Source organism: Labrus mixtus, chromosome 17, assembly GCF_963584025.1.
Source record: "Labrus mixtus chromosome 17, fLabMix1.1, whole genome shotgun sequence".
NCBI classification, from domain to species: domain Eukaryota; kingdom Metazoa; phylum Chordata; class Actinopteri; order Labriformes; family Labridae; genus Labrus; species Labrus mixtus.
Genome location: NC_083628.1, coordinates 17083097 through 17151664, shown reverse-complemented (window position 1 = coordinate 17151664; position 68568 = coordinate 17083097). Strand labels below are relative to the sequence as shown.

General features: G+C 38.3%; 6 protein-coding genes across 8 annotated transcripts; 1 reads left to right on the top strand and 5 right to left on the bottom strand.

The window, feature by feature from the left end:
- Positions 1-3683: 3683 nt before the first annotated feature.
- Positions 3684-9187, bottom strand: sigmar1 (sigma non-opioid intracellular receptor 1). Its single transcript, XM_061061301.1, has 5 exons — positions 8897-9187; positions 8705-8756; positions 8117-8265; positions 4365-4457; positions 3684-4255 (listed from the first exon to the last, which is right to left on the bottom strand). The coding sequence occupies exons 1-5, from the start codon at positions 9039-9041 to the stop codon at positions 4026-4028; spliced, it is 669 nt and encodes a 222-aa protein (XP_060917284.1). The 5' UTR covers positions 9042-9187; the 3' UTR covers positions 3684-4025.
- A 7059-nt stretch (positions 9188-16246) lies between these two features.
- On the bottom strand, positions 16247-18725 carry LOC132992416 (tubulin beta chain-like). The gene is made up of 4 exons (XM_061061676.1): positions 18657-18725; positions 17879-17989; positions 17240-17666; positions 16247-16418 (listed from the first exon to the last, which is right to left on the bottom strand). Exons 2-4 carry the CDS (start codon positions 17940-17942, stop codon positions 16262-16264), a joined length of 648 nt encoding a protein of 215 aa, XP_060917659.1. The 5' UTR covers positions 17943-17989; positions 18657-18725; the 3' UTR covers positions 16247-16261.
- A 9181-nt stretch (positions 18726-27906) lies between these two features.
- Positions 27907-35032, top strand: katnal2 (katanin p60 subunit A-like 2). 3 transcript variants are annotated; one of them, XM_061061272.1, is made up of 16 exons: positions 27910-28042; positions 28947-29017; positions 29298-29464; positions 29604-29640; positions 29739-29835; positions 29941-30039; positions 30627-30698; positions 30902-30979; positions 31275-31373; positions 32542-32605; positions 32701-32819; positions 33173-33252; positions 33512-33622; positions 33966-34128; positions 34255-34357; positions 34456-35032. In XM_061061272.1, the coding sequence occupies exons 1-16, from the start codon at positions 27992-27994 to the stop codon at positions 34593-34595; spliced, it is 1551 nt and encodes a 516-aa protein (XP_060917255.1). In that variant the 5' UTR covers positions 27910-27991; the 3' UTR covers positions 34596-35032. The 3 variants fall into 3 exon arrangements, 2 of the variants coding, with proteins under 2 accessions (XP_060917255.1, XP_060917256.1); XR_009676298.1 differs by lacking the exon at positions 34456-35032 and having other exon boundaries at positions 27907-28042; positions 34034-34128; positions 34255-34355; XM_061061273.1 differs by lacking the exon at positions 30627-30698.
- Positions 34810-41524, bottom strand: hdhd2 (haloacid dehalogenase-like hydrolase domain containing 2). The gene is made up of 9 exons (XM_061061274.1): positions 41437-41524; positions 39406-39515; positions 38857-38959; positions 38505-38610; positions 36879-36963; positions 36330-36495; positions 36006-36056; positions 35685-35748; positions 34810-35400 (listed from the first exon to the last, which is right to left on the bottom strand). Exons 2-9 carry the CDS (start codon positions 39504-39506, stop codon positions 35297-35299), a joined length of 780 nt encoding a protein of 259 aa, XP_060917257.1. The 5' UTR covers positions 39507-39515; positions 41437-41524; the 3' UTR covers positions 34810-35296.
- Positions 41525-43556: 2032 nt separating this feature from the next.
- ier3ip1 (immediate early response 3 interacting protein 1) lies at positions 43557-44867 on the bottom strand. Its single transcript, XM_061062150.1, has 2 exons — positions 44572-44867; positions 43557-44253 (listed from the first exon to the last, which is right to left on the bottom strand). The coding sequence occupies exons 1-2, from the start codon at positions 44660-44662 to the stop codon at positions 44117-44119; spliced, it is 228 nt and encodes a 75-aa protein (XP_060918133.1). The 5' UTR covers positions 44663-44867; the 3' UTR covers positions 43557-44116.
- Positions 44868-45223: 356 nt separating this feature from the next.
- Positions 45224-57267, bottom strand: skor2 (SKI family transcriptional corepressor 2). The gene is made up of 9 exons (XM_061061659.1): positions 57039-57267; positions 53234-55242; positions 52612-52675; positions 51675-51752; positions 49417-49482; positions 49157-49255; positions 48907-48974; positions 47835-47897; positions 45224-46897 (listed from the first exon to the last, which is right to left on the bottom strand). Exons 2-8 carry the CDS (start codon positions 55211-55213, stop codon positions 47841-47843), a joined length of 2412 nt encoding a protein of 803 aa, XP_060917642.1. The 5' UTR covers positions 55214-55242; positions 57039-57267; the 3' UTR covers positions 45224-46897; positions 47835-47840.
- Positions 57268-68568: the final 11301 nt, after the last annotated feature.

Genomic DNA, 68568 nt, shown 5'->3' with positions numbered 1-68568 from the left:
TGTGCAGGTACCCATAAAAACACAACTGTAAGACCCATCATTTCAATTCTGTATAGTGTTTGTTTGATTTCTATTAAAATGTCCGGTCTGCTGTCTGAATGACTGTATTGTAAACTGATGAGTGATGAACTTGAATCTGAACAAATGACAGATCTCAATGGTCTTGTATCCTCTTTTCACTGTATACTAATAAAAGTGCGATCCCCTGTGTAGACTGATAACCCCTCACTGATTCTTTTCCCAACGTTGATGTGAAACTCCAGAACAATAAATGACACACCAACTTTGACAACTGTATTTTTTGACGCATCTGTAGATATCTGAACATAACTGTGGTACCCATCAATATAATTCTGTATGATGTGTGAATTAAAATGGAACTCACTATCCTCGTTCTTCTTTTCCAATAATATGAGATCTACTCTAGCATCAGGCAGTATTCAGGGTTGTATTGCTGGTAATGGTGCTGTTGGACTAATGTTTCAATGGATCAACTTTAAGTTCTGTTGCTTTCTTTCTTCTCCCTTTTCCAACAAGGTTTTAAAGTTTGGCTACTTAATTCATATCTTATGCTACAGGCCAGTAGTGTGTAAGTCCTGCGCCCCCCAACATAGTGAAAGTTTGTATCCAAAGAAAACATGGACTTAGGAGAAAGGACAAAGATGAGAGTCTCAGGTCAGAAGTCTCTTTAGATAACTGTTTTACCACATATTTTATTATCAGCTGGCATCCAAAAAGTTGCATTACTGCCTTCTTCTTCTTCTTCTTCTTCGACTTTTTATCTCATAATTATGACTTTTTATCTCATAATTCTCAACTTTATCTACTGGGAGGCAGACACACTCTGTACTTTTAAGAATAGACTTAAAACATTCCTTTTTGATAAAGCTTATATTTAGGGCTGGTGCAGGTATTGACCAGCTCCGTAGTTATGCTGCTATAGGTTTAGACTACCGGGGGGAACTGGCAACTTGAGCTCCTATCTCTCCTCTTCTCTCTCTTTGCATTCACATCATATTATTGCATGTCGCTATCTATTGTTCTTAGTGACTAACCACGTTTTCCTGGGAGCTCCTGAGCTCTCAGGTCTCGTAGATTCCTCTGGATTGTTGGTGAGGACGGCCTGCTGCCATGGACCCCCCCTATCCGTGCCATAAGCCCAGTAGGCATTGTCCTGGCACCGGAAGCCAGGCTCTCGAGTAGAAGGAACTCCTCCAACCTTCAGCGAGGTGATCGGGCACTACTACCACCTGACGTCCCTGACGCCCAGCCACTACAATTGGACCACGTCGTCCCTTTAGTAAAACGTCTCGAGATAACACTTGTTATGAATTGGTGCTATACAAATAATGATTGTTTGATTGAGGACAGAGATGAAGACTGATAGGTTTTGCCTCTAATCCACCGGCCTCTTACGCAACACAGCCTGTCCATACAGATCCTTCAGGTTCTACCTACCAACAACCCTAACTATAGACTCTCAAGGTTACAAGGTCAGGTGTTGTGATTTTGCTCAGTAAATGTTTTCCAAAAAGGTCACCAGTTTATCGTTGTTTACTGGGGAACAAGGCATCTGTAGCGGATTACTTACCTCATAGGTCACTGAAATGCAATATGAACTGTGCTTCAAACTTGGCTCTAAATAAGGTTGACCTGAAGTCAGAATCATTACACACACACTGTAATCCCATAGCAATAGTAGATCTCTGTATACCAATGCTGTAAGTTGGTACTTCTTGATTCATTTTGAAGTCGGAAGTAATAAGTAATAATCAAGTCTTGTAATACTTAACTTATAAAACTTTTATTTCTTAATGTGCTAATTTTATTTTTAGCTTACAGTGAATTGCACATCTCCTCATTAACAGTCAAGGTACAGTAAACAATTATTTGTTTTGCCACCACTGAGACAACACAGCTACTTTTGCCCATGTAAAACCAGATAACTCCTTAAAGGTATATACAAACGCTACATGATCCCAGATGCGTTCAGGCATTTGCCTTAAAATAAAGCTGTTTGAGTAGAAACAAACCGGTAAAATCAGTAGAAGTGCTTTTCTTTTTGAGCACAAAACCAAGTGAAACAATGTTTTTTTTTCCCCCAAACACTTTTTGACCTGTTAAACTATTTCAAAGTTCTGGTAAACTAGACTCACTGATCAAATGAACAGCATTGTTCTCGTACCAATAATCATGACTTAATTTTAAATAAAAAGGTTGTCAGGTATAGTTTTCTTCATCATAACCTCTCAAATTATAAACTTTTTCAAAGAAATAAATACAAACACATTCAGGAAATTCAAAGTGTTAAGACAAGCTTGTCCCCTTACCAAACATACTTGATGAAGTAGGTCACCGTGTTAAGTTCAAGTCAAATCTTTGTTTACACTAATTAACTGAAAAAAAAACAAAAAAAAACAATTACACACTAATATCACGACGGAGGATTAGGGCCACGTTAAAAAAAAATATTTTTTTAAATTTCGAGATTAAAGTCGTAAATTTCCGACTTTATGCGCAGGCTGGTCTCGAACTCGTTAATTTACGAGATTAATCTCGTAAATTAACGAGTTCGAGACCAGCCTGCGCAAAAATGATGAAAGTAGAACTCTTAAAGTCTTTAAAGAATAGAAGTTGTGATTTTAGTCTATATCAGAAGAGCAGCAGCATCCTGTTCTCAAATGACAAACATGGAGCATCTTGTCCTAAAGGTTTCACTAATAAGGAAATAGGCTACTTCCTTGTGTAGTCGGTAAAAACAGTTAGTTCAAGAGAAGTTTTCACTTCAACTTGCAAGACCTTGTTTATCTGTAAAATGATGAACAGGACACAAACTGGCTCTGCACATGAGACACTTTAACAAGGCAGACCGATAACAGACACAGATAGTTGTGTTGGGGCTTTACTTATGCAGATATGAAACTACACATGCTTTTGGCACATCATCATCTCCACATTGTCATAAAATATCAGCACCCTGAAAAGATACTGCAAGAAACTAAAGAAAGAACCACACTGACTTGGAGGAAGTTGTCCGCAGAGGAAAATACTTTAAGAGTTTCAGAAAAAGGCAGCCAGATAATCCACCATCTTGTTTCATCATTTTGCACAGGCTGGTCTCGAACTCGTTAATTTACAAGATTATTCTTGTAAATTTATGAGTTTAATCTCGTAAATTAACGACTTTATTTTCGGAAATTTACGACTCTTTAAATGACATATGAATAAAAGTATGATTTATAAAAATGCCTTAGCTGCCATAAAGTCGTAAATTTCCGATATTAAACTCGTAAATCTTCGACTTTATTCTCGTAAATTTACGAAATAATAATAAAAAAAATTTAACATGGCCCTAATCCTCCGTCGAACCAATATACAAATGAATGTTCTGAGGAAATAGTGGCTCTTGAATTGTTAATATGCAAGTTAAGAATATTTGTTTAGAAATATATTTCTTGGTCCCCATATTTGATGATTGCGGTCAGATTTTATATGGCATATTAGATTTATATATCATACTTTTATTCATATGTAATTTAAAGAGTTATCATACAAGGCTTTTATTATAAATATCACAGAATTATTACCAAGATTCTCAAAATACAAAAACGATTAGAAACAAGTTGTGTAGAAGGTCTTCGGTGTTCAATTTATTATCCCCCAAAAATAAGCCAATTTCTTTATAGAGTGCAGAAGGCCTCAATGACTTAGTCAGGAGGAGCATTCAAAGTAATTCTTATTGTTTATCAATGAGAACACAATATCTATATAATTAAACAGGCCATGACTCAAATTAGAGAAAAAGGGTTTTGGGTGTGATGGATTTTTGAGTAGTACAGCTAAGTCAATTTAGCCTATAACCCCATCAACAGCCTTCTTGATTGCAAGAATTTAAATATAGACGGCATCTACATGGTATGATCCAGTACAGACTTTCCCTCTGTGCTAAATAAAATTGTCGTGTGATGTAAGGTGAACTTTTAATGTCACTTTCCCTGTGTGGGCATCCGTGCTTCAGCTGTGACTCAGAAAACACCAACTTCTGTAAGAAGTGTACCAGCCTCAAGCAGCATGCCTTTAACATAGACATTTATGGTATAGAACATTGTGAGGAAGTCCTGGGTGCTGAACAAGGTGTCAGCGAGGGCAAATCCAAGCGTGGAGGGTATGAAACCTCGGCCGTACTCCACCATCCAAGTTCCAGCGCTCCACTGCACGGAAGTGGCTTCACCTACACCATGAACTATTGTGTCACCTGTGCAGAAAAAAAGACATTTGGATATGTCTACAGGTGAAATAGACTTAAGACATACAACCATTAAAACAAGAACATACAATTTGAATGAAATGTATTTAGGTATTACCAGGGTAGTATATTTCACTCTTAGTTGTACCCTCTTTCCACTGTCTGAAAGTTCCAGATATGATAGTGTCAGAAATCTCAGCCCAGTAACGACCTGTTAAAGAGAGAATATGTGAAGTCAAATAACTTCTAAAATAAACATATTGATTGCGCAATGGCATAATATTGCTGTTACTAGTCTGTGAAATCACATTGCATTTCCACAACAACGAAACGCTATCTGAATTCACAGACTGGACACACACAACACACCACACACCACACACCACACACCACACACCACACACACACACACACACACACACACACACACACACACACACACACACACACACACACACACACACACACACACACACACACACACACACACACACACACACACACACACACACACACACACACACACACACACACACACGCACGTCTGCACAGTGCTGCGCTCCGCATGTAACTACCTTCAGAGACGGTGGTGGGGGGAAGGAGAAATGTAATAGAAGTGTAAATAACACAGCTTGAAACGGCATTCTGAATAGGGCTACTGAGAATAAATGCAGTGTAAACTTTTACAAGATAGAGCCTTTTAGTATAAAATCCTGCAAGCAAGTGTCCTGGATCAAATACATGTCTGATGTTTGTGACAAAACAAACCACTTAATAATGAATTAACATTTCAGCAAGTTATTTGTGGATGAATTGTGGATTGATCTCCTGCCGTCATATTGCCAGTTTAACGCGGGATATTTCTGTCCCTTTTATGCCTGGTCTTCAATGTGTAACTCACAGAGACATAATGGTGGGGCGAAGTCGCCCATGACCCAGTATTAGAGGTATTAACAGAGATGTAACAAAGGGGAGATGGTTGAAACATCTAATCATATATTTATATAGTGCCAACTCACAACAAATGTTATCTCAAGGCACTTCACAATAGAGCAGAAGAAAGTCCTTACTCATTGTATATTATCTACAAAGACGAAACATTAACCCATTATAAACTCTAAGCAACATTTAGCAAAGTTACAGTGGCAAGGAAAAACTTGCTTTAAGAGGCAGACACCTTGAGCAAAACCAGACTCATGTTGAACAGCCATCTGCTGTGGGATAGAGGGAGATGTGGGGAGAAAGAAGAGGATAGAGACGGACAGAGCAACAACAATAAATAAGATAGATGTAAAGACTTCACATCAATTTAACATTAAGGTTAGCAACTGTAAAGGTGATGAAACGGGGAGGACTGATTATGTTAATTAGAGGTTGAAGTTGAGCAGCTATAAGATTCACTTTATACTAATGAGATAGATGTAAGGCTGATATTCATAGTTTTAGCAGTAGGATTTAGGAGTGGGGAACCATGGCAGCAGGCCGTCCCCACCAACAATCAAGACAAACCAGCGAGACATAGGAGCTCAGGAGCTCCAAGGAACTTATATGGTTAGTAATTTACATGGTACATGAAGATTTACAGACAGTGTCATGCAGAACTATGTGAACGTACACAAAGAGAGAAAGGAGCTCTAGGTGAGCTGGTCCATACCTGAGCCAGCCCTAACTATGAGAATCGTTGCTTGATCAAAAAGGAAAGTTTGGAAGCCTACTCTTAAAAGTACAGAGGGTGTCTGCCTCTCGGGCCCTGACTGAAAGGAGAGAGGCCTCATAACTGAAGGCTCTACCTCCCGTGGTACATTTAGAGACTGTAGGTACCACGAACAGGCTGGAATTCTGGAAGCATAATGTTCTCGAAGGGTAATACGGCACTTTTAGCCCTTTAAGATAAGATGGTACCTGGGCATTAAGAGCTTTTTAAGTGAGAAGAATGATTCAGCATTGTTTTTCAGCAGGATATGCCTGATTTTACATACATTACGAAGGTGAATATAGGCTGTCCTAGAAATTTGTTTTATGTGGCAGTTGACGGACATATCATTATCAAACAGAACTCCTAGATTCCTAACATTACTGCTAGATGCCAGTTGTATCATTAGAAAAAGTCTCTCTGAGGTTGTTAGGGCCAAGCACAATAACTCCAGTCTGAGTTAAGCAGCAAAAAAAAAACTAGTCATCCAGGTCCTAATGTCCCTAAGGCCACTGTAACTTTGCTAAATGTTGCTAAGTGCTGTGCTCATGATGGATTAAGGTCTTTTACATGCTCTTCTGTAAGATAACTGATAAGCCACCACTTTTCCAGGATCTTTGAGATAAAAGGAAGGTTAGATGTAAATCTATAGTTAGCTCAGGTTCCTGAATCAAGAGTAGGCTTTTTAAGATGAGGTTGAATTACAGCTACTTTAAATGACTGTGGTACATAACCTGCCAGTAAAGACATATTGATCATTTCTAATATAGAGCTGCTAACTAAGGGAAAGACTTCCTTAAACAGCTTGGTTGAGATTGTGTCTTAGGAACATGTCGAAGGTTTAGACAAAGGAATAAATGAATTTAGTCAGTTGGAGAAAAATAGTCAAGAAATATCAGACTGTAAAGCTGTTTCTGCTCCTATAACTTTTAAGTTATAGGAGGAATCTGCACCAGGTGAGAGAAGGAGGTTACTAATTTGTCTCTCATGTTTAGATTTTAATTTTAAAGAAGCTTATGAAATCATTACTGCTGAAGGCTATAGGAATACATGGAGCTCAATGGAGCTATGACTCTCAGTCAGCCTGGCCACAGTGCTGAAAAGGTATCCAGGATTGTTTTTTTTTTTTTCTTACATTACAATAGGCAGCACGAGCGTGACGTACGGTCTTCATATATTTATTATGAAAATCTTGCCAAAATTAAAGAGATTCTTGCGTCTTGTCTGTTCTGAAATACATGTCTCTGAGTTGTACCATGGAGCCTGTTATTGTCTATTTTAGGGGTGAAATCAAGAGTAACTCTCACATGGTACTGAATTAAAAGTTGCTTGAATATCTTCCTTAAATCTAGCTACAGCACTATCAGATAATCTTCTAGAGAATATGTTTTTATTTTTATTAAGCACAATTAAGTCTGCTTAAGAAATAATTGTTATTGGGAACTGAGTTTTTTGTGTGAAAACTATTAAACAATGTGCCTCCTGTGCTTCTGTAATGCTGTAACGCAATGTGAAATCAAACAGATACACAAATATCACGTCGATGGGGATGTAATGTGCAAGTACACAAGGTGTTTATTTAACCAGGTAATTAACCCATTGAGATCAATATCTCTTTCACAAGGGTGACCTGGCCAAGAGGGCAGCAGCACATGTCATAGTAAACATTACAAAATGTAATGATGGCACATAGTCACAAGCCCAGAACCGGCATCTACTTGTGGAAGACAAGCTTGTGTGCTGTGTAAGTATCTGGTAAAAATAAAAAATACTCCTAATACATTTTTATTCTATTTTGATGACCTAGAAATATGTGTTTATGCCAAAGAAATGTGTGAATCCTTTGAATCTATACGTGAACATTTGTACATTTGGATGGACAAACATTTTGTGAGCATTGAGAAGTATTTTTTAAGGGGGTCATTTATATTCAAATCCAAAAACATATGTGGGACTACTGTGCATATTTTTTCATATCAAGACTGATCTTGCTCCAGTAAAAAGGCTTCCAAGTATTTTAATTTTTTTTTAGGGCTAGAAAAATGAATTTTGAATCTGTACTTGTAATTCAGTTGTATTGTTAATACAAATCTTCTACTATCACAGTTGAAATTGATCTTTTCCAATACTGCATTGCATAACACACTAGAAAACGTTCAACCCAACTGTTTCCTCACCTGAGTGCCCTCCTGTGTCAACTGCAGTACCAAAAAGCAGAAGGTACTCTGTGAGAGAGGCATGAAGAAGACACATGGAGCCCATCCAGCCCCCAGCATTCACAAACACCCACTGCAGGTCCTCATCTGGTAGGATGTGGCCAGGGTATCTAGATCAATTAAAACATTAACCACACAGCATAACATTAACCCCTCATGTGCATGTAGGTTTAAAAAGATGAATTTCAAGGGAAGCCTAACAGTGTCTGGGGATGAAAACTGAATATGTTTGGTCTTTTTGAAAACAAATTAAAACTTATTTAATTTCACATAAAAATCAGTCATTAAAGGCTTACCTATCTGAAAAGGTGGAGAGATAAAAAAAAAAATGTCTGTCATTTAAAACAGACTTAGCAGCTTAACACTTGTACCATCTTATTTGTCAACAGGTTGGGATGAACATAAAATGTTAAGCTGAAATGAGAAGTCAAATGGCTAAAAAAGGGCAAATCTTTAGTTTATAACATGGGAAAAAGCTGTACAAATAACTAGACATTTCCTGATGTAATACCCATTAATGAATGTGTTTTTTAATATTTAAGTCGCTACCTTTTCCTTAGCTCCACCACCACTTTCAAAAAGGCCTGCTCATGGTCCTGTCCTGGAAGGGCAAGGGGGACAACTATGACTTTTACATTCGTGTACATTTACTTTGAATTATTAATGTATTACACTTTAGGGAACTGCATGATGTCTTTGACTTGATTAAGACATACAAAATAAATGTATAACCAAACTCACCCGCATACTGTTTGGCCAATTTGGCGATGTCTTCTTTGTTAAAAACATACTGCTTGCTGGCCATCCAGTGCCGAAGCAGAAGAACAGCCAGGGCGACGCTGACTGCGAACATGAACAGTTTTAAAAACGTCCGTACTACGGCCATTGTAGAAACGGCTTCAAAACACAGCTGCAGACTCGACTACACGTGTAAGTAAGGGTAGCTAAGTTGCTCCGAACACGCCATTGACAGAGAAGTTGTGAAGTCAAAACTGACAGCTTCTTCTGCTGTTTCTTCTTCTTCTAATGATATTCTGGCAGGCTGTACACTGTAGAGTGTAATGCTGCCCTCCAGGGTAGGGGTGGTAGCATAGGGTGGTAGCCTGGTAGGGTATAGGTAGGCTTTAGCGAATGAGAGGTTGATGTATAAGCTAGAAAAATCACTGGATAGACTTAAAGTCCCTGTAAACCAAAAATAAATAAAAATGTTTTTTAGTTTTTTATACAAAAGAAGAATGTATTATTAACCACCAGGCCAAATTTCAGCAACGAAAAAAACTTTTAAGTTTATAAAATTAAGCTTCAATGAATAATGAATAATGTAGCTGTTCTCTCCTCTGGAATGCTGTGGGCGTGTCCATAGAATGTGCCGAAGCCACGCCCCCTCGCACAGAGACATTCCCTTCTCAACTGTCAAACATGTAAATGACCTGACAATGGAGGCCTCAGCTCCTCTATCAGACCTGTCTGTCCATCATCTTTGTTTAGTCTAGTAATGTGTTATGGAAGCCTGTTTCTCAATAGCATAGCTAGCCAAATGAAATAAGTTTAGCTAACCACAATAAAATAATATGTAACTTTACCACTTTTTGCATTTATTTATTAACCAGGCAGCCATCCTCACACTATAATTGCCTTTGATTTGTATTACTATTTGGTCAAGTTTAACATTTTTATGATCAATAATAAGGGAAAACTAGTGCTCCATTTAATGCCTTCTGTTGTACCTGTTTTTTTATTTACACAATAAAGGTAAAATAACCCCACCGTTATCAATATCACCTAGCTAATAAAAGAAAAAGGTCTATTGTCAGTTTTATCTACATACTGTACCTGCAGGTCCTCATGCTTGATGTGTGAACTGCTGATTTTCATCATTACAACAAACAAGCTATGCAACTGGATATACTCAGTAGTATTGAGATTAATGTATATACTGTAGTTTAACACATAATATTTACGATATCAGTCACTGTTAACTAAACCATATTTGAACAGGTGCACCTGTGGAGAGTGCAGGATGATGCACAGAGAGGTGGAAAGTGTGTGCTGCAAGCAGCTTAACGCCATATTTATATATATATATATATATATATATATATATAGTTTCCTTATACAAAATGTTCATTCAAAGTATGAATACACAAGATTAATACTGGCTCGTCAGAACTGAAACACCTTCTAACACATACTCCAACAGGTTCAGAATAAATGTCTGGAGCTTCCAGAGGAGCCACACTGCATGACTCTTCATCCAGGCCTTGAGCCTGTCTGCCTGAACCCCTACTCCCTGCAGGATGCTCTGAACATTTATCAGACAGACCATGGACCGCTGGAGATGACAGAGAGAGCTGTGTCTGTCTGAAAAAAACATTTTTATTTAGGAATGTCAAAATAACAGTTATGTTAGTCAAATTGAATAAAAAATAAGCGGAGAGTTTTAGGAAACACAGAGTTGGTTTAGTGTTAGTTTAACTCAGGTTTGGTATTGTCAGGATCAATGCACAGCCAAACAATTCGAATTTAAAGTGTCTCTGAGCTATAAATAAAAAGCCTGCACTCATGTGGTGCCTACAGACAAATGTAAATAATCCAAAATAATGTTTTACATTCACAAAAGTTCTAAACAGTACAAATACAAGTTAGTGAACATCCAAAAATGACTAGAGAATATACTCAGTAGAGAGCAGTCATCCACCAAGGGCAAATAAATCAGAAAAAAGCAAACAAAGAAAAAAACCAGATGTCCAGGCCAATCTATACAGCCAAATAGATTTCAGGCACGCTGCAGGTTGATCCATCTTTCATCTTCTAGGGATCATGATGTGCAGTATAAGACAGACAAAATGAGAAAAGAAGACTATAAGACCACTTAACCCAAAATAAATCTTCAAGAATATAATCACATTACTTTTTTACGTTTGTCATTGTAGGTGTGCTCGCTACCTGGCATCCTTTGTTTCCTGGTGCTGGAGATACCTGGGAAAGCACAACCGGGTAGTGATACCTTCCTGCGTTGTTGTCCCTATCCACCAGGAGTACCCTGATGAAGAGGAAGAGTACACCGGTTTTAGGCCTCCAATTTAAATTATTTCCACCTGAAATTTCAGTCATGACAGGCAAATAAAAAAATTACGAGGAATAAATTAACCCATTAGTTCTATAACAAACCAAGTGAACTAACTGTTCAGTGATGGTGTCAACAAGTTCAGAAATACTGGGGAGGTAGGTGGTGTCTTTAGGATCTGCAAAGTTGGAACTGTTGGAACGGAAACTCCAAGAGGGGGGGCGTTTTGTAGGTGGGCTGTCAGGTGATGCAGTTTTCCACTTGAGTGGAGTAGATGAGAAGAGTGGAAGAACTTGGGATTCTGTGCTTCCCACAGCAACGCTCCTGTTGGCCACTGTAGCTTGAAAACCTGGAGAATACATGTGCAAATAACAATACAATTGTTTGTGTGCACTGTATACAGAGTTGCAGCTATGAAGTTAGAAAATAAATCTTAACATTTTTAGCAGCACTTTGACCATCAATGTTGCAAGATTTTGTACAGCCTGTATGGTCTTCTCTCGCATGAAAACATTAGTAAACTGTCTGTCAGTAAAATGTGTAAAATACTGGATTTATTCAGTCACAATTTCTTTTTTAGGTTTTTACCACAGCAGTAACATCAGCATGGTGATCATAAAGTAACTGTGACAGACTCAACATGATGAATATTACAGATCATTTCTTCTTATGTGTTGTACTCAATCAAATCTTTGAAGAATATAATTTAAGCAGTGTTTTCTTTGATGTACATATAGTGCATATCTAGAAAGTTTGCCTTAACGTCATAGACATTCACAAAGAACAAATAAGACCTTTATATCGCAACATACCTGTAGTTTTTCTGTTGCCTAGTGTTCTCCAAGACAATTGTGTGGCCCCTGTCCTCTTACCCACAGAGAGGTCTGTCCTCATGCCCACAGAGAGGTCTGTCCTCTTGCCCACAGAGAGGTCTGTCCTCTTACCCGCAGAGAGGTCTGTCCTCTTGCCCGCAGAGAGGTCTGTCCTCTTACCCACAGAGAGGTCTGTCCTCTTGCCCGCAGAGAGGTCTGTCCTCTTACCCGCAGAGAGGTCTGTCCTCTTACCCACAGAGAGGTCTGTCCTCTTACCCACAGAGAGGTCTGTCCTCTCTGGTAACTTTCTGTGTGTTGTCTCACTGGCACCCTGTCTCTCTTGTTGTTGAAGGAGACTATGTGAAAACAGATAATAGTTTAATTTGCTTGCTAATGAAATATAATGTTACTGATAATACTGACACGTATAATAATCTCTAAACTGCAGTGAAATAACGTGCAGTACTCGGTCAGAGAACCGCGTAAAGGCGGCCAGACACTGGTGCGGTGGCGGTCGCGCAGTTTCAAGCCGTCTCTGTCTGGTTATTTAGACACAGAAGGAATCATTTACAACATCAACAATAGCCGTGCTACTAGCGGAGATTTAGAAAAAACCCCGGCTGTTGCAGCGCGGTCATTTATGTAGCTCTTCCCCCAAAATAACCTGTTGATATGACCGATTATTATTATTATTATTATTATTATTATTATCTTACACACAGATGAAAGTTCTCTATCATATTTGATTGGAGCTGGATGCTAACTTTAATCTTACACCACACATTCCCTCTCTCTCTCCCAACCAAGAAATGTGAGGCATCCCTTCACCTAATAATCATAAACTTGACCACATTAGATGTGAAAATCATGTTAGACTACACAATAAAATCACGTTATATTATTTCACTCATAAAAACTTTGATATAGATTAACTATTAACATGCAGCAAAAAAGGGAAACTTACACTCACATGCATGCATCCACTGTCCGTGAAGGAGCCAGGTGTGTGCGAGGCGGGCAGGTGACGGTCAGGGGGGAGAGACAGACGTTTCAGGACCACTAACCAGCCAAAGGCGGTTAACCAAAAACCCCATTAGTCTCTGGGGGAAAGTGGGCACTGCAGAGGTGGGTGATATTAGTGAACACCAGCTCTCTATCGTTGTACCGCTTCACAAAGCTAATCCACCTGTTCTTCATCTCTTCATCCGGGGAATTTGAACAAACAGACTTAGCTCCGCCCATTAAAACCTACCACTTAGTCCGTTGCTGAGTGATAGCAGTCACAGTGTTGCCTGTTTCCGTCGTCAAGGTTAATTTCCAATAAAAAAAATGAGGGAAATCGTACATCTGCAGGCCGGCCAGTGTGGAAATCAGATCGGAGCAAAGGTAAGAATATATGTGTTTTCAAACATAACTTTGTAACGATCTGTGAAAGAGCGCACATTTTAAAATTGGTTTTGGCGGGCTACTCGTTGAGCTTACTTAGCTTCAAAGCTAATGTTAGCATAGCGGCCCACCAATGCGTTGTTGGGTTTCGCAATATTGTGACTTAGCCAGCGAACTTAATCATATTCCTTTATTTTTTTCCAGTTCTGGGAGGTGATAAGTGATGAACCCAACTGGTTCATACCACGAGGACAGCGACCTGCAGCTGGAGCGGATCAACGTGTATTACAAGGAAGCATCAGGTTAACCCCACTTTGTTCAATCTGTCGGTCTGTAAGATTATCTCATGTCTACGGAAGGTAATTCATACTAACCACAAGGCTCGATAGTACCGTATCCACCCAGCAGGGGGTCCTTATCCTTATTATTAACCTTGGACTCCACTGAAAAGTGTTTCACACACACTCCGTGCGCGCCGCGGTCTGTCAGCGCAGCCGAGCTCACTCATGACACATCACAGGAGAACTACAAGATACCGCGGGAATAAAGAGAAAAACATGCAAACAACATGTTGCTTTGTCTTTCTGAAGATGCATTGTTGTTAATTCGGTTCCTGTTTTGACGTAATGTTGATAAAGTGATGAAAAATACGATCGCGAGTCCGTATATTGTGTTTTATTTTGAAATTGACCGGATGCTCTGTGCGTTTCCTTGTCTGACTTCCTGTCCGGGCTGTCATATTCTGCAGCGTACTCCGGTGAAAATAGACTCGCTGCGTATTTGAAACGGAGCAGAGCGCAGTGCTGTCGGTGGCACGCGCAGGAGACGGACCGCAGCGCGCGCTGTGTGAACACAATGATTGACTAGAGCAGGCATGGGCAAACTATGGCCCACGGGCCATATACGGCCGGTTGGGCTTTTTAATCCGGCCCGCCGAACTTGTCCAAATTATATTATTATTAAATTAATTTTTTTTATTTTTTTATTAAATTAAACCATGTTCGTTTTCCCCTGTAATGCCCGCGTTTCCCCAATAGATGGCGCACTTCAGAGTGTGGTGTATTACGCCCTTCTTCACTTTTTCGCTTTGCCCTATGAACCCGTATGAGCCCTTCTGTAAAAATGAGCGGATCAAAGAAAAGAAAAGTGGACAGTGAATGCCGAGTGTTTAATACGGAGCGGACAACTAAATATTTTTTCACTGAAGTCCGATCAAAGGCTGTATGCCTGATATGCCAAGAAACTCTCGCAGTTTTCAAAGAGTACAGTGTCAGCCGTCACTTTACTACGAAGCATGCTAACTACGCTAGCAAGCAGTCCCTGCAAGAATGGGCGGCTACAACTCATAGGTTGAAGGCTAATTTACAGACTCAGCAACATTTTTTTCACTAACAAACTGCGATTCAAGAGTCAACTACCAAGGCAAGTTTTTAGCTGGCATTCAAATTAGCAAAGGCTAGCAAGCCTTTCTCTAAAGGCGAGTTTTTAAAAGAATGCATGGTAGAGACAGCAGGTCTTTTGTGTCTGGAGAGCCAAGGCCAGTTTGAAAAAATCAGTTTATCACGCAGGACTGTGACTCGCCGTGTGGAACTGATTGACGAAGATATAGCCAGTGAATTAAACAAAAAGGCTGAGTCCTTTAAGTTATATTCACTAGCGCTGGATGAAAGTAATGACGTGAAAAGATACTGCTTGACGACCTGCACGGAGAATTCTGCCGTCAGTTTTCTGATTTTGAAAACATTGAAAAGTCACTTCAGCTGGTGTCCTGTCCCCTGTCAGAAGACCCTGAAACAGCACCACAGGAGCTGCAATTGGAACTGATCGATCTTCAGTCTGACTCCGTCTTAAAGGAGAAGTTCAACTCTCTTAAACTGAATGACTTTTATGCTTCACTTAACGAAGCCACGTTTCCAAACCTCCGGAGGACGGCACAGAAGATGCTGACTTTGTTTGGCTCGACCTACGTATGTGAGCAGACATTCAGCGTCATGAACATCAACAAAGCCCCTCACAGATCCAAGTTAACTGACCAACACCTCGGATCTATCCTGAGAATTGCCACTACAAAACTAACTCCAGACTTTAATGCACTGGCAAAAAAGGGAGATCAACAACACTGTTCCCACTGAAACTGAACGTGAGTTTCTCTACTGTGTTTATTAAAATTTAAATTAATTAAATGAATGCATTTGGAAATCAATTTGTACAATGAGCCTTGCATATTCATGCTTTGCTACCTGTTAAAGACCAAATCCTTTCATGTAATGGCTTTTACATGTCATTTATATTAGTTCACACAAACACTCCATCCATCTGTTCCTGGCCCGGCCCCTCTGTCAAATTTTAGAACCCATTGTGGCCCGCGAGTCAAAAAGTTTGCCCACCCCTGGTCTAGGCTAAGTCCTCTTCTCCCTCCTCCTCAAACTCTACCTCTTCCTCAGCAGTGGCGTCCTGATATTGTTGGTACTCGGACACCAGATCATTCACGTTGCACTCAGCCTCAGTGAATTCCATCTCATCCATGCCCCCGGCAGTGTACCTGAAACAAGAAACACTCACTCAGATGTGTTGTGACAAACTCGCTTGAGTCTAGAGGTACAATGAGAAGTCCTGCACAAACACAGGCCTCGGAAGATGGCGGCGACTGTGAGGTAGCGCCCGTGGCGTGGGTCACAAGCTGCCATCATGTTCTTGGCGTCAAACATCTGCTGGGTGAGTTCAGGAATGGTCAGTGACCTGGAAAAAGACAAGATAATGGAGTTAAGATTCATGTCACATGCATTTGAAACAACAAAGTGAGGGTTTGATTAAGTGTGTAAAAAGCATGCTTGTGCCTCTCTACCTGTACTGCTGGCTGCGGCGGCTGGTCAGGGGGGCAAAGCCCAGCATGAAGAAGTGCAGCCTGGGAAAGGGCACCATGTTCACGGCCAATTTCCTCAAATCGGCGTTGAGCTGCAGGCAGGTGGTCACCCCACTCATGGTGGCTGAGACCCGGGCCGTATCCGAATTGCCAAGTACATACTCAATCTTTCAGTAGGCAGTATGCAGTACGTACTGTCCGTGCTGCATACTGTTAGTACCTACTATTCAGTATGCACACACAGTAGGCAGATATTTGTGCCTACTTCGTCTGATTCATTCATATGGACGTATGGAAGTGACGTCATTTACGTTTCCAGAACCGGCCGCATCCACCCGTTTTTTTTTTTTTTTTTTGTTTAGCTTTATTCAAGAAGAGTAATGCGCATATACAGTCAGATAAACAAAACAATATCACAATGTAAATCAAGTAAAAGACAGATTAAATAACTAAATAACGTACAAAAGTAAAGTACAAATGAAAAACAGTAATATACAGTAAAGTAAAATAAACAAATAAAGACGCATTTAAATAGTGAAATCATTATTTAAATAGAGGGGGAAAGGTTTTATAATAATGTATACATTTGTTTTATTTTCTGTTGATAATTTAAAGTAGTGATTTCAGTCGGGACTTTAACTCTAGATTAAAAATTGATTCAATTAATCCACGCTCGTTTGTTTTGATTTGGAGGCGCACGTGACGTGAAGATTTACGTTTTAATTTCGCACAGCATTGTGGGTGGTAAAATACAATTCATTTCCGCATTTCTGAAAGCACGCATCTGATCCATACTGCATAAAACCCGGAAGTTAGTATCCATACTGAAATGTTCAGTATACTGTGCGGACCCAAAAAATGCATACTGAATGACCACTAAAGTTCAGTATACTGAAACTCCCTACTGAAAAGTACATACTGCATACTGAACTGTGACAATTCGGAAAGGGCCCCGGTGGTTGAGGTCACCGTATGTGGGTGTGGTGAGCTTCAGTGTACGGAAGCAGATGTCATACAGAGCCTCATTATCAATGCAGAAGGTCTCATCTGTGTTCTCCACCAGCTGGTGGACGGAGAGGGTTGCATTGTACGGTTCAACGACTGTGTCTGACACCTGAAATGTGAGAGAGAAAAGCAAAAAGAGATGAACACATACACTGAATGTGTTCATCATGCAATCTGGATACTCCTCTCGGATCTTGCTGATGAGCAGCGTGCCCATACCAGAGCCGGTGCCTCCACCCAGCGAGTGGGTGAGCTGGAAGCCCTGGAGGCAATCGCAACTCTCTGCCTCCCTCCTCATCACATCCAGGACCAAGTCGCCCAGCTCCGCTCCCTCGGTGTAGTGACCTTTAGCCCAGTTATTACCTGCTCCGCTCTGGCCTGTGTGACATGCAAATACAGAGATTAATCACAGCTGTAGAGTCAACACTTCCTGGATCTGATTCTATTGGAAATATGACTCCCAAATGAATCACAAATAACTGGTATTCTGTTTTGAATATATTGAAAGTTGAGCTGTGGAAAATGACTTTCAGCTATCACACAGCTGGTGGAATGTCATCAACCCAAGTTACAACACATTTAATTCTCACCAAAGACAAAATTGTCTGGTCTAAAGATCTCGCCAAAGGGACCAGACCTCGCAGAGTCCATCATGCCTGGCTCCAAGTCCACCAGCACTGCACGAGGGACATACTTGCCACCTGGTGAAGAAAACAGAGGGACAAAATGGAAAATTAAATCAATACCCCACAGTGTTAAAGCACTTATATCAAGCAAAGGCATGCTCATTTTGCTTTTGAGTTGATATTCGTGCTGCGGTCCATCTCCGGCGCGTGCCACCAACAGCACTACGTCTCTGCTCCGTTTCAAATACGCAGCGAGTCTATTTTCACCGGAGTACGCTGCAGGCATGCCTCAAGCTGGACAGAATATGACAGCCCGGACAGGAAGTCAGACAAGGAAACGCACAGAGCATGCAGTCAATTTCAAAATAAAACACAATATACGGACTCGCGATCGTATTTTTCATCACTTTATCAACATTACGTCAAAACAGGAACCGAATTAACAACAATGCATCTTCAGAAAGACAAAGCAACATGTTGTTTGCATGTTTTTCTCTTTATTCCCGCGGTATCTTGTAGTTCTCCTATGATGTGTCATGAGTGAGCTCCGCTGCGCTGACAGACCGCGGCGCGCACGGAGTGTGTGTGAAACACTTTTCAATGGAGTCCAAGGTTAATAATAAGGATAAGGACCCCCTGCTGGGTGGATACGGTACTATCGAGCCTTGTGATTAGTATGAATTACCTTCCGTAGACATGAGATAATCTTACAGACCGACAGATTGAACAAAGTGGGGTTAACCTGATGCTTCCTTGTAATACACGTTGATCCGCTCCAGCTGCAGGTCGCTGTCCTCGTGGTATGAACCAGTTGGGTTCGTCACTTATCACCTCCCAGAACTGGAAAAAAATAAAGGAATATGATTAAGTTCGCTGGCTAAGTCACAATATTGCGAAACCCAACAACGCATTGGTGGGCCGCTATGCTAACATTAGCTTTGAAGCTAAGTAAGCTCAACGAGTAGCCCGCCAAAACCAATTTTAAAATGTGCGCTCTTTCACAGATCGTTACAAAGTTATGTTTCAAAACACATATATTCTTAACTTTGCTCCGATCTGATTTCCACACTGGCCGGCCTGCAGATGTACGATTTCCCTCATTTTTTTAAATTGGAAATTAACCTTGACGACGGAAACAGGCAACACTGTGACTGCTATCACTCAGTAAACCCTTAAAGAGCGTCCCCGATGTCTTTATCGCCGTGTGACTTATTCCAGACATGAACTTTTTTTTTTTTGCTGCCCTCGGCAGCAAGTGTATCTTCCCCGGATGGCAGGGACAGCTCTGTTTGTTCAAATTCCCCGGATGAAGAGATGAAGAACACGTGGATTAACTTTGTGAAGCGGTACAACGATAGAGAGCTGGTGTTCACTAATATCACCCGCCTCTGCAGTGCCCACTTTCCCCCAGAGACTAATGGGGTTTTTAGTTAACCGCCTTTGGCTGGTTAGTGGTCCCGAAACGTCTGTCTCTCCCCCCTGACCGTCACCTGCCCGCCTCGCAGACACCTGGCTCCTTCACGGACAGTGGATGCATGCATGTGAGTGTAAGTTTCCCTTTTTTGCTGCATGTTAATAGTTAATCTATATCAAAGTTTTTATGAGTGAAATAATATAACGTGATTTTATTGTGTAGTCTAACATGATTTTCACATCTAATGTGGTGACGTTTATGATTATTAGGTGAAGGGATGCCTCACATTTCTTGGTTGGGAGAGAGAGAGGGAATATGTGGTGTAAGATTAAAGTTAGCATCCAGCTCCAATCAAATATGATAGAGAACTTTCATCTGTGTGTAAGATAATAATAATAATAATAATCGGTCATATCAACAGGTTCTTTTGGGGGAAGATCTACATAAATGACTGCGCTGCAACAGCCGGGGTTTTTTCTAAATCTCCGCTAGTAGCACGGCTATTGTTGATGTTGTAAATGATGCCTTCTGTGTCTAAATAACCAGACAGAGACGGCTTGAAACGGCGCGTCTGCGACCGCCACCGCACCAGTGTCTGGCTGCCTTTACGCACGTCCCTGACCGCCTTTACACACGTCCCTGACCGCCTTTACGCGGTTCTCTGACCGAGTACTGCACGTTATTTTACTGCAGTTTAGAGATTATTATACGTGTCAGTATTATCAGTAACAGTATATTTCATTAGCAAGCAAATTAAACTATTATCTGTTTTCACATAGTCTCCTCCAACAACAAGAGAGACAGGGTGCCAGTGAGACAACACACAGAAAGTCACCAGAGAGGACAGACCTCTCTGTGGGTAAGAGGACAGACCTCTCTGTGGGCAAGAGGACAGACCTCTCTGTGGGCAAGAGGACAGACCTCTCTGTGGGCAAGAGGACAGACCTCTCTGTGGGCAAGAGGACAGACCTCTCTGTGGGTAAGAGGACAGACCTCTCTGTGGGCATGAGGACAGACCTCTCTGTGGGTAAGAGGACAGGGGCCATACAATTGTCTTGAAGAACACTAGGCAACAGAAAAACTGCAGGTATGTTGAGATATAAAGGTCTTATTTGTTCTTTGTGAATGTCTATGATGGCAAACTTTCTAGATATGCACTATATGTACATCAAAGAAAACACTGCTTAAATTATATTCTTCAAAGATTTGATTGAGTACAACACATAAGAAGAAATTATCTGTAATATTCATCATGTTGAGTCTGTCACAGTTATTTTATGAGCACCATGCTGATGTTACTGCTGTGGTAAAAACCTAAAAAAAAATTGTGACTGAATAAATCCAGTATTTTACACATTTTACTGACAGACAGTTTACTAATGTTTTCATGCGAGAGAAGACCATACAGGCTGTACAAAATCTTGCAACATTGATGGTCAAAGTGCTGCTAAAAATGTTAAGATTTATTTTCTAACTTCATAGCTGCAACTCTGTATACAGTGCACACAAACAATTGTATTGTTATTTGCACATGTATTCTCCAGGTTTTCAAGCTACAGTGGCCAACAGGAGCGTTGCTGTGGGAAGCACAGCATCCCAAGCTCTTCCACTCTTCTCATCTACTCCACTCAAGTGGAAAACTGCATCACCTGACAGCCCACCTACAAAACTTGGAGTTTCCGTTCCAACAGTTCCAACTTTGCAGATCCTAAAGACACCACCTACCTCCCCAGTATTTCTGAACTTGTTGACACCATCACTGAACAGTTAGTTCACTTGGTTTGTTATAGAACTAATGGGTCAATTTATCCCTCGTCATTTTTTAATTTGCCTGTCATGACTGAAATTTCAGGTGCAGGACATGGTGAAGTACTTGGTGTATGAGGACTGCCTCCTGGAGCTTTTTAAAATCTGCCCCACCTGCTCCAGACTCTGAAGCTGACACGTTTGTTAAAGGAACATTCCTCTCTGTAACCCAGAAGTGCCTCTACACGAGTGTCTCTTACTCAAGACTCCACAGCCCTGATAACACCTGCTGAGAGTGAGAGGAGGGGAGAGGACACCAACTAGAGAACCCAGAACTATGAGGACGGGAGGAAGTTAGTAACATACATGTGTGGGAATGGCTTTATACAGAAAGAGAGGGAATGGAGGAACGTTTTAAAAGTTTATTAAATAAATGAAATGACTTTATATAAAACACATGTCCAAACATAACAATACATTAACTTGGAAATCATTTAAATTGGAGGCCTAAAACCGGTGTACTCTTCCTCTTCATCAGGGTACTCCTGGTGGATACGGACAACAATGCAGGAAGGTATCACTACCCGGTTGTGCTTTCCCAGGTATCTCCAGCACCAGGAAACAAAGGATGCCAGGTAGCGAGCACGCCTACAATGACAAACGTAAAAAAGTAATGTGATTATATTCTTGAAGATTTATTTTGGGTTAAGTCAAGTCCCGGGTAATCTAATAAAACAACTAAATTACCTAAACTGAAAGAAACTACAGCCTCACAGCAAGCTGCCACTAACAAACATTTTTTCCCCCCAGACTCTGGCTGAGTCTGGCTTTATACAAGAAAACCCAACTGGCCTCACTCTGTCCAATTAAGCTCAGGTGATTTAACTCAGTCTAATCACTCTGCAAGCCAGTGTAGGGAAGGTGGGGGCAGGTGAAAGGTATGGGAGAACCTTTTCACAATACCCACTGGTTAAACATGTTATAGAGGATGATATTAATGTTACATGGTTGACGTTCATTTCGACGGCTCACAAACTCAAACTTCAACATTTTCTCTCATTATTATTATAACAGAAACAGGCGATAACAAGTACAAAACTAAAGATGTCGACAGACAGAGATCAGCTATATGTTGAAGCTTGAACAGAAAAATTAGATTTGTGCAAACGGTTACCAAATTAAATTTTTTTTTGTCTCTTTGTATGAGTTCAGGGAAATTTAATCTGGTTATTAATATAGTTCTTAATTGTTACAGATGCTCTTATAAAGAATATAGCAGTAGAAATATAAATAACATGGAATGAAAGTAAGATATAAAGCACATAGATATAAAGTACAAGAAATAGTTTGAAGAATATAGCCATGTACTGAGCTCATGTTAATAACAGATGAGTTACTGTATGTTCTGTACTAAAGCACAGAGAGTTGGGACCTGTTAATGATTTAAATAATTCAGGTTATATTTGTTTGATGTTAAGATGAAGTACTACCCACAATAAACTGCTCAATTTTTCCTACAAAATCTGAGGCAATTTGATGTGGAATATCATTGTGCAAGTGAGTGAGAGATCTGAAAATAGCATGATTACAATAAGGTTTATCTTATTAACTTTGAATAGATGTTGATTACCTGAATACTGTACCTTTGTTGTCTGGGTAGTACACTGTTGAATTTATAAATGTACTCTTACACACAGATGAATACAGAAAATGCACAAAACAAATTGATTTAATGAATAACTGATATTTTCTCTCTTTCTTTGTCATCCTGAAGACCCCTCACTAAAAGTACATGTTCTCCTGGATCCATGTCACATGCTCGAGCTTCTTCAGAATGACTTTTCAACAGTCGAAGTTCTGGTGAGAGAAGATGGCCAGCAGACAAGACAGCAGTACATCAAGGAGCTTCACAAGCGTCAGGAGGAGGGTTTGCACCTTGGAAGACTGTATTCATGCTTCAGCTGTTCAAATAAAAATAGATCTCCTCCTAACAACTTGCATTCAAACCATTTTCTTCCCATTTTAAAACCCTTTGTCCGGTTTAGATGGGAGAAGTTGATATTATGTGATATTGATCTGGGAAGACTACATTTCTAAATCATTTTTAACTGTTTTTAATTCACCAGTTATTGATCTTATTTACTCTCCATGTATCTTGATTTAAGAATGGGGCTAAAAGGGCAAATTTTTGCAATGACTCTGTTCCATCCCATTTTCAGAAATGAACTGAATTAGTATTTGGTAAAAATGTCAATAGAAGACAAAGTTGTGTAAAAGTAGACTTCCTTCCCTTAGCTATTGAGTTGAGCAATAATGCACAATTTAAGTCTTGTCATTTCAAATCTAAAATGTGTACTCACAAGTAGAGACAAAGGAGTGCATTTATATAGAAATATTTTTTTAATCTGAAAAAATACATTCAAAAAAGTCTGTTTTTACAGCAGAGATGTACCTGGTACAAAAAACAAATCGGCGTGATTAGCTCATGTCTCGATCGACACACACTGTATGGGGGTGAATGTTTTGATGACTCATCAGTTTTGATTTGATGAAGGATAAGAGTTATTCACAATAAGGCGTGTAGCTGACATGATTGACAGGCGGACGCGGTGTAACGGTTTGTCAGGAGGCTTAAAACCCGCCTCAGCTCCAGCTCTCAGTCAGTCATTTGGGTTGAATGAAGGTAAGGGTGAGACAGCATTTCAATCATGGAGACCACCATCGATGCAGGAACATGTGGGTAACATCACTCAGGCCATCCGGGGGAGACCTCCCTCGCAGCGAGTTATTGAAGAAGGGAAGCAACCCAAGTCCATCCCAGAAGAACCAACAAATGCAGATGTTGTTGAGGCTCAGGTTTCTTCCTCTGTCTCTGCAGCTCTCTGGGCACCTCGACGGACAAGTCACCAATAATCCACACTGTGTCTATAGGAGAAATACAAAGGTGTTCAATTAATGCCTCAGACAAGACAAAATGTACAGTTAACTACATGTGACAGCTCAGGGTGTTTTTTGTTATTAGCCACATCTGCAGGAATAATATTGAACAAGGTAGCTGCAACTCATAATAATAGATGCCAGTCTTAAATACATTTTTTAATACTTCAATACTTAAAGTTTTTGGTGTGAAGCTGACACTGTCCACAGACTCCATGACTTCACGGGGTTCTATAGAAAACAAATATCTTATGATAATTACTAAATATTTATTTTTCAATTGTCATGTTCACCGTCATCACTGTTGACATCAGTAAATATAAGACACAGACATTCCTCTTTTTGTCAGAACAGTAACATGAACTGTATGCTTTGTAATATTGATTTCTTCTGGATGTCTCACATTTATTTACAGTCTACTGTCTAACAGTAGTTTCATCAACAACAACGAAAAGAAAAAAGACCAAAGCGCTTGTCTTTTATCGAAATTGGAACAAGACACTACTCGAGTATTTGAGTGAAAACAGTTTTGTCCAAAATCCTTCTGATAATTGTGTTTACACAAAGGTAATCAGTTTAATATGGGTGGATAACCTAATCATTGTATTGATTTTGAACGGTGACAAATGTGTGGAAATGTCCCAGAAAAGATATGTGAAAAGATAGTTGAAAAAATTCAACTACACTGATGATGCAGAAATTATGTGTGATGTCAAAAAATACAGCAAGGTAGCCTTATTTATCTGACTACATGTACAAAACCTGATTTTAGTTTTGTAGTAAGTAAACTGTCTCATCATTTTGCAGAACCAACAGAAGAACAATGGACTACTGTTAAACATGTACTAAGATATTTGAAAAGCACAGGTGAGAAAGATCTGTGTTACAGACAATGTGAAAGTACGTAAGAAACTTGGACTACAAGGTTTCAGTGATGCAGACTTGGCAGCTGATGTATAGAGTAGTACAACAGGTTACTGTGGAAGTCTGAAGGAAAGTGGTCCTATGATATCAGAAAACACAAAACCAACCTATGCGCTACCCACTTGTGAGGCAGAGTATATGGTTTTGGCTGCAACGACATAAGAATGTTTGTATCTTATAGAGCTATTAGAGGGACTTGATGGACATCAGTACTAAGGTTTACGAGGATAACCATGGTACAATAGCATTGGCTAAGAACCCTGTAAACAGACAGAGATCGAAACATGTTTGACATAAACTATACTTTTGTGAAGGTCAACTGTAAACGATGAGAAAATAAGTTTGGACTATTTCCCAACAGAACAGATGGTAGAAGATGTGATGACAAAACCAGCAACAAAGTTCAAGCTGAAAAAGTTTGATAAGATTTTGTGTGTAGATTAACCGTGTGAAAACATACATGATGTTAGGTGGGAAACCCTGTGTTTATTTTGTTGTTGTTTAATATAACAATGTGACATCAAGTGGGGGTGTTTATATATATATATGTACATAGGGAAATATGTGTGCTCTCAATTGTAAAAAGGTGGTTCTATGCTGTGTTAATGACAGCAGACGATAATATGGGCTGGTATTCATAGCTGAAGTGTGTATGTATGTCAAGTGAAAAGTGTCAATAAAGTTTCTATCTCCTGCAGGAGCTTGAGATCCAGTTCAGGAAGAACCGATGCCCCACAGTGTGTTTATTCCTCCGTATATTTTTGTCTAGTTTTGGGCATGTACACCAGGATGGTTGTGCAAACTGACTCTGCTAACATACAGGGACAAAGCTAAATGTGAAAATATGGAAGCACCGAGTCGAAGAATCATGTTGAAGAAAAATCATCAAAAAAATCATTGGCTAAGTCTGGAATGAGTGCTCCAGGGAAAGATGAGATATGTTATATCATGTTAAAACATTTAAGTATGGCACTTAGGACATTGTTAATGTTGTATAATAAGCTCTGGGAGGAAGGGAGGTGACCAGTTAGAAGGAAGGAGGCGGTGATTGTTCCCATACGGAAATCAGGAAAAGATCCAAGCAATGCAGCTACAGGCCAATTGCCTTAACGTCAAATATCTGTAAACTGCTGGAGTGCATGTTAAAGGTATGACTGGTGTATTATTTCGAGGAAAGAGGGATAATGGTGGAATATCTGAGTGGGTTTAGAATGGACGAGGAACAATGGATCCAGTGATAAGTTTAAAGGACGCTGTAAGAAAAGCTCAGGTTAAAAAAAAATAGTTGCAGTATTTTTTTATGTGAAAAAAACCTATGAAATGATTTGGAGAGAAATGGGAATGTTGATTAAGTTACATCTCATGGGAGTCAAAGGAAAGGGTTTTAATAGGATAATGGACTTTATGAACAAGAGATAGATTCAAGTTAAAATGGTGCTGAAATATCTAAAGATATTGTAGAAAATGGAACACCACAGGGAAGATTAATAGGTCCGATTTTATTTTCAATTATGATAAATGATATATTTGATAATATCCCAACACATATCAGAAGATCATTGTTTGGGGATGATGGAGCTTTGTGGAAAAAAGGAACAAACGTTAATTATGTTGTAAATAAAATTCAGGAAGGGGTCAGTTTAGTTGAGAATTAGGGGTTAAAGTGGGGATTTCAATTCTCTGTGAAAAATACAGAGATAATGTTCTTTTCTAGGAAGGAACTTGGGAAGAATATTGGTATGACATTATATGGAAATAAGTTAGAACGAGTTGATTCATTTAGTTTTTTAGGGGTATAGTTTGATGTCTGGTTGACCTGGATGGAACACATAAGGAATATTGTTGATAAATGTAAAACAAAGTAATAAATGTAATGAGATGTCTCGTAGGAGTATATTGGGGAGCCAATGTTGCTGCCTTAAAATACATGTGGCATTAATTAGAACTATTGAGTATGGGAGTGTGGTATATGGATCAGATAACATTTGTGCTTTAAAAATAATGATTGATTGATTGATGGATTGAAGAATGAGAGGATTGATATTAACATCAAGCAAAGTCAGAAGGGAAAAGAGTCACATGGAGTAAAATCAAACAGGAATGGCAACAATATTGGAATAGTCAGACAAAGTGAAGACATTTATATTCAATTCAGAACAAAATATATATAGTAAAATAAAGGGGGAACAATAGAAGAGAGGATGTCATAATGGCAAGGCCAAGAATCGATCACAGTAATTTAAATAGTACTCTATATATAAAGCCCCTTTCCGAGCGAAGGTCCCCAGAACTAGATTTAAAAACTATAAAGGTTTAAAATCCAGATTAAACCTCTGACTGTTCTTCTTCTGTTGTTTGCTTTTCTATTCATTTTTACTTTTAGTTATGTTCATTTTTATTTAAGTCATGATTAGTCTAAAAAGGTGTGTACTTTTTGTAACAGTCAGAATTTGATTGAAAATAAAGGTAGGGGGATAAACAATGGGCTTTCAGCTTCAGTCCTTTAAACACAGTGGGGAATCTAAAACCCTGCTGTGCCTGAACAATCAGAGACATTCAGCGCTGCAGGGGCTGCATGCCCTGTTCTCCAAAGTCCCTGCACCTGCAGTAAGTACATAACCCCTACCAGGGTCTTTTTTAGGGGTAGAGCTTTCAAAAGACCTTACAGTTCTGGGGGAATGGGACTTAATTGGAAAACATCCATCTGGTCCTTGTGAGGTGTGCAATCAAGCAGACATAATTGAACATGTACTTATTAAATGTAGAAAATATTGAACACATAGACAGAGCATGATGTCAGAAATGGAGGGAGAAGGACTAGGAAGAAGAGATTTAAAAGGTATTTTGGAGTGTGGTGAAAGAGGGAGTGTAAGTATCTTTTGAGAACAGGTCGGTTGAGGAGGATTAGTAATCTGAGGGGTCGTTAAATCCGGCAGATGGCAGTAATGCAACTTTCTGGATGCCAGCTGCCAACACAACACAAAGAAGAAGAAGAATAAACAAACAGACGAACATAAGAAAACTTACAGATATCTCGCTGACCTTTCACGACCACGATGGAGCTCTCGTATCAGTCTATGAAAATCGCCCATCAAGCCCGGGAGGCAGTGAGTTAACAGAGGACTGTGTTTGGATTCTCTGATTCTCTGACAGCTATCAGCAAGTTTGCAACTTAAAGTTAACTAGCGAGGGACATTTAACGTTACCTCCTCGCAATGCTAAATGAACTGTTCTCCATGATACGAAACGTCAAACAGATTTACAGATGTGTCCAGTTTTCTACCACATCTTTGCTTTTTTTCCCCACAGATTTAATGTAGCAGAATTTGCACTATTAAACAGTTAGACATTTGCAGGTTTAGCACAAACCAGTGGCAACATAGACCGGCGTCTACTGGTTGCCTGGTTACCAGTCAAGGAGAAAATAATTTTAAGAAAAGATAAGATAATCCTTTATTTATCCCACAACGGGGACATTTACAGTGTTACAGCAGCAAAGATTGCAAACAGAAAGTGAACACAGTACAATTTAAATAAAACAAGAAAAATTAAGAATGTACAAATTTTCTACCATTTGAAGAAAATGGACTAATAGTAGTCTTCAGACATTATTACGCAAGTTTGATTAATCGCCAATTATCAGAATAATGTCTGGCTATTATTTGACCAGTTGTTATACTAGGTGATAATCTGTCGACATTAATGTAGGCTACTTGTTTTTCTCAATCGTACTTCAATTAACCATGCTATTATATACTAATAATTGCTATAATATGAAGCCTTTTAAAATACCCATATTTAACAGTTGATATTAGTATCTAGGTAATTTAGACACAGTACTTTTACTGCATTACAATGATTCCAGAAACATACTTTTCATAAGTACTTTCCACCTACAGTCAAAACAGAGACAGACACTAGTTTTTATCATTACTCCTGAAAGTAAAGCAGTAGTGTTTTCACCGTTATTGAGTCCCAGTGTTAAGTGTGATCTATGTTGCTGTCTGATAGGATGAGCTGAGGACTGAAATGAGAAGGAAGAGCCTCCTCATCCTCATTTACCAAGAGCTGCTTGGACAGGGGTCAGTATGAAGTCCTGTGCTGGAAAATGTTGGGGTCATTTCCAATGGCGTGTCTTTTTTTTCTCTCTCATATAATGTAAATGTTGCTTTCACCAAGGTTGTTTTTAACAGGAACGGATAAAAGAGCAATTTAGTTCTGTTCTCTGCACACAGAGTGATTTTTGTACAGGAGAGCTGTTAAAAACATGCAAATAATGCAAGCCTATGTTCGACCGCTTGTCAGTGCAAAAAAAAAAAAAAATGTGTCTAACTTTTTTCAATCAAATTCAATTATCACCAGCTACATGGCTGCAGCTTTAGCCTTGGACCAGGAGACTAATGGAGGTGTCAGAAAGTTCGAGGTTTGTGATAACATCGATCTGAATATGGTTCTGACGGAGTATGAGAGCTATCACTATGTCAAGTTCCAGAAATATCCCAAGCTTATTAGAAGAAAATGTGAACCAGGTATATCACCACTGGTTACAAACTTACACACAAATAATAACACACAGATAATATCTCCTACTCGATGGTACAAGTGTATTGCCTAATTCATAATCATTATTCTCACTTGTAGGCAATTATTGTCTTCTGTTTTTTTTAGGTCAAGGTCAATACAGTGCAAAAAGTGGTACAAAGAAGTAGGTGTCTCCAGCCCTCACATGCGTCTTTTTAACTCATTTTTAGGATTTTTGATGTTTTCTATACATCCTGACAATGTAAACTAAATGTCCACCAGGAGTCCTTGTTCATCTGTAAAGCCTCTTCCCAAAATCAGCCAGACCCTGCAGTCTGGAAACAGCCTCAAGAGGACAGCAGCCACTTCACATACAAATGTATAGTAAAGCGTTAAACAAAGAACAAAATAACAGCAAAGCATGATATGAACACATAAAGTGACTCCGCAGTTATCCTTATGGCAATGTTTCATTTGTTTTTAGGAGAACTGCTCCACTTTGCCAACAGAGCTGCTAGAGTTTGGTCTCAATGTTTCCTCAATTCGAAGTGAAACAGTTGGGGAGACAGCCATTGGCAGAAAGGTACTAAAGGATTGTTTTTCTTTAAGAACATTTTTAAGGCAACATTTTATTTGTTTATATTTCAGACAACACTCATCCAGAGTAACATAACAAGTGGAAAATGTAAAGACCTAATGAAATCAACTGTGCACTCATATCCATTATATATCTCCTTTTATGGGTGGCAGGGAGATGGATGAAGCTCATGCTTAATGGGAAATTCAGAGTTAGGACGCCGTAGTTGGGATCCAACATGCAGACATGTTCAGGCCGCGCTAATATGCACCAGAATGTAACTATTAGGCAACTTAAAGTAACCTTTTTTTTTAAAAATATTTATTTTGTGGCTTTTGCCTTTATTTAGATAGGAAATGTGATAGAGTGTGAAATCAGCGAGAGAGAGTGGGGAATGACATGTGAGAAAGTAGCCAAGGGTCGACTTGTACCCGGGCCACCTGCTAGTATGACTAGCCTGCTTGGAGGATTATAGTGTATGTACATGGGGTGTGACCTAACCGCTAGGCCCCAAAGTAAATTTAGTGATTAGTTTTGTTCTTTTCATGCAAATGTAAACCAAATGATATTAAATATTCTACTGCCTATCTTAGGTCCAGATGAGCGATAGCAAAGGATCGATCAATGACATTGTCAAAGGAGCAAGCTGTGACTCAGACTACATGGTAATTACAATGAAGAGTCCTAGAACACTGAGGAAATAAAGTTATAATGAGTACCTATTACAACATGCTTATTTTATTTTTGCCTCTTGTTTCTTAGTTATATGAAGGCATTTGAAATACATGAAATCAAAAACCATCCAATAGTAAATCAGCTAATAGTACTACAATATTACAATTTATACAGATTTCATGTTGTCTTGCAGGAAAAGCTGCTGAAGCCCCTCAGTGGTTTTTATGGAATGAGTGGAGAGATGAGAGAACTTGCTGCAATCATCAGCAAAGTAATACACACACTCAGCCACTGCTTTTCTACATTTAGAAGTGATATATAATATGAAAATATACTTGAATTGAAATGCAAGTCCAAATATTTCCACTAGAGAGCAGTGGAGAGCTGGTTGTGAATTAATTGACATGCTGTAGCAATGAAGCCTACAATTCTATCTATTTCTCATCTGATTTTTCGTTCTGTAGGACACAAGTTTCATTGCATCTGGATGTGTGTATGACAATGTTAGCTGATATCATCCACATTAATCTTTCACTCAGTGTGTTTGTGTGTTTTCATGCCAACAGGACATCTATTTGCACAGCCCTGATGTGCGTTGGGAGGACATCATTGGCCTGGAGGATGCAAAGCGATTAGTCAAGGAGGCCGTCGTCTATCCCATTAAGGTGCGGCCATTGCCTGGGTACGCTGGTTATCCAGATCTGTTCGCCTATGTTCGATTCTGAATACATCTTCTTTAAAAGGCTTAAAGGGAAGGAGGGTAGCTAGGTCAGGCCAGTCTGTTAGGCTGACATTAAATCTATATAAAAGATATTATGGAAGAACACATATACACAAATTGATAGATAGGAAGGGAGGCAGGAACACACACATGGCAGTGTAACCCACACATAGACTATATCTTTGGCAGAGAGTAATGGAATGAGGATGGGCAGGAGAAACCGCTATTTGTATTAAGAAAGGGATAGTTTGTGTAGAATAATAATTTACTATAATAATTTCAGAATTATTTGCGAGATTGAAAAAGTTTGTGAAGAAAATTGAAAAGAATTTGCTGAATAAAGCAGAATTAAAATGTTAAATTAACATACACCCTTCTATATATTTAAATGGGGCATGGTATCTGGGCAGCTCAAACAAAACCTGCAGACATTTAAGGTACAACAAATACATATATATATATTTGTACATTTCATATATTTATACAAACTACATGCAAAGTAGAGGAGAATGTATGTGATAATGTATACAGTATATATATATGGCACCAGCTCCACATGCTAATTCACAAAATGCTGATGCATACAGAGACTGTGCATACCAGCACCCTGATACTCAAAGACATCAATAAAAGACTTGCACACATACATACAGATATGACAACAAATCATGTATGCATCATCTTGATATGTATAGACGAGGACGAGGACTGATATGGCTTTCTTCCATTCTGTCTCACTCTATTATTGAATAACAGAATAAAACAATACCTCCATCTTCCAACAATCCCAAACTTCTTTCTTCATTATTATTCATTTTATGGAGTACAAGGTCATTTTGTAGATGTGACTCACCTCTGTGTGCCATCTAAAGCTCAGATTTGTGTTATATGGTATTTTCAGTGCTGACTCTGCTGTATATCTGGAAAATCAGTTTAAACTTTACCCATTCATGGTTTCAGTTGGTCTGCAGGGAATGGGATGTAAGTTTTGGAGCTGGAAATATATGCTTGCAATTACAATTTTCTCCCTTGTTGAAAAGTAATGTGATCACTAAATGCTTGCCTGTTCTCTTGTCGTGTATATATCTAACTCTTCCACTGTCTCTTCTCAGTACCCTCAACTATTTACAGGCATACTTTCTCCATGGAAGGGTCTGCTGCTGTACGGCCCCCCAGGTAATATCTCCAGCACTGTTAACCTGCAGTTTGTAAGGTTTACTGATGAGAGAAAAAAACATTTTGCTTGCCTTAAATCAGTCACATTCACACAGGTACAGGTAAGACACTGTTGGCCAAGGCCGTGGCTACAGAATGTAAGACAACCTTCTTTAACATCTCAGCCTCAAGCATCGTCAGCAAGTGGAGAGGAGACTCTGAGAAACTGGTCAGGGTGGGTATTCTTAAGCACACAAAATCCATCAATAAATCCATCTTTATTTTTATAGAGGCAATTCATAACAAGTGTTATCTCGAGACACTTTACAAAAAGCAGGTAAAAGACCTCACTCTTTATTTAATATTACAAAAGAGCAGGTAAAAAGACCGCTGTTCTTTGTTATGTTACAAAAAGCAGGCAAAAGACATTACTTACCGGTATTACTATATCACAAAGACCCAGCTTAATCCGTCATGAGCGTAGCAACATTTTAGCAAAAGTTACAGCAAAACAGATCAATGCCATTAAAAAGAAAAAAACTCCTATGTTGCATGTCATTTGTATTTTTGTGCATTATACATCTGCAGGTTTTGTTTGAGCTGGCCAGATACCATGCCCCATCCACAATCTTCCTAGATGAGTTGGAATCAGTGATGAGCCAGAGAGGGTGAGCTCAACCTTATAATGTTGTAAAAGGAGAAAAAATACCCCCCAATGTTAAAGGTTACAAGTGTACTCCCTGCTATAGCATCTGTTTTTCAATCATGGCCATTTGAAATGCCAAAATGTGCTTGATCAGTACTGAATGTGTTTTTCTTTGCATACACACACACTTTTGAAAATTTAAAGTACAATGAATGATTCCTTACTCTGTGCTTAATAAAACTTTGGAATAGCAGACGATTTGTTTTTCATTGTGTTTTCAGAGGAGAGCATGAGGGGAGCCGCAGGATGAAGACTGAGCTTCTGGTTCAGATGGATGGACTTGCAAAGTCTAACGACCTCGTGTTTTTATTGGCTGCTTCCAACTTGCCTTGGTAACACTCAAACATAAACACACACCAATTTTTTTTTATTCATTGCGGTAATACAAACAAACAATTGTGTTTTTTTTTTACCTATAACATCTATAAGTACCAACTAACATTTACGAAATAAAGATGGAAGACAGATGTCCTCTTCAATGCTTATTTTTTCTCTTGTTCTGCTCAATTCAAGGAGGGTTAAAATAATTTTCCTTAAGTATAAAAATGCTTTATAAGCTACACATTCAGGATAGGATGGCCTGTTTTTCCCCCTTTTTTTAGATTTAAGGTATTGGAGCTGGAACACAATAAGAGATGCTCTTCTGTCTTGTAACTTTTCCTACTCTTCTGTCAGGGAACTGGACCATGCCATGTTGCGCAGGTTAGAGAAAAGGATTTTAGTAGGTCTCCCTTCTTCAACAGCACGCCGAGCCATGATTTCTGATTGGCTTCCTCCTCTTAGCACCACTGGAGGGGTGGAATTGCAAACTGAGCTGGACTATGAAACTTTGGCGAAGGTTTGTTACATTAAGACCCATTAAGATCATTTCTTTTAATCCTACATTTATATTTCACATGATCTTTGTCAAGTATAAATGAAAATGGCTAAATCTGTTTCTGTGTTGTTTCTGCTCGTGTTTAAGGAGATGGACGGTTACTCTGGCTCTGATATAAGACTGGTGTGTAAGGAGGCTGCAATGAGACCAGTTCGCAAGATTTTTGATGCTCTTGAGTCACATCTGGATGGTAGAACAAAATACTCACACACACATTTCTGTGCTATACGTTTCTGTCAGGTGTCTTCGAATAAAACACTCAAATCTCACTGGGACTCCCCTTCACAGGAGATTCTAACATGCCTGCCATCAAGCTGGAAACAGTGACGACAGCTGACCTGCGAGAAGTCATAAGTCACACCAAACCTTCAGCTCGAACCTTGATGGACAGATTTACAGCCTGGGAGAGAGAGTACATGTCTGTTTAAAGCAACAACAACAAAAAAGACTTTTGCACTGAAAATCAGAAATTTTTTCTTCTTAATGTATAAGATTGACATACTGCTGTTACAAGGTGGTGACCTTAACTTGGCTGTGTAACTTAACCCGTTCATGCCTTATAACTTCTGGTGGATATTTCACATCAATCAAGTTAAACGTTCCTGAGCGAGGATCTGAAATCGTTGGTACTCTGAGCCACTGCAATTTTCAATGTAGTCTTTATTCATTTGTTTTATCTGTAAAATAAGCATCACAAAGACACACTTGACAGCAGACACCAGCGGAACATTTTTTTCACACGTCACACATTATATGATGCATTGAAAGTAGTTGTTTAAAGGGTAAAAAAAGGTAGTATCTTTTGAAATATGAATTCTTACTTTTGTTTTTGTCATCTTTAATTATAAAGAGGCTTTCAACTTGACTGTTTGTGTAAAACTTTGTTTTAATGCGATGATAGGTCAGACTCATTAGGTAAGAGGACTGCTTGTCTTCCTTTATAATGATGATAGGAAGGAAGGGAATAACAAAGAAAGTCTACAATGAGGTTCATTATTGAATAATTTACTTCCCTCCACTGTTAAATCACATTAAATCTAAAACAGTTACAAGTGTCTGTTAGACCATTCATGTTGGAATTAAAGATTGGGAAAGAGAATGTAGGCTGTAGACTTCTGAAGTTACAAGCCTATAGGAGGTTCTTCAGGATGTGTTCAACAGCATCTGGAAAACTGTCACATGTCAGGTGGGGAGGAGGGTTGATTTTGTTCTCATCTCCTTCTCTGTATTTACCTGGTAGATGAAAGGAGTAAGGTAGGACTAACTATCAGCCTAAAAAACCCACAGCTCAGATTTGATTTAAATCTAAAGAGCATTGTAAATAAAATGTATTGGAATTATGAAAAATAAAAGTACAAGAACAAGATTAAAGGAAAATACAATTACATTTAGGTTTTAATTAAGACGTTTCATTGAAACGATAAGATAGAGAGATGATGAAGAGTAACATAATAACAGATTGTGGTTGAGAGATGGGTGAATGCTGGATGTGTTAGCTGGAGGAAGTAATACATTACCTGTCCTGACCAGAATTCCCAACATTCCTGTGTTCTGAGCCCCACCTACATCATCTCTGGCATCCTGTGGAAAAACGCAAACAGCCTCAAAACAAAAATGTAATTATCATTAAATACTAATATGTTTTAATCAAACAGTGCTATCTTCTGAGATCTTTTTAATGAACATTTACTGATACTTTAAAACAAGTTTCTATTAAGAAATGACTAGTCTCAGAATCGATTCATAAAGACGGCCTGTGGACAAAGCTTCTTTGGGATATTTTAAGAATAAATACAACAAGCTTGCTGATAGTGAAACCTTTTAGACAATATACTTACATCTCCTATCATGATGGCTTCATCTGGCCTACACCCTAAATCAGACAGAGCCTGTTCGACCAAAAGAGAAAGAGAGGTCTCATTTAGAGGTATATCACATTTCCTCACTGAAATTCATTCAGACAATATAACAAAAAATAAAAATACAAGAAGAATGGAACTCTGACATGAGAAACATGGACTACAGTAGGTCAACAATGTATGTAAAAAGTATATTGAAATGTTTATCTACATTCCACTCAGTTTGAAATGTATTTGATGAATATAAAAGGCTTTTGTGAATAATTAAAACAGTCAAAACAATATAATATACAACATTTTCACCTGCAAGAAAAAAGTATTTTCTGGCTTCCCCACTACAGTAGCTTTACAGTCTGTGGCATATTCAAGTCCCGTCACAAAGGGCCCGGGGCCCAAGGCCAAACCATCCATACGTTTGTAGTACCGGGCCTTATGAATGGCGATGAGAGGAGCGCCACTGAGAATTAATCTGGGGGAAAATGGACATGTTAAACAGGCTGCAATATATCAAACTGTACAAGAAAATCAAGGTCATACATGATTTTGAGCCATTTTAAGGGAAGCACACAAAAAACAGATCATCATGTAACCTGTGTGATGCATTATGTAATAAAACTGCATTATGTAATTTCTAAACAAAATGTAATACACAAAATACTTGAAGACACTACTGACAATGTAGGCAGTACATAAATAAATGTTTTAAAGGAAACAGCTTTCATTGTACAAGGTACATTCGCACATATAAGTATATACAGGCTTACCAACACTAACACATGCAGAAATGTATTATCATTAATGTCTACACATACTATTGAGGTATATGTAACTATATGTAACCGACTTTACCACCTGAAAGCCTTGTTGAGCATTTGGTAGTTGAAGTGATCAGGAGCAAGTCCAATAACAACAGCATTTGGCTCCGACGTGTCAATACCTAAAGAAAGAGACATTACATACCCAAGGAGTCATTTATCAGAAAAAATTAAATTATTTACCAAGTTATTTGCTTAGTCTTAAAATATAAAAATGCATTAATGCCATTTTTAAAAAATCTGATATTATGTTAAAATGTAAGTTTGGTTAAACAGGTAAGTGAACAGTCAACAAAAACTGGTTCCAGTAGCGAGTAGTTTCATGAAGACCTCAATCTTTCTCTGTTTATTGGCACCTTTGGCATTGTACAGTTTTGACAGTTGACAGTTTCTGTAGATCTGAACATTAGCTAATTTTTTAAAATATATATATATTTTTTTTACTTTTGTTAGCAATCTGCTTTCTTTGTATTCTAACCAGGGTAATATGCACCTCTTTTGATTGTCCCTTTAATGTGGACATATACCCAGTTTGTAATACTGAACTGTTTGGGTTAAGGTAAAAATAACAATCCAACCTCAAATTATAGGTTGAAGGTCCACAGTGTAAAATCAGGAGGTCGTATGAGAGAGCTATTGTGAGAAATGGAAATATGATATTCACAAGGATGTTCAAATAAAAAAATTGAGCTTTTTATTTTCAGGGTGAGAGAGGGTACTCTTAAAAAGGGTACATTATACCCTTATATATAGTCCAGAATAGATGATCAAAACCCTGGCTTGAGCAGGCCATTTGTATTTTACACTTTATTTTTGGTAAGTCAGAGATTTATGTTTCACTTTTATTTTGAAATATTAAGCCGGGGATGCCCGTACCTTCCAGAGCTTCACTCTATGGGTCCACCTTTTGGTGAGTATGCTGCTCTCCTTACAGGATCCTCAAGGTATGGGGCTCAACTGCTGCTTACACGTTGACTGCTTACTTAGCAAGCCACCAAAGTTTCACAGAGACGGTTTATAGAATACCTGCAGCTGCGGGGCAAACTCAACAGCGCAAACCTCAACCCCTACAACCTACCAGAGCTGAATGGTTATCTTCAAGACAGAGCCCAGCTGTAGCATCTGTCCAGTAGATTGTTGCAAGGCTACCAACAAGAGAGACCCCCAGGTAATGGGAAGGAGAAGGAAACTTTAGCTACCTAATGACTCTGTGTTCTCTGACCCGAACCCTGTAGTGGTCAATTTTCCAAACCAAGTTTAAGTGGGGCTTAATACCCAACAGTAAAAGTAATTCTTCTAGATGGTTTGGAAGGGCTGGGTGAGGGGAGTATGTCAGTGATTTGCAATCTGCAACCCCATCAATACATTTCATTTAATCTTAAACAATCCCTCTTTAAAATAAAACCAAAGTGGATTTTATGTCTGCTAATAAAAGACAGATTGGAATGTAAACATTAGTTGTTCAGTTAATGGCTGCATTACAGACGGATTACTCAGTTACAATAGCACTGAACTACAATAACAATAGTGCTTATTAACAAGTTATTTTTCAGTTTAAGATTATTTGATTGCTTAAACTAACAAAAAAAATTCAGATGAAGAAAAAGTAAAAACGATCTTACATCTATTTAACACTAACACACACACACAAGCTGCTCCTTACCAGTGAAATCTTCCATTGCGCTGTCCTCCACTAGCAAAAGCGGTCTGTGTTGTTTCTGCAATAACAAACTCCTTGCGGCACTCAGTGAGGTGAAGACTTCCTGTTCCTGCAGTGTGCATTTTTTAAAATAAGCACCAAAGAGGTTAAAACCAGCATAAGAATCACAAATTGTGTTTGGGTGATTCATTAAATCTTATGAGGATATCCTTGTGCTGACTTTGATTTCTGGAGTCCGGCCCAGTTTCCAGATTTTTTAGGGTGCAAAGCTTTTTGTTTTAAGTAGTACCTTTTCTATTTCCCTATTATTAAAAAGCACTAGCAGTTAATTAAATATGGCTTTGGATGTCTTTACCTGGAGGTTGAAGTTGAGACGCTGCAGTCGTACCACTAAGTTCCTCTTACTCTCCTTTGTTGTATTGGTCACAAATTTCACAGCTAAAGAAGCCTGCCGTAACCTGAAAACAATTAAGCAATTATCATGCAATTAAAAATACTGAAGAAGTGTTGTTGTTTTTTTTGGTGCATATAAGTTTTCATTTCATTTTCATTCTTGCAGTGACCTGTCAGACTCTTAACAATTGTATATCTGTACTGGCATGGCTTTTTCGTCTTCTTTTTCTTCATTTTATTTATTTTTTTTTATGTGAAAATGTGTCAACAAAAGAAAATTGAAAGACAAAGCAAAATATACAAAACATTTTGTTGAAGGATTAGAAAGACAGGTAAAAATTAGAGATAAAAGCTTAAGTAAAAAAGGAGAAAAAAAAAAGAGAGAAAAAAATGTGGAAAAATTAATCAATTTCAGGTTTACCTACTGGAAAGAGAAAATGGAAGTGAAAATATGCAAGGTGTTTTTTTGTACCTAGAAGTGCATCCATGTCTTGTTTGGGATGTTCCTTACCTATTCAGAGCATCCTGTGCCCCTGGTACCGCTGTGTCTTCTATGTGAAGAGTTCCACTCAGGTCGATGAGCACGGCCTTCAGAGCCTTTCGGCCTGCCATGCTTGGAAGCTGTCACAAAGAACATGGTGAACATGCATAGAAATGCATAAAATGCTAAGTGGCTTGTAGAGATGGAGTGACAATGGTAGCATAGCTGTCAGCAGAGCTTGTTCTGCTTTGTACTCACATTAGCATTCCATTTGGCGAGACAACAAATTTGTCTACATGCAGTGACTATGCTGACTAACTCATACAAGTAGAATCATGTCCTTGCCTTTTATTAAGTTATTTTATTTGATTGATTATATACAGACATCTGGCCTTGTATGACAAAGTGGGAGTTGGGTCCACGTTCCCGGTGCTTGTTGGCCTTCACCAGGTTTGCCCCTCGTCAATGATTCTGTTTGTTATTTTCATGGACAGGATCTTAAGGCGCAGCCGGTGGGAGGAGGGTTTCAAGTTTGGGGGCCCTCATAATCTCATCTCTGCTTTTTGCAGATGATGTGGTTTTGTTGGCTTCCTCATGCTGGGACTTTGCAGCAGAGTGCTGAAGGGGGTGCTCGGATGAGGGTCAGCACCTCCAAGTCTGAGGCCATGGGTCTCTGCCGGAAAACAATGGATTTCTCTCTACAGTCTACAGGTGGGGAGTGAGTCCTTGTCCTAAGAGAAGGACTTAAGTATCTCACGGTCTTGTTCACGGGTGAGGTTCGGATGGCGCGTGAGATCGACAGATGGATTGGCTCAGCGTTGGCAGTTTTATAAACAAAAAACATCAAAATCATCAGGTTTAATCCTCGCCAAGTATACTATTAGATAAGAGGTGTTTGGAGTGCAGTCTCTGATTACTATGCTCGGAACAACAAAATATGACCGAGGGCTGCTGTAAATGGAGCTTTATTTGGGTTTAAAAAGCTTACTCTTTGACAATAATGTGATTTTAGAGATGATACGTTCATAATCATAATTCACATCAGTAGTGGCAAAATTCACCAGATTACTGGGCCTTTCAAACCTGTATCAGGACACACTGAGAGGATTACAGCCTGCCTTGTCCCAATACTTCCTGCCTAAAATACAGATTTTGGGTTGTATTTTATTGCTGTCTGACCGTGTGATCCCCTACAATTTAGATATGCTCGGATTTCTGTCACACACACTTACATACTCTGAATGAGCTTGTGTTTGTCTGTGGCAAGCTTGTTTAGGGAACATTAGGCCTGTAACTATAAAGACGACGGCTCTGGAACTGCATGGGATGCACATTGACTTTCCATGTTCGACTGTGCGAAGGTTGTTGAAAATAAGGCCTAGAACTTTCAAACCGATGATGCAGCATTGTCATCTTAGTCACTGTAATTCATTTCACCTGTGCTCTTCTACTGTCACTGCTCAAGGGTCAATTTGAATCAGTTTGCGCTCTGCATTGTTAAGTTATGAAGAAGCATACGTAATATATTGCAAGTCGTGCAGTTGTTCCTTTAAATGACCTTAAGATTTAATAAATGGGACAAAGCAAGAGGATGAGAGTTTAGCATTTGTCACACGACATAACAATCACAGTTCTGCATTATAGGCTGTTTGTTCAACACAACGCCACTTGTAGTCTATACTTGTGTTGTTTAGTTATGAAGTCTTGTCTACTAAGTCTCACTGACTTTTGTTTGAATGTTGTCTTTATTATATAGTTTAATACTAGTGTAGTATGTATTGTTTCTTTGGCTCTCAGTAGCTATTTTCTCTTGCAGAAAATAAACTGCAGGTAAGTATAGTGCTTAGCTTTGTTTTATTGTTAGGAGTAAAACAGACAGTCACTAACATCGAGGCACAGCATCAATGTAGCCGAGCTGTTATAATATTACATTTCTGCACATTTAGTTTGGCTACTTGGTACAACATGTTTAATATAAGGGATTTAAAGTGCACTGGATCTGAATAAAGTATAAAGCCTGCCCTGCATCATAACAATAATCCCCAACTGGATCCTGCAAACCTTTAGTGGCGGCAGCTCCACCAGCTTCTTCCTGTTGACGTTTAGTTTCTTCTTCGCTGGTTTAAAGTGAGTTTTTTTTTTCTCGTCAAACTCACGGTGGCGCCTACAGCTCAAACACCGCGACAGCTTCAACGATCTTTCAAATCATGAGTTACCTTTTTTTTTTTAACCATTACATTTGTTTTACATTTAATTCTATTTTTCTTTAATATCAGCCAGCCTATTTGTTCGTTTTGTCTTGTCCAATTTATGTTATAATCAAATAAGAGGTTTATCTTTAACCACTTAATCACTCATTAGAATAATACAAAAACATGTGTCCCATTCCACTGACAACAAATGCATTGCATTAGTGGGTCTTTTAGGGCATTCACATAGATTTTATATTTGGGGAGGTATTATCAGAATTATTACAACCCCTCTCTGCATGATGCCAGACAACGCTGATCAAATCCTCTTTTCATATTCCTCCAGTGAATAACACTGGATGTCAATGTTTTTTTTTTACATTAATAGTATGCACATCATAGCTGTGAAATAAATTAACTTAAATAAGTGATATTTTTCATCGTCAATGTCAATTTTGTACAAAATTAAACATTCTCTTCACTGTAAGGTTCTGGTTTTGTTGCTGTTTTGTTTTTACCATGTTTATTTTTTGTGTTTCCTATTATTTGATGCATTTTTCTAGCTACAGTATTTGAAACAAACATGCAACTTCTGTTTATATTCTAGAAAGAAATAATTTGTTGAGAAAACTGTTTACTTGCTATTTTAGTTGATAGGAGAGGTAGTCCATTAGGGTAAAGTCCTTTTTGACATTCATTTTTCACTTTTCAAGATGTAGATATCATTAAAAAAACAACTAAAAAGATGTTTTTTTTAAATTCAGTGTTTAATCTAAATTTTAAGCAACTATGTAAATAGTAAATGGTACATCAACTTGAGCTCGTAAAGCGCTTTTCTAGTCTTCTGACTACTCAAAGAGCTTTTACACCACTGTAACTTTTTTATCCTTGAACTACTGGTGGTTTAGAGTCCCAACCCACCACGTTTTGTAAACATTATTTAAAATAAATATGATAAATAAATCATATTGAATATTTTTCAAATATTTATCAATATAAGAGAACCAAGTGACATTCAAGTGGCCCTAAAAAATAAGTAAACTTGCTAAAAGTTACAAGGGCACACAAATAAGTTTAGTTCATCTTACCTCAAAATTTAAAGGTGCAATATGGAGTTTGGTAGAGAAATGTGAAAGTTGGAGAAATGAACAAATTCTGTGGTAAATGTCCATAACTCTATACACAAACTGGTCCCTGAAACACTGTTTGAGAATAAAATGCACGCGAGAAGTTACGGTGGTAGGCCCTCAACAGTGGAATCATAATTTTCCTGGTAGCTTTTTAGCGCCAAACAATGTTCCAGGGACCCATATTTTCCTTTGAATAAAGTTTGTGTATTTAGTTCAGAAAATATTGCATAGAAATGTATCACTTCTCCAACTTTCAAATTTCACCACCAAATCTACATAGTGCACCTTTAAAGAAACCAACTTGTCAAACCCTGTTTTTTTCTGTTGACAACCAAAACACCCCAAATCCTGACCTGTGTAATGCAGATCCATGTAGTTGCCTATGACCCCTTACAGATTTTAATCCAGACCCACAGCTAAACTCTGACTAATCACAGATCAACATGGCTTTACTGTGCAAATCTCTTTGAAAAACATATGCTTCTAATTCCAGCCGATCCCCTTTTCCACGTATTTATAACTGAAGCTACAGAAGGGTTAGAAAAATGTTTTTGGAGGTTTGCTGGAGAGGAAAGGATAATTCACAGCATATGGGGATTATTATGGAAATAGAGCAGTGGAAGAATGGAGTGGAATACATAATATAGAAAAGAGATACATGCTGCAGTCTCATTCCTTAGTTAAAGTAATCAAATTTTGAAAACTGTTTCTCAGAGTGTCACACACTAAAAGTAATAGAACCTCTAAAATAAAACATAATAATACAAAGACACACCATTTTAAGTTATGTTCTAAAATTGGACACTCTTGGGGTTTACTTGTTTAACCAAATTCTTATACAGACTAACACATAACGGAGCATTTTCTACATCAATTGGAAGCAATGACTGAAATGGAATGAAATCTGTCTCTCTCCCCTGGTTTACCACAACACAGAGAATATACAAATAAACAAAGAGAAATGGAATTGAAGGGGGCAAAGAAAAGACTTCGCCCCATATATCCCACACCTGCCACCCCCACCCAGAATTCACTATTATTAAAGGCACTGTGGAAATCAAAAAGAGAGAAAATAAATCAGTGAATAAATTGCACAATTTTAGATTAATTAATTATTAGACATGGAATTAGAGACTTCTGGTTACTTATTGATATCATTACCAATTTTGAATATATGATGAATTTTATTAATAATAAAAAAGTATGTATTTCATGTTCAGAAAGGGCGATATAGTAAATTAAATCTAAAAAGGGACTCCATTGAAAAGTTTGTTTACCCTTTAAAAAGCAGAAAAATACTACTAATACTACACACTGACGGTGTTCATTCATGTTTCATCACTGTCTGAAGTTTTCAAAGGACAGGTCATTCTTACAAAATATGACATAATAAATAAACATGTCCATTATGTTTGGAATCTTTCATTTCTGTGGACATAAGAAAACAGATTTCTGACCTCTCATGACAGTCCGGACTGAACGGATTAGATTGAGGACCTGGGCTTTAATTCTTGGATCGTCCCCAAAACCTCCAACTCTCTGGTCAGCGCCCCATCCGACTGAACAGAGCATACGAGACATGCAGTTTTCCCCATTCATTTCCTCTTAAGTAACATTAGCCATTTCATAAAGCACCCCCCCCCCCCCCCCCCCCACAACACAAACACACACACACACACACACACACACACACACACACACACACACAACGTATTTTGTTCCCCTAAAGATATAAACATTTGAGTTACGTTTACGTTACAAGTCACAGGCAGGTTGTATATGTACAACCTCACAGCTTTCAGCTTGGTATTTGCAGTTTTGGTTAAAACAATCTCGTGTTAGTCGTCGGCTATAATAACACATGGCATAAAATGTACTCTTGCAGAGAAACCTTTCCTCGTGCAACACAGCGATTGCATTAGTGCAAAGAACTGCAGTGTGGTGAAGTGAATACAGTGTAAACGCCATGCTGGCAATGTCTGATTCTCCCACTGCTTCTTTCTCCACTCCCAGAGATGCAGATACCGCAACGGTGGTGCAAAAGAAGCAGGGGACCTGAAAAACCTCAGTAAAAGAACCTTATAATTAATGAATCCATATCCCGTTTTTTCGCTTGTGAACAATATCACCAAATGATTTTATTTTGGTCATATCCTAATGTTTATTTATACATATTTTTGTCAGCTCGCCAGCTGGCATTAGAGAGTAGCCTACGCACCCTTCACCATGTAATCAGGGGGTTATTCAGCTACTACGTCACAGCTAAAGTTTTGATAAATTACGTATTAATATCTTTGTGATGGAACATTGTTTCTATCTTTCCTTTAACAGCAACGACATGCAGCCTATTGAACCCTTGGTTGTAGCCTATAGGTTGCTTGTTTACAAACCTTTTAAATGTGGCTTAAGTCTGAAAACAACAAGTAGTTAAAATTCACAAATGCTGAGCTGTGGCACATGGTTGTTTTTACACAAAAAGAAAATCACCTTTAAAAAAATCTGTTTCGTTTGAAAGAGCATCAAAAAAGGCCTTGGTATGAATCCACATTCCGGCTGTTGTATAGACTTTTAATATACCATAAATAGTAGAGAAACTACAGGAACATTTTCCAATACATCTGCATCAACAGTTAACAATGATAACATTTGTCTTCATCCATTCAGCCATTTAAATGTATTCTTTTGATATATGCTTGTTGCACTATCATCATCATCTCCATCATCATCATCATCATCATCATCATGTCAGGTTGGTTTTGTTTTAACATTATAATATTTTTTCATAATCGGGGTCATGGGAATGATCCTTTAATAAATAAACAAATGAATGAGCAAAAAAACAAACAAACAAACAAACACATATATAATCTGATCATAAGGTTCAGTATTCTCACATATGATATTTTATACAGTCAGGTAAAATCATTTACAAGTAGGTTTGCAGCAAACTAGCAAACTCCAAAACTTCTGTCTTTTGCTTCCCACATCCCAAACACACTTAGAGCAAACTAGTATGAAGGACGGGGTTTAAAACGTTGTTTGCACTATATACCATCTGATGACATCCAAACCACATTCAGCTGAAGGCATGACTACCCTTCTTCTGGGTAGGCAATGCCTGTATGTTGACAATCTGGGTGGGTGTGGGGGTGCTTTGAATTCTCCAGGTTTTTCATATAATTGTACAATTAGATGCAGTCGATGTAATACTGTATTTTAGGTTTTTGCTCTAAACTTTGAGTAACTGATCTGCTAGTGCTAATTTTGCATAAAACATTTAAGAAAAATCTGTGATAACATCCTGTTCAAGTACTGCATCTTTAAAACAAAAATCATGACTTTTCCCTTTTGTTTTGTTCTTCATCTGGCATACTTACTAAGGGTCATCTAATGGACCACACTAGGGTGCTTTAAGTCACCACCAACGACTGATCTTTTCAGTTTTTTTTTAATTAATAATCAGTAGTAAAAATGATTTGTGTTCCTTTGTGTCTGTTTTGGTCAACAAACCAAACTACATAATAGAGGAGAATCCCTTTGGGATCAACTGATGCCTGTTAACAAATGTTTTGTTTCTTTTTAGGGTCCAGTTCGGTGAAACCTTGGTAACAACAATGATAACAAGAGCAACAATTATCATGTGAAGTTCATTAGTTTGGCGTATGTACATTTTGTTCAGCAGTGGCCAGAGTCTTGGCTAATAACACAGCTTTTAAGTTATTTATGAATCTCTTGTTGTTTCTCACCTTTAAGGAGTTTGTAAAGTTCAGAGTTTTGTGACAAAGTCTACAACTGTTTCCTGGCGGTAGCTTACAGCTCTGATATTCACACAAAAAAAGTTGTGTTTGCTTTCTTTGTTCCTATTTTGGTTAAGTTTGACGTCGGACTGCCAGCACAGCAATGAAGAAAGAGTTGGAGTCAATACGTGTCTCCAGTTTAGGGAAAATGGAAACAAGTATAAAATTTCTGTCATTGTAGTCCAAATGTGTCCTCATCACACAGAGTTTAAATGTAGGGCTTTTAACAGAGGTTGGGTCCCAGGATAAGTTAAGAAATGTAGATCATTACTGTATAGTGCCAGATGCCTGTCTGATTATGTCAGTATTTTTTCATCAGTTTCCATGAGTTTTTTTGTATTCTTCGGTCATTCATGGAAATCCAGGCAGTGTTGTCTTTTACATGGGACTCTACTGACTCTACGGCCTGTGAAGAAAAGAAAAGAAAAGATTAAATCTTTTATTCAATTCAATTCAATTCATTGTTTATTTGTATAGTGCCAATTCATAGCCAATGTTATCTCAAGACACTTTACAAAAAGAGCAGGTTAGACCTTACTCTCTGTTACATTATTTACAAAGATAAGATAGGATAGGATAGGATAATACTTTATTGATCCCAAGAGGGGAAATTGGGGCGTTGCAATAGCACAAAGACAGTAGAAGAAGCTCATACAAAATAGAATAGAATAGTAATAGATAAGACAAATATAAATATAAATAGGTAAAAGTACAAGTATAGAAAAGTACAATATAGCTAAGAGGGCAATTAGACATTATGTGCAGTGAATGGCAAGATAAAGTGACAAGTGATGATTGAAGTGATAGACCCAACATTAATCCACCATGAGCACAGCACTTGGAAACATTTAAAAAAGTAACAGTGGACAAGGAAAAACTTCCTTTTAACTGGCGAAAACCTCAACCTTATTGTTGCTATGTTTGTTTTTCCACTGAAATCATTGGCATAATGTTTTTAGTTTTTTAAAGACTGATACATCATTATTATTCTGTGCTGTTTCAATGAGTCCAGAGACTATTTCTTATGACCAAACATGATTTACACTTCAGCTATTGGGGTGTTGTAGTTAAGATAAGTAGCCTATAAATACATTTTAAGGAGGTTAATACTATAAGTCACTGAGTTTTATAATTGACTACTGAGATTTAATAGGCAAAATGTTTATTGACACTCCAGTTATACAAGTACAATCGTATGAAATCACATCAGAAAACATGTACTTAACAAAATGTGTACACAGAAAATGCTTACACAGAGTCATAGAAAACTAGTCTTATTTACAGTTTCATGAAAATTGTGTGGTTCAGCTTCTGCATTATTTAAAATTCTTATTAACAGTCACCTTTATTTACTTGTTGAGATGGGAGCTGATCTTTTCTTTTCTGATTATGTTTGCGTAGGGTATCTGAAAGACATACATAGAAAAATCAAAGACAAGATCCAGACATTTATATATTAAATGTTTTTAATACTTTATAGTACAATACAAACTTTACTATGAAGATATAACACTTATTTCCAAAACGTTTTTTTGGTGTGAACGTTTTGGGGTGTGAAACATCTGCCTTGATACAAAGATTATTTGCAAAATGACTCCTCACTCTGAATTAAAAAAAAATGTGTATGTGAGTATGTGAGAATTTAAAGAGTTATTCCACTAATAATAAACGTCAGAAAATACTTGAGAGAATTTTACAGTTATACTTTTGATGTTAAAAAGTCTGTTAGTCTATAAATCTGTAATTAAGTTCACATTAAATTTAAAGTGTGTTTGAAATAAATGTTATTACTCTAAACATATCCATCTGTTGGATCTAGGCACATTTTTGTACTTTCAATATTTATGTAGGTACCTACACTTTATTCTGTACTTGAATGCAGAATGAGTTGTGTGTATTGGGTGTACTGAGCATAGAAAAGTGTACAATTATTACATGTGTCAGAAAGCAAGAAGACAAACATCTTCTGCCAGCTGCTCTGCTGATTGATATTGACAGAAACTGGCAGACAGCGGCAGAGGAACTGCTCACCCTTGAAAGACAAACTCTGTCTCTGACTGCTTTTAATGGACCTACAATATAAGCAACAACAAAATGGCTAATTGAAATCTATTGAATATTTAATCTGAATTTATATTTTATTTTTAGGATGTGGCTTAAGATTTTATTGTTATGTCTACAGTCTTTCAGTTGTTTGGGTAAATCTGACTGTTATTGTCACATCCCCGCCTTAATGTTTAAGATTTGTGACTATTGACTGAACAGTGCCCAAGTTTAAATGACATGTCCTCTTATCACCATAACCAATAATAATATCTGTATGTGCATGTTCTTTTGTTATTTGAAGGCAGGGAAGCTTAATAATTGTCCATGAATGTTCAGCAGTGATGTAATAGTTCTTATTAGTGATCTTACCATCTGTAATTGTTGGACCATCTCTTCTCTGTAGGCAAGCTCTCGTTTCATCTGATCTTGGAAATTATCTGAAATAATGCAAAATGTATTCTTAGCCTAAGCAGATTATCTGTAATCAAGTACAGCTATGAAAGACAGGTAAAACAGGATAAAGGGGACTGAAAATGAAAAATCTGAGAAAAAGACAGAGAAGGAAAAGTTTTGCTTCATAATACAAAAGGGTGGTTGAGTTGAGGAAATAGTTACTCACGGAAGACGGGAAATGGAGATGTGCCCTTCAGAGCCTGAAACTCTTGCTCAAGTCTCCTCCTGAAGTCGATCTGCTCCAGCAGAACCTTCTGAAGCTCCTCTAAAGGAGTAGAAAGGACGATGAGAAAGGCAGATGAAAATAATTTGTCTGTAAAAAGTATAAACTGAAAATGTATTTTGCGCCCTGTTTGTGTTTACATTCCTCAAGCTTGGCCAATTTATATCTGTAATGGTTGATCAAGCTGTGAAATTATTTTTTACCTTTCTCCATGCTTTCAAAATCCTTCTTTAGTTGAACAGGCGGGGAAGCACCTTGGTTTCTATCCCCTTAAAAAAACAGACAGATATGCACTTGATGTTAGACATATAACACATCAGTAACATTTTGTACTAAGAAAAGTTCATGTTTAATTCTATTCTTCCCCAACCTCAGACATCATATTCCATATGCCACACACATCTGAGAATGATGTCCGTGTCATTGACTGGTCTCTAAGGAGTTTATTTTTATTGCATGCTCTTGCACATTGAAAGTTTAACCCTTTTTCATCACCACTGAGGACTGTTATTCACCATTTGGCCTATAGGTGTCAGTGTATGTTTGTAGTAACAATTTGACAGATTTTTGGATGGAGACCTTTACTGTGCCACCTCTCTAATGTGTTAAGTCTTGTTTGATGTCATTTCATGTAACTTTAAATTAAAATGAAAAAAGCAAAGCAAATAAATACTATATGCATTCTGAAATTTGAGTGAAAAAAGAGAGACGTTTTCTATCTTTAAAACTAAAGTGAAGGCCTGTACCAAAAGATTGTGTTTTAGGAAACCAATTATGCAATAAATGCCATGCTTGTTGGTAACTGTGCTCACAAACTGTTGGGTTATAATGTCAGAAAAGCTTTTCTATTTTGAAGAGTACCGCTGGCTTTGAAATTGTGTGAGGGCAGTAGCCTAATAGATATACGCTACATTTCATACAATGTCTTCTCTGTCTGTGTAAGTATTGAACGGGACTTACTTGTTGCTTTTAAATTTACAATCTTCCATTTGTTTGTTTTTTTGAAACATCTTTATCAAATTATGTTTACAGATTTACCTGTCTTCACTGTTATTTTTGTATGAATCTGAGCACAATTGTTTGTGTTTTGACAACGAGGCTTTATACACCTTAAATGAATGATCCACTAAACTTGATATGTATCGTCTCTCAGGCATTTCATATCCTGGCTCCCATAAGTATCCTTATAAGCTTCTCTCTCTCATTTAGAGCAGATAGGTCTCTACTCCTGTCTTCTCATCTTTCCCCCTCTCCTTTCTCTGTTCCTTTCCTCTCTATGTCTCATTTGACAAGCAAATTTGCAGACAGTGCCTGAGGATAACAACCTCGTTTGACAGTCAATTAACCGTGAATAGTCAAAGCCAAGGCGGTTTGCATTACATAAATGGAAAATTAGATTATTTTTTCTCCCTAGAAACAGAGGGAAAGTTTAAAGACAGTGGAGGGGGGCTGGTGGGCCTCAGAGGAATCAGGCCTTCTAATCACGTAGAGCTTCCCACCGCCCAGGGAGACGTTTGGCAATCAGGGGTAAGGTGGTCTCATTTAATTTGTTTCGTGTAATTTTTCGAAATACATTATACATTATGTGCAGGGATCATTATGGTGCGTGTGTGTAGGGGTTGAGGGAGAGGGGGGTTGATATAAATGTTGGCACAGATGTCATAAAGCACTTTTAATGTCTTCCTGACAGATATAAAAAGGCAATAAGCTGTGATCTTTTTCAAACGGTAAAGGCTTTTTTGCTCTGAGGAAGAAAAAAAAAGGCAATTATGTCGGCGGCGATATGGGTCTAGGATTGAGATTGCCAGCATGGCTGCTTATCTCTGAGCTGATGTTTTCTTGTTGAACTATAACAGCCCCCCTAAGAGTAACAGCCTTGGCAACAATGTCGCAGCTGAGCCAGAGTTGTGGTAGCAGCAGCTTCCCTCTGCTGTTTCATGTCTCTTTGTGTTTATGAATCCCTTACCTCACTGTTTGAAAGGGGGAGGAGATTGAGGTGGAAGAAGACTGAAGAGTTTTCCCTCACTGCTTTAAGTGTTTTGAGTCTAATTTGTGCAAAGAAATTAACATCTATGTGAAATACAGTAATATCTCTGTGTTTTTTTAGTAAGTATTGTTTGTTTCATCTTTGGACTTTTTCTTAAATAGAAAAACTGTACGTCCAACTACACTAAGTGTGCTGAATTGCAACAGCAAAAGTTTATATAAAACATATTATATAAAATGTGTTCAGTTCTCATTAACCTTCACACATTTATTATAGTTTTAAAATCAAACAAAAAATGAATTAAATGTATACATCTTAGATTGCAGTTCTAATTAGCTAACTTCTACTTATAATCAATAGCATCATTTCAGATAGTATTTGCTTTTTTCTATTTAATTCAATGTTTAAATATAAACTTCTAATTCATGATGTTGTTGTTCTCCAAAAGAAAAACCATAGATAAGTGTTTTATACCTGCTGTTTCCCTCCAATAGTCCGGTGCCAATGTATCACTCTCTTGTACAAAGAAACTATTCTGCTCCTTGTTTTCATCTGAGGAAAGACAAGTCAGACAAACAAGAAGGTAAGACAGGAAGAGTTTCAGTAAGGCCCATTGGTTGAGCTGGTTATCCAGACACATGGAGGTAACTAGGTGTGTGCATGGGGTCTGCCTTTATGTGCTCATAAGCACAGTACCACAAAACTCACACAAGTAATATTCCTCAATGAAAGGGTCAGAGTGTGAGATGAGAGGAGCAAATGACACATCACAGGAATACAAGTCTTGCAGAAACACATAGAAGCTATAAAACCAGTCAATGAGACACATAATGAAACAAAGTGCTATAATACAAGTGATTCAGAAATTTCATATAACAGATAATGTGTAACAGGTTGATGGAATAAACTGTCTAGTGCTATTTATTGAAACTGTGTAAAAGCATGTTCAAATATTTGAAGAAGAAGAAGAAGAAGAATTTATACTTTATTGATCCCGCGAGGGGAAATTCGTTTTTACACTCTGTCTAGTAAACATGCTACACAAACATGAACTGAAAATACACACACATGCACAAACAGGATCCTGTGGACATGCACTAATGGAGAAGTCTCAGAGTGAGGGGGCTGCCCTACGGCGGGCGCTCCTGAGCTTGTGGGGGGGGGGGGGTTAGGTGCCTTGCTCAAGGGCACCTCGGCAGTGCTCAGGAAGTGGCCTGGCACCTCTCCAGCTACCAGACCAATTTCCGGACTTGGTCCGTGCCGGGACTTGAACCGGCGACCTTCCGATTCCCAACCCAAGTCCCTACAGACTGAGCTACTGCCGCCATTTGATGTAATAAAGTCCTTAAAAAAAGCTTTAAAGATAATGTATCAACTCAAGCTAACCATGCAAACACTTATAATCGCTTACCAGAAAGGCTTGAGTTGTCTTTGGCTGCGTACACAGGAAGTCCTTCATCTCTATTTTTGGGAACCTGTGAACAACATCAACTTGGTTAGAATTTAATTCACAAGTTTATTATTTTTTTAATTTTCATTAGTTTTGATTAAATACAAACTAATACAAAATATAGTGCACTTATTTTTGCTAATTTAATTCACTGCCTGATCTGGTTTTCCCTCAGCCAAAAGTAGGATTTCTCATTTGTAACATTGAAATTTGGAGTCTGTGGTAAAGATCTTCATCTCTGTCTGTGTCTGAAAGCAACTAAATGCAGTTGACATTTAATGGATGATTTAACTAATTCTTTTTAAAACCCTCCTCCTCCACTTCTGTCTCTGATGGCTGTTTAACGTGGATGTTGACAGGTTAAAGATTACAGTTGCCATTACAGGCTGGGGTGACAGAGACAGAACAAAACCCACCATGGCTTTTAAACGTTCAACTGGGCTTATTATCAGAGTGGGGTGAGTATTTCAATTTCAACAGGGAGATACCATCCTATCAATCTGCTAATGCAGATCACATCACATGCCTGAATGCAGCAACATTTAAATAATAATTAGCTTATGTGGCTTGGGGGGATATTTACGTTTTTGTAAGATGGGTCCTCTCTGTTAGGAGGGGTGGAGCTGGAGAGAGGCAGGCCAGCAGGAGGGGAAGCAGGCGGGCTAAGGGACTCTTGCTGGATGGGGTCCAAGGAGGAGGAAGGGGAGTTGCTGGGATACACAGCGCCACTTCCCCTCTCCTTCCCCCTTTCCGCACCAGGATTGTTGCTTACTACAGGGAGGTACAGATTGGTTTTAGTTTGTGGAGGCCTGTTTGTGCAACTCCCGTCCTCATCGTCTTCATCCTGCTTTGATGACTCCACATCAACCTCCCCCTCCTCCTCACTCTCCACTCCCTCTTCCCCTCCATCAACTCCACTTTCACTTCCGTAACTACAGCTGCTGCTGGGTGACAGTTGTTGGTGGCGATCTGTACTGGTAACCACAACCCCGAATTCTTCGTCTGTTATCCCAGTGACTCCTCCAGCATTGCTATGGAGCTTGGCGATGCTCTCAGCATCCTTAATGACAGGACGGAAGGCTGAGCTGTAGCTAGACTTCCGGGATTGGAGGTTTGGGGTGTCCAGGAGTTTGAGCCAGCCTTCTGAACCCACGGGGCGAAGGTCAGAGATAACTGCGGTACAATCCTGGTCAAACAACCCAGATCTGGGTGTTGTAGTCTCCCTGTTGGGAGCCATGGTTGTGCCAACACTGTTTCCACTGTTGCCAGTTCCAGGCTGGGTTGGGTCTGAAAGATCCAAAAAGGCCTGCCTGAGAGAGGAGCTGTCTGCCAAGGAGGACAGGGCACTGGGCTGAGGCTGGAGGTAGGTGGGGACAGGGATTCCTCCTGCCGCTCGTGGTGGCCAAAACATGCAGAGAGGGGGATAAAATGTGTCTTTGCGGCCAGGCCACAAAAGACCTGATAACCCTGCTCCTTTCTGCCCACCTGTAACATCACTGTCATCTTTTTTCTGCTGACAGAGGCCAAATGCTGGGAAGGAGTACGGCGAAGGGAAGAGAGACGTGGGAGGGAACTTCTGCAACATGCCAAAGCTTTTGCTTGGGACAGGGATGACGGGGTAACTGCGTGGTGTTTTGCGAGGGGAAAGACTGTCTCCATCCAGATCGTCCTCCTCTTCGTAGCGGCCTCTTTTTTGAGCACCCAAGTCAGCTCCAATCATGTGAGGCAACACTGAACCTGGAAGAGTCTTCATAGAACCCATGGAGGAACAGTGGGCTGAAGATGGTAGTGCTCTCTTTCGGCTGCCTCCATTGAACATAGCTTTCACATCTTCCCATGCGTAAATTAATTCATCAGGTGGGTGTTTGTCACTGAGCTTGAGGTGTCGTCGCCATGAGTTAAAGTTAGCAGCGTCAGGCTGGGTGTACTTGGCATCTGGTGTGCGGTGGGAATGGAAAATGAACTTATTTGGGGAAAAGTACATGTTGCAGAAAGAGCACTTGATGCATTTAGCCCTTGAGCTGTTGTAGCGTGCTGGGATGAAGTTGCCACGGCAACCCCAGGCACACTCATGGGACACGTCAAAGGCAAAGTTGTCAGGCAGTTTGGGCGGTGCATTCTCTCCCAGGAAGGACTTGCAGAGGCGCTCAGCTTCACGCTTGGTGATCATACCACAGCGCCGTGATGAGATCGGCATAGCACCAGCCCGACGAAGAATCTCCAACTGAACTGGAGTGCACTGGACACATGTGATGCCCAGCGCCACCCGACGATTATGAATCTCATTATAACTGTAGTTCTTAAGGAGTGTGTTGGATATCTGTGCCAGGCAAAGTCTCTCATTGTTGTCAATGACCAGCGAAACGATTGGAACACCATACAGGATGACCTGGCCAACCTGGTTTGGCTTGAGAGGTGGGGAGGAAGAGGATGGAGAGGTTGATGAAGAGGATGTTGAGTGGAGATGGGTGGGTCTAGGAGGAGTCAGGGGTTCCTGCCGGTAGGGGCCAGTTGAGCTTGTCATTATGATGTCATTAGGATTTGACAGATGGGTTTTGTCCATGCTTGGAGGAAACCCGTTTGAAGAATGTCCTGCATGAAATCAAAGAGAAAAAGATTTACATGTGTTGACTTGTTTCACACACACCCCAATCCCTCTGTCCTAAAAACATCAGAATTGTTTGGCTGATAATACTTTATTGATGATTGGAATTTAGAAAGTAAAAAAGAACAAAGTCCATAATGAAATGAAATATCATTAAAATAAAATGCATTTCATTTCAACTTTATAAAAACCAAAATGTCCACATTTTTCCTTTTGAGAAAATGACTACATTGCAAATTCAAATTCAATATTTCAAGGATGACAGCAACATGCAGTTGCTGTCATCCTTTTTGAATATTATTAAGGAGGAAAAACGAATTTAAGATACCAAATTGTCATTGCTCTATTAAGACAACAATAACAAATACAACTGTTTTTTTTTTATTATCATGAATTATTCATTAAAATATTAAATAAGGAACATAGGTCAATTAATCAGTTTTCCCAAAATGAAAGCCTTTGTTTTATGTATTTGTCTTTCCATTTATAGCTCAAAAGTAATGGGAGTGTTTGTCTGCACGTAGTAAATGAAGTTGCCCGGTAAATAAAGTAAGAAAGCAAATGGAAACAAACTTTCTAAAATATAAGCACTAGCAGTACAATTTTAGTTAAATTCTTCCTGAAACGTTTATGTACAAATTAATGTTTCAAATACAATGCATTGACATAAAAACGTATATCTTAAAAAGTGTGTAAGTTTCTCTATGACGACGAGATAAAAGGAAAAACATTCAGTCCAGGCAACATGTTAAAGCAGTGTTAGTGCAACAACTGACTGCAGTTTGTGAGTCACATTTCCCAAAGGGAGTTGGCTTACTTCAAGGTTTTGGTACAATTCAGAGCCACACTTTCTTTCAAAACCTTCAACGATTCATAGTGTCATTTAGGCACACACACACACACACACACACACACACACACACACACACACACACACACACACACACACACACACACATATATAAATATATATATTTAATACATGTATATTTTTGTTGCTGGAAATGGAAATGGCAAATGGCACTTGTGGGCAATCTATTGATTTGCAATACAAAGCGCATTCATTTTAGTACCGTAAATAGTCTTATTTATTACTTGCAAATAGACTTTATTAGGTAGATGACAATTTCTGGAAGTAATATATTTCATGAATCCCATTTCATCCTACAATAGCCTACACAAAAATAGAACTTTTAAAAACATGGAACTGCCTATTTCAGTGTTTCAATAATTTCCGAAACTGAGCATTAGCTTCTGATTGTTTTTAAACCAATTATTTAGTAATTGTATTGATGAAAAGATACTTTAATTTTCTAAATATTGTTCAGAACAAAGCGGTTTGAATCGGAATAATTAATTATAAGGTAGTTACGGACAAATAACAATGAATACGCGGGAACAAATGCAAATAGGCAACTAAAGTTTAACTAAGGAGTTTAAATGGGCCTGACTGAAATAATAAAAAAACTAATGGAATTTAAAATTTAAAGCCAAAGATTTACAATTTTGGCCTTGAAAAATGACACGTTTGTCTACTGTTCAACTTATCCATAGAATAATATTAAAGGGAGAAAAATCGGTATAAGTGTGTCTGTAAAGCAACAAAAATGTGACACTACTTCTAGCCTACAACAACAACAACAACTAAAACAACAACAACAACAGTAACTTAATTAGACTTCAGCAATTCTAGATTCATGTATGCAACATATTTTAATCTAACAAACATCACTTTACTACATTTTACTATCATTACATTAAATATGGTCAAACAGCCCCTTACCTTGAACTCCCGAGAGCAATCCCCAAACTGTAACAGCGTCAACAAAAAAAAAATATCCCCCTACGCGAAAAATCTACTTGTTCTACAGAGCTTTTCAAAACTCATTTTTGTCATACATGACAAAGCCAAAACAAGACAATTTCATTGAATCACATGCAACTGGCACCGCGACTTTCCCTCCAACTGTCGACTGAGCTGCTTGTGAGATGTGAGTAAACTGCGACGCTCGTGCCGGTTTTATTCGCCTTTCAGAGACAGCACGCGCCGTCTTAATCCCCCCACCCCCCTCCCCTCCCTCCCACCACGCGCTTTTCGGCTTGACTGGCGTGTAGCGCGAGCTCAGCCCACCAGTCATGAAATACACAATGATACACAAGCCAACACGCTCTTCTGCTCTGCTCCACTCTCAGTATTCTCTCAGTCCATCTGCACACAAATTGACAATCACATGTTGGAGAAGTCAAACTATGCACGAGCGTTGATTGGGCTACCGGCTTGCAGCAGATGCGCGTGCAGGAATTGTCTCTCCTGAAGTGTCAGAGCGGAGCACTCTTAGCCTGCAACAACAAATGACGACTAAACAAACTCAAAGCATCGATTTTGCTAGTTTATCACTTTGGTCCTATGTGTGCTCTAATGAAATGTGTTTGTTTTAAATAAACTTTGCATTGGAGACAGCTACAACAAGTCACACAAGTAAAGCTGTCGTCATCACATCGACGTCTATTGGTGGGCTTCACATAGCCTACTTGGGGGTGCGTGCGAGGTGAAGTGGGAATGAGGTAAATGATCGGAAATAGGCTGTTTGGTATTTGATAGTTTAGGGAACACTGAAATAAGCAAGGAAAGGGAGCACCAGTTTCTGTACAGCTGATTCCCACATCCAAGACAGGTTTTTATTTTTTTAAGTTGTTCCTAATCGTGGATCTGCAATAGGGATATGGTTACCTATCATCTGTACGTGATATATAGCCTAGGTTAAGTGAGGGTCAGTAAAGCTAACATTTATTATCAAATAGTTTATAATACAGCGATGATTCAACTGAAGAGGGCCTTCAAAACTCGCAGCATAAAATCTGCTTCTTTTAAACAAAATTGTACCACGGATTTCTAGCTAAACACCTTGGCAAGTCTCTTAAGACAGACATGGTACTTCTGCTGCTCATTTACTTTTGGCACTTAAATATACAAGCGAATTACAGATATGAAGGTACAGACCTAAATATGAAGTCTATAACCCAGATATTAGCAGTTCCACAAGCAAACGTCTTGAGGATGGTAAATAACTCATCAGGGGATGCACATTGTATCCAATATCGGTTATCATTAAAACAATGAAAACAATGAAGGTTTTTTTTTCAGGACAAAATAGATTAAATAATTGCAAATGGTCAAACATTTTATTTTATGGACTTTGATGAGTATTGTAAATTAGAATCAGTGTAGCTAAATTATGTTTATTCCAGTCAGCCAGTCTTTGAGGCATATAGGGGTTTTTCTTTTTCTTTTCCTTTTAAAAAAAAGTGAAAATAAAAGCTGCAGTGTTCCCGGATTGGCTTTTTTTTTTTTTTTTTTTTTTAAAGATTCTTCTGAGAGAATTTGGTTACACTTAAAGAGGTGATAGAAATTGCTGTAATTTATACTTGAATTTCAGCCATCCGTCCTTGCTTTTTAAATCATAAATGCATATTTTGGAGCAATTTCCAATCTGGTTACAAGACTGTAATGCAGATAATATAATCTATTTTCATGTATGTTTCCTAATTGCATCTTGTTTAATATGACAGGGTCACTTTTTGACTCAGTCTTAAATCTGTGCGTGAGCTCGTGCAGCTCATGCATTTGCGTTAGAGACACAGAGAGAATGAGCCCCATCTGCTCCTTTTCAAACCAATTTGGTTTGCAATTGGGGGTGGGGGTTGGTGGGGGAGTAAGAGAGATACGCACGGGCCGCAGGTATTTAACCGCTGACGTCGCCATGGAACATTGACATGAGAAAATGACACAATGGCCAGGTTTAGTTTTGAATGCATAATATATTTCCTGCGAAAAAGGTGTCTTCTTATTAGCTGTATTAAGGCTTCATTTTCGAGTTTATATGATTTTTTACACGTTTAGGATATTGCTTTAGATTTGTGTAATGATTTAGTTAATTAGTTTAAAAAAACTTTCATATAGTCTATGTGTTATGAATCGTTGATTGCTCAACAATGGTCTAAAATAATACACTGGTAAAACCCTAATCAAATGATTTAGGTCGCATCGACTTCTTATAATTCGTAATCACCGAACTTTATCTGTTTTTTAAGAGCAATTATGAAAAAGGCCGATTTTTTGACAGATCATATTCCAAACTTTTTCTTTCTCCGTCAAAGATGCCCTTACATGTTATCAAAAGCACAACACGTCTCAATCATGTGAAACAGCGACAGACTTATTGGAGTAAAATAGCACTATTAGCCCCTTTGCAATGGGCTACATTTCACTTTTTATAATACATCAGCCGGTCAACCTTCCAAGAAATTAATCATGCGTTTAAAAAAAGAATTGCTTGTGTGACCTCGAAGGGTCAAACTAGGGAGAGAGAGAGCGAGAGCGAGAGCGAGAGCGAGAGAGAGAGAGAAAGAGAAAGAGAGAGAGAGAGAGAGAGAGAGAGAGAGAGAGAGAGCGCAAGACATAATAAATGAAGAGCTACAACACTAAGTGAGCTTGAGACATTTAACATCAAATCTGTCAATAACTGAAACATGCCTCGGGTGAGTGATTACAATACAGAAATGCATCGCCTCCTCTCTTTTAACATACACTGGAGGGAGCCTGAATAACTGCACACTGCCCTTCTAATTTTTTATTATAACTTAATTTACTTTTCAACAAATACGTTTTTTTTTAACTAAACAGATTTTTCACACATTATTGGTTTCATAAAACATTTAAGTGTTCATGTCTTTCCGTCGTCACAACAAATCCTTCAGATTAGATCCTTCAGATTCCTCTAAAATTGAGATACAAAATAAAAATAAAGGCTACCTCAAATCGTCATTTAACAATAGACAGTGCAATAGACATATAACAGCCTGCCCTGTACGACTCATCAGCAATTCATCAACTCTGTGTGGCTTTGCAGGCAGATGTAGGTTACAATATGTTACACAGCCGCTCCACACGCCTCAGTTTTAATCCTTACTTTAATGCCGCACGTCTTTTACTGACGTTAATAACTCTCTTTATCAGAAACGGGATTACTTTGCGTCACAATTAAACAAATGCAAAAAAAAAAAAAAAAAGAAAAGTTGACTAATGATGAAGTCATTGACGTTGTGTGAGACCGCTTTGTCCTAACATATGGAGGATTTAGAGAGTGGAGTTGGATGCGCTTACTTGCGGGTGCATGTTCCGCTGTGCCGCCATGCGTGTCATCACTGTCTCTTTTATATAGGTCTATGTTTTATTGCAGTAAAAAATGCTACTAGAGATTTTATCACAATATGGCATTATTCTAATTTATCAAACGCACATATTCAGGTAATAATAACATAGTCTACTTTACACACATTGCGTCACTATAAGCAATATGCAAGAACACAAAATCAAGACATAGGCTACATAGGCTATTGCCTTTATTCTAAATTTTTATCAGAAATGATTTTTTATTTGATGTAGGTTGATTTTCGTTTTATTTTCATTTGTTATAAAATGATTATTTTGCCTATAAATCTTGACGGCCGTAGACTTATTACCCTTTGCGGTGGACCTTGGAAACACAGTGTAAAGCGGTCTGTTGTTGAAGGCTAATGAAGCATTTATTGTCATGTTTTACTTTTGCTGTGTTGCCCCAAGACAGACGCAGCCCTGTGAAAGGTGCTGTCCCCCTGTTTGTAGAGAGCTTTGCCTGAGGCAGTCGTACCAATTAGCACGGCAGACCCACCACCGAGGATTGTCGTGTTTAATCGACGGTCTGGAATATTAGACAGAGTGAAATATTGAAACATGATTCTTAAAAACATGACGCAATGTTAAGAGAAGTAAGTGATTTTATAAACCATAACATCCATATAGGCCTTTAAATTGTTAATTAATGGAGGCCTAGGTCCCATGGGATCCAAATCATTTATTTCTGCATTGTTATTCAAGAAAATGTGTCTTTTCCATCAGATTATTTGTTTCTGTTTCCACACAAGATTAGAAGTATTACAACTTTACCATATGCTACTTGGAGTCTGTCAGAACTTCACCTATTTTGGTGTGAGTTTGAATTTGTTATAGAAAAACTTTAAGTTATCCTGTCATGAACCTGTTGCTCAATAAAACACAAAATGATAGAATGATATTAAAATATAACAACTTATAAGATTGTATACCTGCTTATACCTTTAGCTCAAAACATTTCTGTCAAAGACGTTCACAGTTTGGGTTTACATATAAATCTGTTTCTATCGTGGTTGATTTATAATTAATTTGTAACATCAGTTATATTTCATCCTGACTGTAATACTTCATCTGGACCCTTTGCCCACTAGATCACACTTTCCATGTGATACCTCGGGTTGTATGTCATGAGTGATGTTGAACTGGTCGGAATAGAGATACCGTATATTCAGAGCTGCTGGAAGATAACTTTATTTACTGAATAAGCCAGGCTTGTAATTAAATGCTATCTCAACTTTTAATGACCCCTGAACAAAAGCAACTTGAGGAAGTTATTCCAAGTGGAATGAGTAATGACACATTAACAGTAAACACTGAGCTGGAGCCAATTAGCTCCAGCAAAGACGCAGACAGAGTGCATTGTGCTACAATGCGCCTTAAAGGCAAGCAAAGAGCCCTCAAGGTCAGAGAGGTTCAGGGTGTGTTTGTGTGTTTGTGTTTATGTGTGATCCTGTGTGTGTGTGTGTGTGTGTGTGTGTGTGTGTGTGTGTGTATTGTAGTGTAGTGCTTTTCTAGTCTTCTGACTACTCAAAGTGCTTTTAGACCATAGGTCACACCTAGTCACACACCTTCACACACTGATGGCTGAGGTTGCTAGTGACCATCAGAAGTAACTAATCTCATTAATACACATTCATACGCCGGCAATGAAGCAGCGGGAGCAATTCAGGGTCTTGCCCAAGGACACATTGGACGTGTTGCCGCAGGAGCTGGGTATCGAACCCCCAACCGTCTGGATTAGAGACGAACGATTTTGAGGTTGTCTGGACTATGCAAACGTTTGACATAATAAAGGTGTTTGCGATAACCCAAATTATAATAATAAATGTTAAATATTAAATATTGATCAACTTAAAAGAAGATATAAGTAAAGCGCAGAGTAAAGCAAACCTGCAGAAAGTGTTCCAGAAAACTTCCAGCCACTGTCGGCATTAAATGCTTATTAAGATGGTGTTTCATTTAACCAGTTTTCTCATTGGCCCTTCAAAAACACATTACTGTAGCATGTTTCCACAAAAAAAACCCAACATGAAACATTCTATCTTTAAAAAGTGCTCAACATGTTCCCAATGTTTGGTTGGCTTTATTTATTCATTTTTTTCAAAATGAACTTGAAGGGTTGTTACTGCACTTTCTAGCTCGTATGTTCAAGTACTCATGGAAAAGCAATGATGTCAATCCATTTCAGGTTGGAATTGTTCTTTAGAAGTTTTGTTTTTTGAAGAAAGCTCAATTTGAGGTCAGAGGTGCTGGCTGCTTCTAAAGCATTTACAAGTCAGTCTAACTCATTGTATATTAACACATAATGTACATTTCCTGCTTTTGTCATTTTCACATTTTTGGAATAATCTTATAATGTTCAGCATATTGTAAAGGCTATAACCATGCACTGGTTTTGTTGCTTCTGTACCTTTTACAAATGCCATCTGTCCTCCAATCTCACTGAGGCTCGTGTGTTTTTAGTGTGGTGGTGGGAATCTCTTCTTCCTCTCTTCTTCGATCCCATGATCAGGTTCTTCTTGCATCCTGTCAGAGAAATCTTTAACTAGAATAAATATATGAATAAAAAGCAAGAACAGTGATATCTTCCAACCTTAACCCTTTGACTTGCTACTTATCACTATGGTTCTTTGATTTTGTTGAACACATAATCGCTAAAAGTTATTTACTAAACAATCCTGCACATGTTTTTATTTTTATTTTTCACCACTGAAATCTAGTAAGCTTCAGCAGCCTTATATACACAATTATATACCACATATACAAGCCTTACATACACAATTCAGTGTAGTTTTTAGATCAGGTTTACTGAAAGAGGAAAAGACAAAGAGATAGACAGTTAGATAGATAAATAGAGAGACAGAGAGAGAGAGAGAGAGAGAGCGAGAGAGAGAGAGACGGATCACAGGCTGACTCGCTGTATAAGACAATTATCTCCAAACCAAGGGAATCATTCACTTCTCAGTAGGGTGTCAAAGCAACATATCTCGGCGGGGAGAAGATAACTAACTGAGATGATCTCACAGTATCCCCGGCTTAATTTTCTTTACTGGGGAATATTTGGTGATAATGTAACTTAAATAGGCCATTGTGGAAGAAACTGCACTGTTTTATATGGAACATAAAATCATGGAAACTCCCTATAAGGAAGATTGGCACTTAGGCCTGTATAATGTGTTAAAATGGATTCTGAATGAATTACAACAAATGTTGTCCCATCAGGCCATACTCAGTATGTACGTGCTCTGTGTATGTTTTTGTGAAGGCTTATTTTTCAACAAAACTCAACTCCCTCATTCTTGATAATCTTGTGGTCATGTGAAGAGCTTATTCCTAAATAATACTGGCACACTTGAAAACATTGTAATTGACATTAAAGTAATTGTATTTTGATTGAGCTTGAGGACTGAACATCCAACTTGGTGGAACCCCCCCCCCCCCCAAACATATCTCCTCACAGCCCTCTTGAGGCTGAATTGGAACAAATCTTAATAGACAGGGGACAGAACCTTGTGGAACACTTTCACAGAAGTGTGGAGAATACAAGTTTGCATTTTACTGTGTATCAAATTGGCTGTATAGTTTTGTATGTTCATGTGCCCATATACTTTTGGCCACCTTGTTCGATTACACTAGACATAGGATGCATCTGAGTGTCTCCCTTTTCACCTTTCACCTTTCCATGTTTCTGGCTTGTCTGTCCATCTGCCCAAGTAAACAAGACTTTTGTTAATGTGTATGTAAAGGGGTCTATTAGTGCTGCTGACAGGAAGCAGAGCAACCAGGGCTTTTCTCTCTATTCTATTATTAATGAGGACTGGAGGTTAATCTATTGCTTAATCACCAGGCAACATGGAGAGTTATGCTGAGACACAAGAACGGAAGGGGTGAATAAAAAGGATAGAGTTCCATAGAAATCAAACAGAGGAAGTGAAAGACACAGGAAAAGAGGAACACAGACATCATTGACTTCATCAGCTATGACAACAATCATGTGTAAAAGCCTTTGTTATTTCCTCTGTGACAATAGGTTTAAACATAAGATCATCCCATTCGCACTGTCCTGTCCTTTGTTTAAAACTGGCAAACCTGTCAAGTAACTTTTTTAGTTTTTGAAATTGTCCCTTAGTTTCCTAACTGTGTGATTTTTAGCTGATTTTTAGATCCGTTAACTTGCAAAAACAGAATTGAATGTCTGTTGTGTTTTTGGTTTTTATTTGAAACATTACTTATTAAGAATAGAAAAGTGTTTTATGCCTTGGAAGTTTGGAGATGAAGGAAACTATACATTTTTCCAAAAGAGGAGTAAAAGGTTTATTTCAAGAAGCTGTGACATGATGCCTGTATTAACTGTGATTGTGTTAGAGCTTCTTTTTTAATGCAACCCAACTGTTACTGCCAGATATAACAAACAAGTGTAGACTAAAGTGAGATATCTAAGCTATCTACTGCATGTTTGAGTTTAAAGAACATATCACTGATCAATCTTGCACAGTTTGTGAAAAAAAAAAGAAGATTGACAGAGCAGCATCCCCCCACTATTTCAGGAGATAAATGCTCCACTATCAGTTTTTAAGCATGTGTTTCTGTGTGAAACTTGTGTTTAGTTTGCCAAAGTCTCACATAAGCATGGCCCTCTCCACTCAAACACAAGCTTTAATTGTAGGATCCTATAAACTGGATGTAACTACAGGACAGATCACGAACATCCTATACACGATAGGGTTAATTTATATTTATTTGTATGCTTTTTAAGATTATTATTTTTATTTAAAATCAATGAACCTCTTCCCATTTGTGTGTGCCTTCATAGTTTAGTGTAGACAAAGGCATCCTGCATTGGATAGTATAGTTAAGTATACATTTAGAGTAAATTCATTATTTTTCATAAAAAATTTTTTTTGGGGGGGCAGAGGAGTAATGGAGGTTGTAGAATAACATTTTGTGGTTAAATGTTATTCAATGGTCAATAAACATGAGCTGATTTACATCAGAGTTTAGCATTTATTAATTTAAAAACTATTTATGTACAGCAGTAACAGTGTCTACAGATTAGAGTTTTTACAATTGCTTACATAAAATAACATGATACACAAGAAACAAAATATCAGCCCAGATTTGAAAATCTATTCTCAGCTTTAAGCAAAACATTACTCACAATGTTTTGCAACCAAACATAATTCTCTACATTGAGACACGTCACTCAAAATTGACAGCATGTGTGTGTTCATTTCTAAACACTGCTTCTAAAACACCATACTCAATTAGCAATCACATGAAGTCAGAATGCACACATGAAGACACCTGTAACCAATCAGATCACACAGAAATCCCAATCAGGGGAAGAATCATCTTGATTGACATATCCAGCCCTGTTGTGCAAATCTGGGCTGAGATATTACTCCTTCAAGTTTAACGGATTGATTGATGTCTTTATTTTGATATAAATAACTTTAAGCCTGACTAGTTTAAATATCCATGAGGAACATACAAATAGTTCTAAAGTTTTCATTACTGGCTAAATGAGCTATAGACAAAATGGGACTTTTTTGTTCAAGATTTTAATCATTTTATTCTGCTATAAGGTTGGTCACATTACATTTTCCTATGATTGCGTACACATAGCAGTTAAAATGATACAAAATTATTGAGACTAGACACTCGAAGCAAATGTCAGGCCAGATTTGAATAACTACATACATATATGCCCATTCTCAGCTTCCCATTTTAGAAAAACACTACACACTGTGATTTACAAAACAGTAACACCAAACAATTATGAGGAGGGGTGGAGGAGGAAGAGGCAGTAGGAGAAAGCAGAAGAGGAGGAAGAGGCAGAGGTGAAGGAGGAAGAGGAGACAGTGGAGGTGAAGGAGGAAGAGGAGACAGTGGAGGAGAAGGAAGAAGAGGAGCACACAGAGATGTCATCTTAATTCAGTATTGAGAATAGAGAGATTTTGTTTCTCCATTGTATTTGTGGTCATATTTACAGCATGCTACAAATGAAGTTGTAAAATATGAACAGTGATGATGTTTTTATACTTGATATCTTTAGATTTAACACATCCATGTGCACTTGGCAGCGGAAAGATATATTTATTTGGTGTTTGCGTGTAAATTCTTTAAGCAAAAGTATTTTAGAAGAGTTTATATAGTAATGTATGCAGTGAATGCTTTTGCAAGAGATGTTTTGTATTTTATGTATCTGATTTTGTTTATGTGTGCGCAGTTTTGTCAAACAGGGCCCCAGTTTCAGAAACTATATTTATGCAAGAGTCAAAACTGTAATATAGGCTTTCATGGGGGTTAGCTCACTCTTTTCACACTTTTCTGGCTTCAAGGATGGAACTGCAGCTTATTTGTACAAAAAGGATGGTTTTCTTTTCCGCCCTAGAGGGGTTAACCTGCTTAAGAAGAAAAGAAAGCCAAGTTGCCACTTATTGTCAAATGTAGAAACAGGAGTTTGAATACCAAACCTGTCAGTCCTAAGTCCCCAAATCAGTCCTTTGTTCACATAAACACACACTCGCACACATAAAATGCACTTTTATTTTTCAATTATTAGATTTTTTTAATTATTTGATAATTCTCTTAAACGCAGTCCTGCTCAAGGCTTTACCATTAAAGATAAGGGTTGGCTTTTAAAGAGGGGCCACCAGGCAAAATGGATCACAAGAGAAATAAATGGTAATAATTATTGTCCCAGAAAATAATTATTGTTCAGTCGCCTATCTGTGTTTAAATAACATGTATTAGCAGTGAGACAACAAAGTGTGTGTGTGACCTCTTGTGACTGTTGTGTGCTGTGTGTGTGTGTGTGTGTGTGTGTGTGTGTGTGAGAGAGTGTACTTGTGTGTTCATGTGTGCTTTTGTGCTTGTGTGAGGATTAAACAGCTTAACTTGAATTACATATGCAGGACACAAATGGGCAGGACCCCCCCCCCCCCCCCCCCTCCCCGTAAAAAAACACACTCAAGTACACACCGCATGTTCTACTGTTGAAAAATAAATAAAATAATTCTATTTGATTAAATATGTGATGATTATCATAAGTAAACTGGAGAAACTCAGTTAAGATTAAGAATTTTATTTAAGATTTAGGCTGGGTCTGTTTCCAGTCTTTCATATTAAGTAATTTTTGCATACTGGAAGAAATACTCTATTGAATATTTAAAGGTGTGATTAAATTCAAATGTTTAAATTTCAAACATCAAATTACACTAAACATGCCATTTACAACATTAAACTTTGGTTTACTTTTTCCATAGATTTTTATTCTTCACATTTTTCTCTCTAATAACTTTTTTATTAATAAAGCATATCTCGTTTCTTTGTCCCAACAACTTTTGCTTTTCCCATTGACCGTGGATTTTACATCTGTATTGTTGTTGATGTGATAATCCCTGACATCAAAACAGCTCTAATCATTATTATTGTTATTCTGCCCGATTTCTTGCTGAATTACTGCTGATCCACTGTTGCGTAAATACCATTCTACGACACTGTGTAAACCGACGGATTATCATCAGGGCTGAAAGAGACAAGGGGTATTTGTGACACTGATCTGAGAGCTCTAACTGTTGGTTTTTGTGTTTTTTTGATAGTGATATCAAAACAAGTACGCGTTACATGTAAAGTGAAAAACACACACGCCTTCTTGCTGACATAAGTACATGAACAAATTCACACACAAACCCAACCCTTTTGTTTAATACGAACAGACTGCAAAATGTTTTTCATGTGCTGGATTAAAAATCCCCTCAACACGGATGTAATCTATTTTTCACAAGCTATTGACAGATGTTATGAATAAAGGAGAGACTAAAAACATTTTCAATGCAAATGCTTGTAACCTGCTGAGGTTTGTTCATGTACAGTATTACATCCCTCTTGTAATAGCAATACTTATTTTTGATAGAACTTACATTTTGGAGTCATAATAAAGGCAGTGTAATAGCTTATATAGTACTTCTGATCAGAATGGCATTTGTTGTTAGCTTCTACATGGTTGGCTTTATAAAAATAAGTCTACTCATATGATCATAATGTACAGAAACTATAACCTTATGTCAAGTCAATTGAATTTATTCAGGTTTTTCTT

Bases quoted from the DNA above. Each gene is read 5' to 3' on its own strand.
- sigmar1 (XM_061061301.1), bottom strand. From the start codon at position 9,041: ATGGCCGTAGTACGGACGTTTTTAAAACTGTTCATGTTCGCAGTCAGC. The intron at 8,757-8,896 runs GTGAGTTTGGTT...TTGCCCTTCCAG, and splicing joins ATTGGCCAAACAGTATGCGG to GACAGGACCATGAGCAGGCC. The intron at 4,256-4,364 runs GTAATACCTAAA...TTTTCTGCACAG, and splicing joins GAGTGAAATATACTACCCTG to GTGACACAATAGTTCATGGT.
- LOC132992416 (XM_061061676.1), bottom strand. From the start codon at position 17,942: ATGATGGACTCTGCGAGGTCTGGTCCCTTTGGCGAGATCTTTAGACCA. The intron at 17,667-17,878 runs GTGAGAATTAAA...CATGTCACACAG, and splicing joins ACCAGACAATTTTGTCTTTG to GCCAGAGCGGAGCAGGTAAT. The intron at 16,419-17,239 runs CCGGGGCCCTTT...TTCGGATACGGC, and splicing joins ACATACGGTGACCTCAACCA to CCGGGTCTCAGCCACCATGA.
- katnal2 (XM_061061272.1), top strand. From the start codon at position 27,992: ATGGAGCTCTCGTATCAGTCTATGAAAATCGCCCATCAAGCCCGGGAG. The intron at 33,623-33,965 runs GTAACACTCAAA...CTCTTCTGTCAG, and splicing joins GCTGCTTCCAACTTGCCTTG to GGAACTGGACCATGCCATGT. The intron at 34,129-34,254 runs GTTTGTTACATT...CTCGTGTTTAAG, and splicing joins ACTATGAAACTTTGGCGAAG to GAGATGGACGGTTACTCTGG.
- hdhd2 (XM_061061274.1), bottom strand. From the start codon at position 39,506: ATGGCAGGCCGAAAGGCTCTGAAGGCCGTGCTCATCGACCTGAGTGGA. The intron at 38,960-39,405 runs GTAAGGAACATC...AATTGTTTTCAG, and splicing joins GCACAGGATGCTCTGAATAG to GTTACGGCAGGCTTCTTTAG. The intron at 35,749-36,005 runs GTAAGTATATTG...GTTTTTCCACAG, and splicing joins AAGCCATCATGATAGGAGAT to GATGCCAGAGATGATGTAGG.
- ier3ip1 (XM_061062150.1), bottom strand. From the start codon at position 44,662: ATGGCGTTTACACTGTATTCACTTCACCACACTGCAGTTCTTTGCACT. The intron at 44,254-44,571 runs GTACATTTTATG...TGCTCTGTTCAG, and splicing joins GGAAAGGTTTCTCTGCAAGA to TCGGATGGGGCGCTGACCAG.
- skor2 (XM_061061659.1), bottom strand. From the start codon at position 55,213: ATGGACAAAACCCATCTGTCAAATCCTAATGACATCATAATGACAAGC. The intron at 51,753-52,611 runs GTAAGCGATTAT...GTCTTTCCTCAG, and splicing joins AGACAACTCAAGCCTTTCTG to ATGAAAACAAGGAGCAGAAT. The intron at 49,483-51,674 runs GTATAAAACACT...TGTTTTTTTAAG, and splicing joins CTATTGGAGGGAAACAGCAG to GGGATAGAAACCAAGGTGCT.